Raw genomic sequence first — 62,802 nt, 5'->3', positions numbered from 1 at the left:
CTCTCTCTCTCTCTCTCTCTCTCTCTCTCTGTTTTTATCAGAATTGTAATCTGCATGTTATGTTATGCTCCGGCCTTACTTGTAGGCGAACGATACATGTATGTCCGTCTGTCTGTTCCCAGTCAGCACATCAACATTGCCCCAATATTGAGGCAACATTGCCGGTCACAGTGGCTCAATATTGAAAGTCAATATTGGATCAACATTGGAAGTGCAAATTTTTGCAATATTGAGGCAATGTTGGATTTCAATGTTGGATCAATGTTGGATTTCAATGTTGGATCAATGTTGGATTTCAATGTTGGATCAATGTTGGATTTCAATGTTGGAACAATGTTGGATTTCAATGTTGGAACAATGTTGGATTTCAATGTTGGATTTCAATGTTGGAACAATGTTGGATTTCAATGTTGGAACAATGTTGGATTTCAATGTTGGATCAATGTTGGATTTCAATGTTGGAACAATGTTGGATTTCAATGTTGGATCAATGTTGGATTTCAATGTTGGAACAATGTTGGATTTCAATGTTGGATCAATGTTGGATTTCAATGTTGGAACAATGTTGGATTTCAATGTTGAGACAATGTTGGGGCAATATGGTGATAGCGTTGACAGTATTTGTTTTCATTGACATGCTCACAATTAAGCCTGTGTAAAAAGTTCATTCTATTTTTTTCTTTCAAAAATTAACTTTTTTCACAGGCTTAATTGTGAGCATGTCAATGAAAACAAATACTATCAACACTATCACAACATTGCACCAATATTGCCCCTAGCATTTTATGTAACTTTTAAAACCTATTCACATACTCTTTAAGATTAAAACTATTTCAAATGTGTTGCATTTGCATCCGGCAATTTGAAAAGTTGAATGTGTGTGTCAAGAATTCATTCATACTATGGACAACACGTACGTGGTGAAAAATATAACAAATAATTGACAGGGAAGGCGTCAGTACTTTAGCGACGTTCACACACACACACACCAACACACAAACCCGTACATACTCACGAGGCCTCACACATGCACGCATATAACCACAAGCATGTAACATTTCAAATACACATACAATATTCCAGAAAACACACCTTCAAATATACTATCAAGCACACACGCAAGTCTCACTCAATTTTTAAGAACCGTATTCAGATCAATGAGCAGTATAATTTTAATAGCCTTCTTAAATTTATATAATTTCGTGTATGTAGAAAGAGTCGATTTTCAAGGTTCAATTTAATTCAGGAATGGGAAAGCTACAGACACCCCCGACCCCATCACACACACGCTGTGTGTTCAGAAAAACTGTAGGATCCAGGTCTACACGGCCTCCGTCCAGCGGCGTCGCGGCGCCCGTGCCGGTCGTTGACCTCTGCAATAACTCGTCGAGGGACGTTGCTGCCGTAGCCGCTGTCGTCGCCGGTGATGTCGCCGCTGCCTGCTCTCTTGACAGTGGCCCATCGTCGCCCTGAAGTTCACGTATCAGAGCCAAAGTAGCAACATGGTGGCCCGGCTTTAGTTTGAGTTCAGTCACACTGGCCCTAGTGGCATTTACCAGTGCGATGTGCGTGTCAAAACCGGCCTCCACCAAAATGTCTGCCACCGTAGAAGGGAGCTGTTTTACCCACTTGTCAAACTTGAATTTGGAACTGTCTCTGTCAGTCATTTTGCACTGCTGCGTATAAAATTTTTGAAGTAAAAAGAACTGAGTAAAAATGTCCAAGTCAGCTTTGCTGGCAAAAAACTTTGCTGCTGCTGCGCCGGTGTACAAAAGCTGACTGACTACACTGAATGCAAAAGCTAACAATCACATATCTAGGCGTAGGAATATTTTACTCAATAGGCCCTACACACACAACTGCCACACGATACAGGACCCCTCTCACGTGCAGCCCGACCCATCCGCCGAACACGCTACTCCAAGGTGTAACCCATATCCCGCAGAAGGGACCGACTGCACGAGAGATTGGCGATATCCTTGATTGGCGCATGCGTCGAAAGTCGTCTGACATCACAATCTTGCGCGAGCCCGCAATTCGCTGTGAGCCAACGTTTACTGTCTCGATCGAGCAACACTCGGTGACAGCTGCGCCCGCGGCGCAGCAAGAGATTGCCGATCGCGGTGTGGTGATGGTAGAAACACCGTTTGTAAGAGTGAGCTTGATATCCAACAATAAACCAATGTTGAGACAACATTGCCTCAATACTCCGTGCTGACTGGGTTATGTCCTTATGTTGTTAATATGTCTTGTATACTTGCCATTTACATATTTATTATAAATTAATGTTGAAGGATGAATGATGATACATTGTAGACGGATGCATGTTTTTTGATTAAAAGCCCCACAATGATGTGCTTGGCAAAAATAAAAAGTGAATAAATAGTTCCAATAATGTCAGTCCCGTAAGTCCCTAAAAATATATAATAACAACACTGAACATTTCTTAAATTCTTACAAACTTCATCTTTAAATATTACACATATAAACTTAATACAATTTCAATTAACACACAACATAACTTGCTCTAAATTATAACAATCTAAATTCAATCTAAACTCAATACATGTAATTGTAACACTAAACAATTAATTAATTAATCAACTGCTCCCTATCCTGTCTGTCGATCAAGTGAGGTATTCTAGTCTAGCTAACTCAAGGTAAATCTTGTATCAAAACAACAGTTCACATTTCACAATAACGAAAAAAAGCATGCAACACAAGATTCATGATTTACACAAAAATATTCACAGCTACATGTCTGCCTGGTTTGGTCAGCAAACCAGCTCAACAGGTAAATTCCTAAAAATACTTTATTGCCACAGGGCTTAAACTATCAAAACTACATACAAGAGTAATCAACTTGTTTCCCTGACTATTACAAAAACAGAGAGTGTGTGTGTGCGTGTGTTGAACAGTCAAACCATTATAATACAATAATAACATCAAGTTACATTTAACATACACAATAATTACAACAGACAAAATAATCACTGTCACACACACAAACACACACACACACACACCCACGTACGCCGTTCACACACCAAACTGTCAAGCTCTTGCGCTACATTAGTACAGTACCTAGTTACTGAGTAGAATGTTGCACTACATTATTTCAGTAGTATATGGCAAAGAGACAGAATCGTAGCAAGGGGAATCACTCTGCAGAACTAGTGCCAATCTACCAAAGAAGCAGAAAAAGCAAAAATTTTGCCGAGTTTCTGCGATCTGTCGCTGTCTTTGGAGGTAAGACCCGCATTTTCTTTGCATTCTTTACTTTCACCAATTCGTATTTACTGCACATTCACCGCGTCACAACTTTAGTAGGGCCATATAAGCAAGAAAACCTTTCATTCGGGGTCAAATGTATTGTCACATGCACTGATGCAGGCGACAGGCAGGACGCCAGCCTGGCGTCAACCTAAATAAACTCTACACTGAATGCTTCCCCACCAATTTCATTTGGTACAATTATCTAGAGGGAGAAGAGCATGCCAAGTTCTTGTTAATGAAGCAGATTTGTGATGGAATTTGATAGATTTTACCCAAAGTTTGATTACTTAGAAATCGTGTTGCGACCCATCTCGTCATCGGCGCTTTTCCGGAAATGACCTGCGCTTTGTTGGAATTCCAACCATGGCCGCCATTGTAGGAATTCCAATTTTGCGCTACGCGATTCTAGAAATGTACCGCGCGCATAGTGAGAATTCTGCTCTTTCTTAGAATGCGATATAAAATGATACAAGTCATGTCCCAGGGCCAATGTGGGCCCCAAGTGCCTTGAAGTGGGATCCCACATGGTGATGTTGTGGGAATGGGCGCCATGTGGGATTTGATTACGACTTCCAGTGGGAGCCCAGTGGGAAGTAAATGGAAAACGAGTGGGAAATGGGTGGGACACGACTGGGAAACGGGTGGGGCACGAGTGGGTTCAGAGTGGGAAACGAGTGGGATTCACGGGTGGAAAACGAGTGGGATTCAGGTAGGAAGCGAGTGGGATTCAGGTGGGAAGCAAGTGGGATTCAGGTGGGAAACAAGTGGGGTTTAAATCGGAAACGTGTGGGACTTCTTCTTAATTCTTCTTCTTCTGACTTCCGTAGAGGACTGGGTTCTCGCGAACGTCTCAAGAGTCCTGCGAATTTAAAAATCATCAATGTATAAAGAAAAAAAAAGCCAAGAACAACTGATACACACAGATACATATTCAAGCACACACACACACTAGTTTTTAATCACTCAAATCAACTTGACACTGGATTACGAGCGCGCGCGCAGCCACGTGGGAAAGCCGTGTTGATGCATTCATCAACCTTCGAGTTTGACAGTAATCCCACTGATCGTCTTCACTTTGTTGAATATGAAGCCGCCATTATATTACTCGGTGTTCTGCAGATGTAATCTTTGATCCATGCACATGCAATACTCGCGCGCACGGAACGTATTCACAGTATATTTGCCGGCAATTGTAGCAAATTTCAAACACTCAATCGGCAGGCCCAACGCGAAACTGAACAGGGCAGAATAATAGTCCCGCAGTGAAAACAAAAATCCTTGAAAATATTTAGTCATCACGTGAGTAAATAAACCATTCTAGAGACAACAGTTGTTATTTACAGAACTGCAACAATTACACACATATAAAATACTTCGGTGTATTTTGAATGATAGTATTCTTCAACGTTTGCTACGATTCAAACGAGTCTAGTGTAAACAGCGTGTGCTGACAACACCGATCTCGATGGGGCAACTTGCAGACTCGCGCAGTGTGACTCGCGCTCGCAGCGTCGGAACATTTTCCTCGCACGCTGTGTGGGAACGAAGAGGGAATTCCCACTTTTATCTCATTTCTGTCGAAGTGCAAGCTTGTTTCCCAGAGACTAAGGGACGGCCCAGGTCTATACCACTTTCTTCCCATAGCTTTGACTGTGGGAGTTCTGTGGGATGGGAGTGGGCCCACTCTCCCGTCCTCTTCCCACTTATTCACCACTGGGAACCCAGTGGGAATTCACTATGCGTGTTACTTGGGCATGATGGCCTATGATGATCCTTGGGTTTTAAAGTGATCAATGCTTAGTCTTGAAAAAGCAGATCTGCATTGTATAACGCACCAAACCAACCGAATTACAAAAAGCAAAAACACTTTTGATAACTTGGTAACAACTCAGTTCAACGACCCATCCCACTCGACCAAAACGCACCAATTTTACGTAATTTTTAACGTTTCAGATCTTACATTTTTACAACAACAAAAACACAATAGTGTTCCGATATAACTTTTCACTGGTAACTATCGATTGTAATAATTTTTTACTCAGTCTTAACTGGTTATATATATATATATAGATATTAAACTCACACAGTCTCTCTGGGCTGCAGAGACAGCATTACGTCCCTTTACTGAGTAGGCTCTTGTCACTGCATGGTAATCTGGGCTCTTGAAACGTAATGTGCAAGTCTGTGCGCTATATTGATGTGATTGATTGTTGCAAAATGTTGATTCAAATTAAAGACGATTTCAGCCAGTTGTAACAAACTAACACTCTACTCTGAGGAAAAAAATATCATTGTGTTCAAAATAGATCGAGACAGCAGCAACTGAGTGTCACTGAGAGAATTGTTACACAGTGTACCCCCACACCCCCAATTCAAGACTTCCCCTGTTTAAGACCAGGGACCTATATTTAGATCTATGATAAGACCTTCCTTTTTCATATACATTATTCATGACCTGTGAAAAGGGTATACTTTTTTGTGCCAGTCGAAGGGTTGCCATTTCTAGAACGAGGCAGCTCGTTTCCGGAAATGCGGCGCTTTGTTGGAAATCAAATGAGGTTTCGGGAAATCCCGATTCGCACTCGGCTACAGGCACTCGGAGTGTTTAACATGTGTATACTTTCCGGCGTTAACTTCCGGTCGTGAAGCTAATGTGCGCTTTGTGAAATGAACGCAGAGCAGTTGGTTATCACAGAGTGCAAAATCAAAAAGAATCTGATGCTCCACTGCCTTTACAGTAATTAAGGTTAACCACTTGACTGCCTTAGGACGGGTATACCCGTCATGCGCTTGTGCAGCTGCAGCGCCTTAAGACGGGTTTACCCGTCTTCACCGTTCAGGGATTTTCCAGAAGTGCGATGTCACTGCTGACACAAAAATAGCAGCCAATGGCTTGGTAGGATACCTCATTCTCATGAATAAACATAAATGGTGACTCGGTTTTGCGTCTGAAGGCTATTTTTGGCCTTGGCGACAGGATAGGGGAGAGAAATCTCGACTCGTCAAAATGGCTAATGGTGGAAGTCGACCGGGCCCTAGTAGGGAAAAACAAAGCCGGACTGACGCTACAGGGGGTGCAAATGATTATGGATACTGACAGGGGAAGGGGGAGATCTTCTTTCGGACGATTCGTTGGAAACAGGTAGATGATAGTGATTATAATCCTTTCTTGGAGCGAGCAAAACAGCCACCTGTGTTTGATCCACAGGCACCGGAAGATGCGCCGGACTGATTTTTCAAAAGTTCATATTTAAACATCATTATAAGCCAAACTAATTATTATTTCCATGATTAGACACTAAAAACAGATTCTTGGTTCAATTTTCCTTAAAAATAACATAGGTTTTACTTACCTACCTACTGCCAGTTTGGAACTAGATTTTTGTGTGAATTATTACACCCCGAATTCCAATATTCCCTGGCAGTCAGGAATGCACATACGCAAGTTTTGATTGGCAGCGAAAGGGTTAAACAAAAATGGCTGTCGCTGGAGGTCGGGCGAGTCGGATCCCGAGCCTGTGGGCTCAAGCATCGGCACTCACATGGCTGCTCAACCTGAAAATCGTGATTTAGTGTTTGTGTAGGAGTTTTTAATCGCTGTTCAATTCAAAGAACTGTGGAGAAAGATTAATAATGATCAGTTTTAGACGTAGAAAGACGTGTAAGAAAGCGGTCACGAATGAGCAACTGACCGTAGCCAGTTACCAGCTGAAAGAAAGAAGGGGCATAACCTCACCAAAACCGACCATTGTCTGTTTACCGTATAAAATGCACAACTTACACACGAACTGTTACCAAACCGATATGCTATTTGGGACCAACGCTATTTTTTTTTCCTTTCTCGTGTGATCTTGCCGCGAGGTGGAGCCAGTTACCAGCCGAAAGAAAGAGGGGGTATAATCTCACCAGAACCGCCCATTAAGGTTAAACAAAAATGGCCGTGGCTGGAGGTTGGGCGAGTCGGTTCCCGAGCCTGTGGGCTCAAGCATCGGCACTCGCATGGCTGCTCAACCTGAAAATCGTGGTTTAGTGTTTGTGTGGGAGTTTCTAATCGCTGTTCAATTCAAAGAACTGTCGAAGTATCTCGATGCAAAGCAGATTTATGATTTGCCATAAATTAAACATGTTTGTTGTTTTTGTGTGATTCCATGTTTATCATTTATGTACTGCATTGTGTTCAACTAATGCTGCTTCTAGCCTTGGGACCAGTGACTGTGACTCATGGTTGCTTGGTTTGTGGACTGGGATGAACTTCAGTGATCATCAAATTCGAATCAGTGATTAGTGAGCTGCTTTGTTGTTGCAATCTCAGTTCAATTCAAATCAAATCATATTAACTTTAATATTATTTCACATGGAGAAATTGCTGTGGTGGTATATATGTTACAGGCATTAATTGAAACCAGGCTTTACGTGTAATGCCTGAAATGTTTAGGCATTACGCGTAATGCCTGTGACCACTTTGCATTACACGTACTGCCTAAAAATACCAGGCATTACGTGTAATGCCTGAAAATCATTGTTAGGCATTACACACTGAAACCTGTTGCAGGCATTAAAGTGAAACCAGGCATTACTGTAATGCCTGAAATGTTACACGTAATGCCTAAACGTATATAATGCCTGAAACCTCTCTGCAATTGTCGTTGGTGAGGTTTCTGCTGATGTTTGTTGGTTATTTGTGGGTGGTTGGTCGTGAGTCGTGGTTGGTTGTTTGGTAGTGGGTGGTGGTTGGTTGGTGGGTGGTGGTTTGTTGTTGGTTGTTGATTTGTTGACCGATCTTGGCTTCCGTGCCAAACATTGCTTTAAATGGCGTGGTGACTCGTGTTCTTTCTAAAGTGGACAAATTTGATGCCAGCAGTCCAGTTCGTAGTCTTGTTCTCGCTCATCCATGCTACCAGCATATCCTTTATGTCTGAATTTGCTCTTTCAACAGGGCCTTGACTCTCGGTTTTCCATGCACTATTTTTAGATCGGGCCATAATTGTGCGACCTCGGTAATTATACTGGCCGTGAATTCATCTCGGTTGTCGCTCTGAGAAATTGATGGAGCACCGAACTCCAGAAAAATGTCTGGGATGTGTCTGTCATTTGCAAATGCAATCATTCCAGCCTTTCGCATCACTCTTCTTTTGTACAGCTCGTTCAAAGTCTTTTGTCTCTCACCCACAATCGAACACCAAAATGCCCTGGAATAAAGAAGAATAGAGCAAAATAAAAGAAAGCAAAGTTAAGAGGGGGGAGGGGGGAATAAGTTAAACACAATTTTGAAGAAATACAAAATAACAAGTCGCGTAAGGCGAAATTACTACATTTAGTCAAGCTGTGGAACTCACAGAATGAAACTGAACGTAGTCCGCCGCTAGTGCAAAAGGCAGTGAAAGTGACGAGCCTGTTTGGCGCGGTAGCGATTGCGCTGTGCTTCATAGCACGCTTTACTGTACCTCTCTTCGTTTTAACTTTCTGAGCGTGTTTTTAATCCAAACATATCATATCTATATGTTTTTGGAATCAGGAACCGACAAGGAATAAGATGAAATAGTTTTTAAAACGATTTCGGAAATTTAATTTTGATCATAATTTTTATTTTTTTAATTTTCAGAGCTTGGATAGGATTGGATGGATAAGATTTACAGTCCAGTGAGGTTTACCCTCATGGAAATTCGGGCTGCTTTCTCCCCGGGGAAAGCGAGCTGCCATACATACGGCGCTACCCATATTTTTTTCCTGCATGCGTGTATTCATGTTTCCTGAGACTTAATGCCGTGTGAGATGGAATTTTTTTTTAACTTTATTCCAAGTCCCACGGGTATTTGATGGACATTTTTATCTATGCCTATACAATTTTGCCAGGACCACGACCCTCGTCTCGATTCCCCCCTCTATGTTAAAACATTTAGTCAAAACTTGACTAAATGTAAAAAGACAATGGCAAGGCTTGAACCTGCGACCTCATGATCTCTAATACAATTCGCTACCGACTGAGCTTAGAATAGAAGACTTAACATGTCAGTTAGGGGGAAAATTGGAAGGTTAGTATTTTGTGAGATACATACTAATGCATACAAGTGCTTTTTGTTATGCGCTATAGAAATCTCCTTAATAAGTAAATAAAATGACTGGTGGTTCTTGAGCCTGGGGAACAAAAATATATGTTGGTTTAGGGTACCTAGACCAAAAAAGATAGGATCTGTATGTTGTGTTTTTTGTTTTTTTCTTATATTTTTGTCTTCAATTTTGTCGATTTTAAAGGAGGTTACTTCCCTTAGTCTCTGTATGGTTTGAGAAATGAAAAAAAAAGTTTTAGGGTCAGCGGAAAAAAATAGGGCCAGGGTCGGTCGGGTTACCCTAAACCAACATTTGTTGTTGTTGTGCCTATAATGTAGATTTCATTCTCAGAGTGTACATAAAAGACCAGAAAATCACATCAACGCTCATCATTCAACGCTATTTCGCAAAGGAAAGCAGTGCACTTTCGATTCATAGTATCAATGTACATGTACTCTTGAGACAAACACACACAAAAACTGATGCTGCACGGCAGTTATCTGAGTATTGAACACACTGAACACACTTTGAGTGTGTATCGACCCAGAAGTGGTTGTAACTATATATATATATACATGTAGTATGTGTTTGCCAACCTTCGACACTCCGAAAAAGAGAGTCAATGTCAGATCAAGTTTTTATTGGCTACTTCCTAACGACTTGTAAGGGGATATTTCATTGGCTAAGAAATGTGTAACAGAGCTTTTCATTATCAGAGTGTATACAGACCCATCGATCCTGTATACTGTACACTAGGAGTGTGTATAGCTTTTGCCAAAAGGAAACAAAAACCGGAGTGGCTCGGGAACCGGCAGTTGCGGACAGTACCTCACAAATTAGACGTTCTTAGTTTTCCCTATCCAGCAGATATTCATCTTAGCTCTGCAGTTGTTAGCGATTTGCGTTCAGGTTCATTAGCAATTTTTGCTCGGGTTTGTTAGCGATTTGCTCTCATGTGTGTGAAGTTGTTGGTTCGAGCCCATGCAGCGAACACTTCAAACAACAAACGTTTGATCATCTTATTAACTTCTCTCGTTTTCTTCTTAACCAGCCTAATTGCTCGATTCTACTTTACTCCAAAGCACTTTAGTGATCAAACTGAGATTGCAACAACAAAGCTAGTCATGCAGTCACAAGTCACTCCAGTGCGTCCGCGAACCAAGCAACGTGAAATACTGGTCTGGAGGTATATACACAAATGAACATGGAAGCAAACAAAAACAAACAAATGACAACAAAACATAAGTCTGCTTTGCATCGAATTGCTTGCTTTGACAGAATCTCTGACACCTGCGAACCACTACTCTTGTTACGTCAGTTGCTGGTCAGTGATCGTGCTGTTTCCAAAATACAATTAGGCCTTTCTGAAACTAAGCTCCATGAATCATTCTAAAAAAAATAGCAAAAATCACAGTTCTTTGCATTGAACTTAAGAAGAAAATCGTAAAATAAAATGAACAAATCGGATTAAAAAATATATATATATAGGTAGTTTGTGGAGAAAGTCGGTCCCCAAGCCTGAGGGCTCCGTAACCGGCTCACTACAGTGGCTCGGGAATCAATCAATCAATCAATATGAGGCTTATATCGCGCGTATTCCGTGGGTACAGTTCTAAGCACAGGGATTTTTTTAAAATTATTTTTTTATGCAATTTATATCGTGCACATATTCAAGGCGCTGGGATTTATTTATGCCGTGTGAGATGGAATTTTTTTTACACAATACATCAAGCATTCACATCGGCCAGCAAATCGCAGCCATTTCGGCGCATATCCTACTTTTCACGGCCTATTATTCCAAGTCACACGGGTATTTTGGTGGACATTGTTATCTATACAATTTTGCCAGGAAAGACCCTTTTGTCAATCTGGGAACTGGTGAGTCGATCGGTCAGTGACTCGGGGACTCGCCAGTTCCCGAGCCACTGTAGTGAGCCATGACTAAATGCATTAATTTTGCGCTTCACACGACTTGTTTCATTTTTCAGGGAGCATGTGTTGCAATTTTAAATGAAGAAATTCATCAAGTTAGCAAACATCATTTTCAATGTCACAAGGGAAGCACAGCTGAGATTGAGCATTGTCGTACTTCCCTACAGGTAATGCACCCGGGTGCACACCCTGCATACAAGAAAAACACCTTTGCACAGGAAGTGCACCAACAGGGAATGCACCCTTTTATTCCACGGGGTCAAATCACCCGGAAATCACATACAGTAGTTGTAAAGTCGAACCCCCCATATTACAAACCCCTCCCTTTTAAGGCCCTCCTTTCTCAGACTTTCTGTTCATCGCCTTTGTGAATTTACCCCCATTTTAAGACTCCCTCCTTTTTAAGACCTAGCTGATTTTCTCAGATCTATGGATGTCTTAAAAGGGGGGTTCCACTGTCCAAGGGTAGGGGATTTGGTGCTGTTTGTGAGACATAACTTTCAACTCTGCATGATTGTCTCCTTGTCACAGGATGGAGAGAGAGGACCCGGCAGTGAAGACGGAGGTGAAGATTGAGATTGATGTCGCTGAAGAGCCACCACAGTCTTGGTTTATGACCCAGCAACATACACATGGTGAGTATCTGTACCCTGTGTTTTACAGCAAGCAAGGTTGTGTGTGCATGTGTCTTGGGTGTGTGTCTGTGGGCATGCGTGCACAGGCGAGCATGTGTTGTGTGATATCAGGCTAGTCTTTTTACATTTAGTCAAGTTTTGACTTAATGTTTTAACATAGAGGGGGAATCGAGACGAGGGTCGTGGTGTGTGTGTGTGTGTGTGTGTGTGTGTGTGTGTGTGTGTGTGTGTGTGTGTCTGTGTGTGTCTGTGTCTGTGTGTGTGTGTGTGTGTGTGTATAGAGAGATTCAGAGTAACTTTTTACTCACTGGACCGATCTTTATGAAATCTGAAAATTGTAATTAAAATTAAATTTTTACGTTCATCTTATTCTTCATCATTTTCTGATTCCAAAAACATATAAATATGTTATATTCGTATTAAAAACAAGCTCTGAACATTAAAAATATAAAAATTATGATTAAAATTAAATTTCCGAAATCGATTTAAAAACAATTTCATCTTATTCCTTGTCGGTTCCTGATTCCAAAAACATATAGATATTAGATATGATATGTTTGGATTAAAAACACTCTCAGAAAGTTAAAACGAAGAGAGGTACAATAATTTTAGCGTGCTATGCAGCACAGCGCAACCACTACCGTGCTAAACAGGCTTGTCAATTTCACTGCCTTTTGCATGAGCGGCGGAGCCGCCGGCACGGTTGGCCTAGTGGTAAGGCATCCGCCCCGTGATCGGGAGGTCGTGGGTTCGAACCACGGCCCGGTCATATCTAAGACTTTAAAATTGGCAATGCCTGGCGTATGGCATTATGGGGTTTAAGTGCTAGGACTGGTTGGTCCAGTGTCAGAATAATGTGACTGGGTGAGACATGAAGCCTGTGCTGCGACTTCTGTCTTGTGCAGGGCCTGGCATTGTAAGCGGTTCGGCGTACTTTACGCCGAAATAACATCTCCAGTACGCGGAATTCGATTTGGTGTACGCCGAAATGCAAAAACCTGTTATTCCCAAACGGTAAACCCAAACAGTCCCAGCTTTTGTTTTGTGCGCCATTCGGTTCAATTCTCAATCGGTTTGACAGTTTGCTTGAGTACGCACTTCCTCTGGCATCGCGCGAGCATGCTTTGTGCCGGTGTTTTGTGGCTCTAGACTTGAAATAATGTCGCGAAGCGACATTGTTGAACGTGGTCAGCCATTCAGTGACAAAGAATCCAGGTATTCCTGGAAGTGGGAATGGCTGGATTTCGTTCCGAAGTAATGTGCCGACACGGACTATGGCTCCGAAAAGTTGCTATTTCTGTGAAGGCATAATTTAGATGCTCAATCTTCTTTGGGGTGGGGGGGGGGGGGGGGGGGGGCATTTTAGGTAAAATAAAATCTCTAAAAAGTCTTCAAATTCGGGGGGCTCTGCCCCTGGACCCCACTGGGGGCCTCCTGCGGCCCCAAGACCCCCGCCTTTGTAAGCTGAACTCACTTTTTCCAATGCTAGGCCCTGCTTGTGTGTGGCGCACGTTATATGTCAAAGCAGCACCGCCCTGATATCCCGGCCCTTCGTGATCGGCTGGGCGTTAAGCAAACAAACAAACAAACAAACAAAGCATGAGCGGCGGACTACGGTCATTGTGAAAAAAATGCAGTGCGTTCAGTTTCATTCTGTGAGTTTCACAGCTTGACTAAATGTAGTAATATCGCCTTACGCGACTTGTTTAGTACTGGTAAGGAATGGGGCATGTGTGCTGGACAATTTGTGTGTTTGCGGGCACAGGCGTGCATGTGATTGTGTGATATCAGGCCAGGAGGGACTAATGGGCAGAAACACTCGGTCGGTAGCTGGTCCCATCCTCGTCGATCTTTTGGGGCGGGGACGTAGCTCAGTTGGTAAGCGCGCTGGCTTTGTAGCCAGTTGGTCGCTATCAGTGTGGGTTCGATCCCCACGTTTGGCGAGAGATTTATTTCTCGGAGTCAACTTTGTGCAGACTCTCTTCGGTGTCCGAACACCCCCGTGTGCACACATTTGCACGAAAAAGATCCCAAGTTCACAGCGAAAGTCTCAGGGCTTTGAAAACACGAAGACACGCATGCATGATCTCTCGTCTCTGTTATCATGATCATATTTCGATACTTTGACGAGACAAACCCAATGCTGGTGTGTCGAAGAAGACAGCCACGGCGGGCTTGTTCGAATCAAAGTATCACACCATATCTTCAGCGTATTACCAACACCTGTCCCAATATAGACCATTTTGTCTAAAAGGACGTTAAACCCTAATAGTCAGTCAGTCGGTCGGTAACTGGTCTGGTGCGGAAACTGGTGATGTCTGTTGTCATGGGTTTGAATCCGGGGTTTGGGAAGGGATTTATTACTTAAAGTCAGCTCTCTGAACTGTGAGTTACTCTTGGTGTCTTCATAACATGCCGTGTGTTTACGCATGTGCATAATAAAGATCCTGGGTTGACAGTGACAGTTTAAGGGCATTAACTCATTCGCGTTGTATCGGACTTCCTAATCCGACAGCTGTGCTTTGCGTTGCCGGCACCTCTGATGTTACGATCCGACGTATGTAACGAATTTTTAACGGTGTGAATAGCCCCGCTGACCAAGGGAAACAACCCCCACAGTAAACGTCTGCCTGCATGGGTGAAACTAGCCTGTCAATTGACTGAAATCCGTCAATCTGAAAAAAAACCAAACAATTTTTACAAAAAAACAAACCCGAAACTACTTACGGAAAGCGTTTTCGAACTGCTATAGTGAACCGGTTGCAGTTTTCCCGGAAACGGAAGCGCTTTTGCCCGTGCTCGCGGTAAACCCCATAGGTGAGGTTTCTTTACTTTCGGATTCGCTCTGCATCACGATAAAAAAAAAAAGTTCTCTCGCGTTTTGGCAGGCATTACGAAGTGGTGACACGATTTCTGCGACAAAGATGCCAGTTTTGACGGAAAACGCACAGACAGATCTTATTAATGCTGGTCTAGCCAACAAATGGCGATGGGACTGGTTGGAGTTCATGAAACTAAAACTGTGTGTGATAAGTTTGGTGCTTGGAACTCAAGTGCTTTTCCTTGAGAACTTTGCACTACAGTGGAACCCCTCTCTAGCGACCTTGAAAATGTTGACAAAAATCGGTCATTATGGAGGGGGGTCCTTGCAGAGGGAGGGGGCGGGGTCAAGGGGCCACAAAGAAAGTCACCTCAGATTTTCTTAAAAAAAGAAAACAGAAGTTTGAGTTGCTGACGATCGTTTCCTCAAGCAAACTGCTTCGATTTCATGTTTGACATTGTCGATGGTGTCCACCAGTTCTGGTGCATGTACTACCCTCAGATCTCAGTACCTTGGCCAAGTTTCCTCTCAAGACATCAAAGAGACCGCGCCATAGGTTAAACTCAGTCACTGACCCGGGTGCAGGAAGTGCAATTCCTCTCTCAGATATGAAAGGGGAACCACCTCTCGTAGCTAAAACTGGGTCAATGACCCCTGGGAAGAAGGTCAGTGTCTATAAACAAGGCCACCCAGCTATCACAATGGACCTGCCTTTGATCTCGATGATTGGTTTGTGATGTTTACTCAGCCCACCCAACCATCACACCTCTCAGCGGTTTAGTGCCTTTGCTTACGCGAGAGGTTATAACTGGTTATAATCGGTTTGTCAGTGATGCTTTACGCTGACTGAGAGTCTTGGCTTTGTCTGACAAAGTCGTTGCACAAGCTGTTAGGTTGGTCCTTAGACGTTCGAGCGGGGTGGTCGCTACACTGGTGACAACTATATAAGGAAACACATCCGTTAAAGTTAAAAAAAAAAAAAAAGGTCGTGGCGGGGTAGTCCTTAGAGAGGGGGGTCTTAGAGAGGGGTTCCACTGTATGAGATACTACTGCTTAGTTTCTACTTTGTGCAGTGCTACATCATGCTGTTTGCATGTGTGACATTCTGTTTCATCATTTATTTCAATGCCTGTCTGGCAATGTTTGCTTCTTATACAGTCGAACTCGCTTAAGACGAATCACTGGGGATCGGGAAATAAGTTCGTCTTAACCGAAATTCGCATTAAGAGAATTGATTGATTTTTTTACTGTCACAATTTTAGAAGTAACATTTAAAAAGTCGTGTAAAAGCATGTACATGTACATTCTGATCAATCTCCGATTTCATGGTGTCCACCAGTTCTGGTGACTGGTGCATGTACTACCCTGGCCAAGTTTCCTCTCAAGACATCAAAGAGACCGCCCCATAGGTTAAACTCCCCATAGGTTAAACTCGGTCACTGACCCGGGTGCAGGAAGCGTTTCCTCTCTCATATGGAAGGGGAACCACCTCTCATAGCTAAAACTGGGTCAATGACCCCTGGGAAGAAGGTCAGTGTCTATAAAGAAGGCCACCCAGCCATCACAATGGACCTGCCTTTGATCTCGCCTCACACGCAGATCCTTGTAGCCTTGTGACTTTTAGAGACAAAGCGGCTCTGGGGCGATGAAAACGTGTTTGTTAAAAGAGGGGTTCGTTATGCAAATGATACGATATGTCGATCTCGGGACGAGTTTAAAGATTTCGTCATAAGCGTGAGTAAATTACAGACATTATGCATGCTTGGGAATCCAAAAAGTGCTCGTTATAAGCATAAATTCGTTACAAAGAATTCGTTTTAAGCATTTTTTTAAGCATGAAGAAAGAGGTATTCAGTTGGGAACTTAAAACTAATACGTTATAAGTCAAAATTCGCAACTAGCGTGTTCGTTTTAGGTGGGTTCGACTGTAATTAAATATTTCGAACTTTTATTTCAGTTGTTCAGTTGTTCACTTTCTATTTCATGTAGTATGGCTGTTGTCAATGTTAATTGTTATCAATTGTGTCGTTGTGTTGGAAGATGCAAGTGTGAAAGGATACACACACAAAATATTACTTCTGTGAATTGTTTTGATTTTGTTTACCCTTTTTACCATATCATTAGAATCTGAAGGTATTTTTTTGACCTGCATGATAGTGTATTTTTTTGCCAGGAAAGGCCACAAAATCACAATGAATAATGCAAAAATTCGTTTTTGGCCGGGGGAGCGTTAATTGCCCCCCTGGACTCCTTAACGGGGCCCTGCCCCGTAGCCCGCCAGGGACGCCTGCCTCAAAAAATTTCAGTATATTTGATTTCCCTAGGTTTCACCCATGTGGCTGTCTACAGTGGTACCATTCACTGTAAACAGTTCCTTCCCTTCAATTGTTGGGAATAATGTTTGATTTTTTTGACGGTGTGTGACCCACATGTTTTGACTTTTCCAAGATGGCGGATCGTTCTGCTACAAGACGTATTAACTTGAAAAGAGTGCTAGAACTTGTTATTCAGGATGGTTCTGATCTTGATCTAAGTGATGATGATAGTGGAGATGATATTTTAGATTTTGGTGACGAGTTTGTGCCAATAGACGATGATTTGGGCATAGACCTATATTAGATGGAAACTCCTTCACTCCGCCTGCAAGAATGGTGACGCCTACCGCAGGAAAAGGTAACTGCGTATGCCACGAACTGTCCGCGGTTGTAAATACCGTCCCTTGCAGAGCTCTTCTCTGCCGGAGATACAATTTAACCGATTCTGTTCGGATTCCTGTTTACATTTTAGCGCTTGTTGTGGGATAAAGGATGTCGACAAAAGAGGATTTTCTGAAGTGGGACGACTTGCCACTGGAGTACATTTTTTGAGAATTTACGGAGGATGATGTGGAGTCGAGTGAAAGCGGTTCCAAACCTGAAAGTGATGAAATCGCAAGCGAAACGGTTCTTCCGCCTCCTGCAAAGCGTCAACGTTCGTCTGCGAAGAATTTCAAGTGTCCCAGCCTTTTTCAGCGGTTTCAGAAGACATGTCACCAAGAAGCACAACAAGCCACATTTGAAAGGTTAGACTCCATATATATCTGCGCGTGTGCGTGTGTGGTTCAAAATTATTATCATAATATTTAAATAATATATATCTAACTGAAACACCTACCCTAATAAAATAAAAATGTAATTTATTATAGTATTACATGGAATACCAACATACCAATCACAGTAAAACCGTGTTATCAGTGGATCGACCTTGAAGCCCAACAGATTAATGCATCTCCTCAAAGCAGTGAAGTAGGAATTTGTGAATGGGGATTTCTGTTATAGTAGACATCTGTTTGGGAACCTGCATACTTACAGAACATGTTCATTTTAGTTTTTACATGATGAGCAGTAAACATGAATTGTGCTGTGTATCCTGATGTTGAAATTTACCTGACTGCATTCATTAAGTTGTATGTTATCATTCTCTGTTTCAGCCAGTGAGCATTGAATTGACAACGGTGACACCCAGTCTGATGCAGTTGCAGTTTTAGACGGACTGGTTGAGGGAGACTGCTGTGACGCTGAGAGGAACACCCACCTAAGCAATGCAACCTTCAGAGACCTGGTCATCAACGCTATTAAAAGGATTGAAGAGGATGCCTATATTAATATATCTTCAGAGAAATCATCTCTTACTGCCATAGCGGCAAGTATCGTCTCAAGAGATGGCAATGTGGATGAGATGATGAAACATCTAAGACTTTATAAGCTTCACTCATGCATCAATAATTAAGATGCAGGGTGCACAGATGTGGACAAGGTACCATGAACTTATGAATGATATTCCTTAGGTTCAGGACTGAAGGTATTCATGTTCACAGTCACTTTATGTAGCATGTGCATCTGGTAGACATAGCTTGACTCAGTATTCAGATGGCTAGCATGTTTTGGACATATTTGGCAGTCCATACTGATCTCTTTCCTCAGTACTTTCAGTGTATGGGTACAGGTGAACTGATGTGTGGAGTGCAAGCACTTAATGACTTATATTTGGGAACTGAACTGGTTATGTTGTCCTGTCAAACTCTGTTAAAAGTCCAGAAGCAGAATAATGGTTTTATTTTTCATTGTCATGTGCATTTTGCGATACATGTACTGCAAATATTCTGATGCTTGTGTGAATTTTAAACTGTGCTCATTTACATAGTGACATATACTTCATTCATTGCGACTGCATTCATCTGCCTACTCTGTTTTTTTGTGTGTGAATAAATTAGTTTCCTGTCATACAGACTGTCATCAAGTTTTGGTATGATGGTGATGGTGCGTGCTTTCTTTTCTATCACCTCTCCCTATTTTAGTGGTTTTTTTTGTTTTGTTGCATACACAATAAATAAGAACAAAGCAAAGAAACAAACGTTTTCTGAGTAATTTTTATTAAACACAGCACCTGTCATCAGTTAAACTAAGTTAATCTTTAAAATCTTCGGTTCCTGATGAATCGGGATCAACAGTTAGCTCCGCACACAGCAGTCCACCCCGGCGAAACGGTCAAGAACAATTCTAGAACCATTCAAGAAACGTTCATGAATATTCATGAATTTATATTCTAGAAGTTTCTTGAATTATTCATAAAGATTAAATGAGAATTCTTGAATTTTAACTAGAATATTTCGATGTTTTGGTAAGGAATATTCTTGAAAAAGGACTTGAATAATTCTAGAATATTCTTGCCTACTTGAAGAATATTCCTAACATTATTCTAGAATATTCCTGACAATATTCTAGAATATTCCTAACAATATTCTAGAATGATCCTAACATTATTCTAGAATATTCCTAACATTATTCTAGAATATTCTGAACACTATTCTAGAATAATTCAAAAAAGTTCAGGAATATTCATGAATTTATATTCTAGAAGTTTCTTGAATTATTCCTAAAGATTAAATGAGAATTCTTGAATCTTAACATTTTTCTGGAATATTCTTGAATCCTGTTAACTTAAAGTATATTCTTGAAGTATTCTAGAATATTCAAAACTAGGTTGAAGTTCTACTTCTAGTATACTGATAATACTCTCAACACAATTTTCAGAATGATCTTGGAATATTCTGTGCTGGCATTTAAGAATAAATCCATTAAGAATATATTCTTCATACAAATCAGAATGATAGTACAATTATCTAATGACTAATAACAACAAGAATATTTAAAGTGATTTTTTCCTCCATCAATACTTGATACAGCAGACAAAAGAAGATTTCATTCAATACTTTATCACATGTAATTTAACTACTCGAAGGATGATAAATCGGTGATGGTTATTCATTTGGCGAAGAACCTTTCCACTGGTCACACCGGGTGCAGTCTGAATACTGGAGCCGATGCTTTGCAGGTTGCGGATGCCCTGTAAAGTGTAATGAAAATACAATTTTAAAAGTCTAAATGTTTCTTTGTGGTGCTTTTTTTCATCATGGTTAATCAATAATATGGTCAGAAATCTGTCAAGGTGTCCAAATGCAAAATTCCTGTTCTGGATACTTTTATTACTATGTATTTTGTTCCGTTTTAAAATGACTACAATTCGTACAAAATAAACAATACAGTTATGAAGTATTCTTCATGCAGATTCTATCCACACCAAATGTATGTATCAGTCGCCTGGATGCTGAGAACATTAACTGTTCAAGAAATGATGGTTACAAAATCGAAAAATGTTTTGTGAATTTTGTCAAATCAAGTGTGCCATGTCAATGTTTTTATCAAATAAGTCACCATTCATAAAAGTATTGAAACAACTAAATGATAACTTTAGTTAGCTTCATTTCCAGAAATGCCATCCAGAGAGTTTTGGGGGACTGACATGCAACGGGCCAGGAATGAAAGAAATTACAGTATTTAACTAATTTGATTTTCAAAGAGACTTTTTGTTGCAATTCCAAGCCATTTTTTCTTCAGTTTAGGAATAATTCATTAATCATGTTTTGTGCTTTCATTTAATTATCCCAAATTTTGTTGTGACAAAGGTTTAAATCAATAAATGTTGATTGCCTTCACTTAATTACCTGAGTAAATCTCTTCTTGCATCACTATTCCCATGGCCTTGACTGGCTTGAGCACCTCTTCAAGCTCTTGAAACATTTGTAAACAGGAATCGCTTGACAAGTGGCCCCCTTCATCCCCCCCTTCCTCGTCCTGATATGGCTCTGCGTAGTCGGCTGGACGTTAAGCAACAAATAAACAAACAAACAAAAAGCTCTTGAAAAGACTTGCACTCTCTGACAAGATGTTGATGGGTTAATGGTTTGCAGCTTGTTGCCTTTTGATGCAGCATCTGTAAAAATGAGAAGTGATCAAATTAGAACAACCATTATAATACATATATAATTATAAATGCTCAAGTTTGAATATATATATATATATATATATTTATATTTACTAATAAGGGGTAAATACTGAACTATTTACAAATAATACTAATAGTAATCATCTTTGTTCATGCAGGAATTTCTATAAGTATAAATATATGTTCCTGACCAAACTCAGTCTCCTGTAAAGTCTTGTAATTGACTAGCTAATACTTAGAAGACAATTATTTGAAAAAAATAAAACAATTTAGTGCCGGCTTGCTGATTGACACTTGACTATTAGTATCACTGTCAGACACATATATATTACAATCAATGAATGATACATGTGCAAATTACACTTACAGTTACACAGAGACTGAAAAGAATAGGTTTGAAAGGGCTTGAGTAAAAAGTCATGCAATCCTACCAAAACAAATGACAGTTCAACAAATCCTACAGCTCTAACTCAACTGATTTCACTTAAAATCTTGCAAACAAGAGAGAAAGCATTTAATAAACCTGGATCAGTATGTCACCTAAAACAAACAACAATATCAAACATAAAAGAATTTTTATAAAACACCTACCTTTGTTTTTCCTGAGAAAATCAGGATACAGCTTGTTGCCACTCAAGTGAGATCGCTGCTCTTAGTTTCACCCATGGTGCTTTCAGTTTCACTCATCTGTCATTTTTGTGTCTGGCACCTCCAAGTTCAAACTCTTGTTTGGGATGAAGAATACAGCATTTCTTCATGCCTAACAAGTTGAAAAATCGGTGGCATGCCATTTTTTCAGATAAATGGAGATTACAAAATCTTTCTCAGTTCCAACAACGTGCTTCTAAAGAATTTGGCGCCTGGTTTCTGGGCTTCCGGTGCCAGAGTTTGTCCACCGGAGTTACTTCCCTTAAAAGCAAAATGGCGACGCTCTGTAAATACACCATGAGGAAAGGGGACTCTTTTGAACGAACTGCTGCAGCTAGAAACCTTTTCTCTGTTGTCTTTGTTGAAGCACTTTTGCATCAAAGCAAAACAACATTGATCCATGCATCATTTCCATGAACTCAGTAAGTATGTTTTGGTTTTGCTTGTTTTATTCAACACATGGTATAGATGTAAACATGTGTGTCACTGTGTGACTGTGAAATCGAAACCAGCCTTCAATTTTAAAAGTTTCTTCTTCGATCTGACACATGAGAAATGGCAGATGTATAAAACTTAACTGCATTTTAAGCAAAAGTACTGTTTAATCATGTGATGATTTGATTGTTGGGTTTAACGGCCGCCTTTCTGTGTCAGTGTGTCGTCTGTTTGCAAACAGAAAGTCTGCCGTGATTTGCGTTCTGCTGGCACTGTTGGACAGAATAAACGAAACCTGTTGGTTTCAAAGTATAAACTATAGACTGTAACTTCTGCTGAATTTGTTTGAGGTTTGGAACTCACAGATTTGGCATAAATTTGCCGCTAGCAAACTGGCTGGTTTGGTCAAAATTGAAAACAGGTTTCTGAAAATGAAATTGAAAAAAGTGCTTCAAATTGTAAACATGCCTGGGTATTTAAAACAATGACAATCATAACAAATATTCCGAAAGTGTATTGATAGAATTATGTACTTTTAAGGTAACATTAACCATTGCATCAAAATTGGTTTGATTGATTGATTGAATGACATTAATGACAAGCAATACGTTTGTAAGTTTTCGGTTCACATTCACTCTAGTTATGATGATGATCTTTGGAATGTCTGATGTTTGAGTTTATCCTTTGTTAAAACTTTTTTTTGTTTCTTATTTACTAGGTCCAGGAAAGAGGGGTGAAGAAGATATCTGGATGAATTCTCACTGGAAGTACCATGGATGAAGCACATCATAAATAAAATATCACTGGAGGAAAAGGTAAGAGTCTTGTCAACGAACTGTGGAAGTAATTAATCACCCAGTGAATGAATTAAATCAATTAATGGGCAAAACGTCTCAGAGAAAAATGGCTTATTTCAGATGAAAATGTGTTTTCATCAATAATATACCATAATTACATACCAAAAAGAACAAACTGCGGACATTTAACTCTTCATTTTTGTTCCTTTTTCCAAGTTTTTGAATGAATGATTTTTTGTAAACTGCATGTAGGCATTGTGTTTCAGGCTTTACAGGACACAATGTTGCAAAGCTTCAAGCTGATACTGAGCCTTCTTTTGAATCAAATCCACCATGCTCTGCCACAGACTGACAGTGAAGTTGGCCATGGGAATCATCCAACAAGGGATGCCGGTGACAGTGACCTTTCCTGGAGAAGCGGTACCGCATCTGCATCCATGCAGTTCCAGTACTTCAGAAAAGTGATGACAAATGTTGAAGACACATTCTGCTTGTGAACATTGTTAGCCCAAGATCGACTTGTCATCTATTTCACTTCTTTGTGACAATATAACATTTGAAGAATGAACCAAGTGTTTGTTTGGCTTTATTTTGTAGTATAATTCGAATGTGTAACAAACACAACCAAAACTATAAGTGGAGAACAAAAAACTAAATTAAAAGTGTTTTATAAATAAGGGATCACAGTTCTTGAACTTTGAAGAAGAATGTTCTTGAATAAGATCATTCTTGAAAAAAAATATTCTAGAACATTGTTGCTGTTCTTGAATTTTGTTCGATATTCTAGAATATTCTACAAGCCAAAAAATTCTAGAATAATGCCAGTAGAAAAATTCTAGAACATTCTAGAACATTCTAGAATATTCTTGAATAAAAAAAAGTTCTTGAACAACGTTTCGCCGGGGCAGGGCAGTCCTCAATCAAAAAATCACCCCACTCCCTAGGTTCTGCTGGAGCACCCTCGTCAAGCTTGAAAAATAAAAAGGAAATATATAGTAATTTAATCAACTTGATATTTCCAACAAGTACAGAAGTAGCCTTGGAAATGTGTTGATAGAAAGACTAGTAGGTCCTTTCGAGGCCTAGTGACAATTTCTTTATAAGTATAAAATTAACAGCTCACCACTAACAAAATTGAAAAACATGTATACGCTTTGACTTTGACTTGACTGTAAATCTGTAAATTATCATTATTATATGAAATTAAAGTCAGATAAACAGCAGTACAGATATGACACATGTACAGATGAATTGTGCAGGAAAAACCCTTTCTTTTCATATATGACATGACATATTTTATGATTTATTTGACTCTTTGATTGTCAGTAGAGTCATGCAGCAATGGCTCTTAGACTAGGACTGAAATTCTGTTATCATCTGCAAATATGTCCAAATATCCCAACTTTAATGCAATGATTTAATTAAAGTAAGAAAAAGAAAGGAACCATGGATGCTTCTTGCTTTCAAAAACATAATCATTAACACCATTACATTTTTTCTGACATTTTCAGAATTTTTCTGTTGAAGATATTGATTGCAAAACTTTTGAAAATTAGCAAAAAAAAGACGCATTTTCGAGGCTTCCCTGCTGAAAACATTTTAATTCTGAGACTTGAGGAGACTTTTTTGTATAAATCATGGACTTCATGTTTAATCTTTATTTGGTGTTTAACGTCGTTTTCAACCACGAAGGTTATATCGCGACGGACTTCATGTTTAAAAGGTTTGCTGTCATGCATTACTATCATAAACAAATTACAACACAATTAAAAGGTTTGCTGTCATGCATTACTATCATAAACAAATTACAACACAATTAAAAGGTTTGCTGTCATGCATAATACTATCATAAACAAATTACAACACAAACAGGGCAGCTTTAAAATCAAATGCTTCTTTTTATGTATTTTTCTTGTCGCAAAATTCAACTTTTGCACATCGGCCCTGTTGAATAATTTCACGGGACACCGTTTTCAGTTTTACTTTCAACAATAACAACTAGTGTAAATCAATTAAAACTTCAAATTATTTACAAAGTTAGTGAATGCTTGCACCTCTGCCGATTTAAAAAAAATCAAAAAAAATCCACAATGAATAATTTCATCATGAAAATGGAACCATCGCGTATTGGGGCATGAAAACGCCATTTTTTCTCAAAGCCGTGCCCGGTGGGGTAACCGACTGCACACTTCGATGCTAACTTACGTCAGTTTTCATGAGTTGAATGCATGGCGATGGTTGAATGACAAAAAGAAAACAAAAACTTGGACTCCTGATAAATATAAACTCCTGCAGTGGGGCACTGCGGTTATGAAATTAAAGGCCCCTCCTGTTTTTGGAACCGCAGGAGCTTTCTAGTTTGCTGTTAGGTAGATTTTTGGTTCCTCTTTCCTGTCATGCTCTTTTTCTTCATGAATTCTTTTCTTTTTTCTGCCTTCTTGCTCATTCACCTGTATTTTTTCCAAAAATCTCTTCTCTTGCCGCTTGTCTCGCGATTCATGTATAGTTTAATCTGTTAGTGTTCTGATGTAAGTCCAGCAGTAGATAGGTTAAGCCTATTTTAACATACTGGAAACTGGTAATCTTCCAGTAGGTATTAATTTAGTTTTACTAAAGCCTGCTGGGACACAAGTAATGGGTTAGTGCATTTGTAAACAGGAATCGCTTGACAAGTGGCCCCCTTCATCCCCCCCTTCCTCGTCCTGATATGGCTCTGCGTAGTCGGCTGGACGTTAAGCAACAAATAAACAAACAAACAAATGATAAATATAAACACTCACCTTGAACAAGAGTTGTCGAATTCCAAGTGAAAACGCAGTAAACAGAAATAAACTGGACGGTAAATTCCCATGCACAAAGCCACTGGAGTCAGCTGACGCTGAAGCCGAATGCTATTTGCGTCTCGCGCATCGCGGTAGGCACGCATTTCGCGTGAGGCGGCGGTCCAGTTTCCTATCCCTCTAAATATAGGTCCCTGATTTGGGTGATGATTCGAACAATGAAAGTGTTGATCATGACATTGTGTATGATGAACCCATGACATAGAAATTGTTTTTGTTTTTTTGCTTCAAAGAGGTAGTTTGACTGGATGTGAAGACAACAAAAGACAACATTCTTTCAAATATTTTCTGAAAGAGCAAGTTTCAAACTTTGCAAAAATGTAAGGTAGGTAAGGTTGTCTTGTGTTGTTGATTTTTAAATTATTTTTTAAATGGGTCAAAATCGTGCGCCGGGAGGCAAAACAGGGGACAATTTAGATGCGCCCCGATTGAGTTAAAAACATGAATACAAGCATGCAAGTAATCTTCGATGAAGGCCGGACTTTGGTATTGCACTAAATTTCCGCTTGGAGGCTTAAAAATTTATTAATTAGTTCGCTCATTAAAGTTATCATGAAATAAAAAATGTGCAAACAGATTCAAAATTGATTGCATCGTATTCTACATCAAGTTCTGAATATGAAAATATAATACATATGTTTCCCGCAGTGGGGCACTGCGGTTATGAAATTAAAGGCCCCTCCTGTTTTTGGAACCGCAGGAGCTTTCTAGTTTGCTGTTAGATAGATTTTTGGTTCCTCTTTCCTGTCATGCTCTCTTTTTCTTCATGAATTCTTTTCTTTTTTCTGCCTTCTTGCTCATTCACCTGTATTTTTTCCAAAAATCTCTTCTCTTGCCGCTTGTCTCGCGATTCATGTATAGTTTAATCTGTTAGTGTTCTGATGTAAGTCCAGCAGTAGATAGGTTAAGCCTATTTTAACATACTGGAAACTGGTAATCTTCCAGTAGGTATTAATTTAGTTTTACTAAAGCCTGCTGGGACACAAGTAATGGGTTAGTGCATTTGTAAACAGGAATCGCTTGACAAGTGGCCCCCTTCATCCCCCCCTTCCTCGTCCTGATATGGCTCTGCGTAGTCGGCTGGACGTTAAGCAACAAATAAACAAACAAACAAATACATATGTTGATATGTTTACTCTAAAAATGTGATCACAATTAACGATCAAAGGTTAATTACTATGATTATCTCATGTGTGTGACGAATTTAGGTCTTTTATGGCAAAACCATAGACTTACTACATACCAGTAAGAATAGCCAGGGCTAACACACACAAAAAGTGAAACACCTGAAAGGCAAGGGACCGCGGCAGCGCCCCCCGGAAGCTCAAAGGCTTTTTTTATTATCTTGTAGGGACAAAGAACAAAGTTTTACTTTAAGAAACCGGATTTTTCGGTTTTATACGTTTTCAAAAACCGGATTTTCAGCGAGAACTGGAAAGGTGTTAGCCCTGAATAGCTGAAAGAGATACTGCTCACTATATTGATCTGACTGTTTGGGGAGAGTTTTGGCCGATTTTGACGAATCTGGGGAATCCACTGTGCATCACTGCATGAAGATCATCTGCACGCATGCGGCATGATTTGCTTTAAAAGGCACCACAAGTATGGTAATCAATAAAATGAAAGCAAACAAAGGACCTTCGGGGCACTTCCTCTCTCAGATGTTGGCAAGAAAGTACATGTAGTTGAGATGCGCTGCCCATGACGGGCCCCTAGCTGTACAGTAATGTTCACCACATACACTAACAAGGCAAGACTAACGCCTAACACAAACTGAGCTTCTGAAAAAGTGCTTTCTTTGCCTAGTTTTTGACATGTAATTACCCCCCGCGGGTTAGGGGGAAGAATTTACCCGATGCTCCCCAGCATGTAGCCGACTAACGGATTCTGTTTTTCTTTTTACCCTTGTTACGTATTTCTTGTATAGAATATAGCCAATTTTTGTAAAGATTTTAGTCAAGCAGTATGTAAGAAATGTTAAGTCCTTTGTACTGGAAACTTGCATTCTCCCAGTAAGGTAATAGTCATTGTACTACGTTGCAAGCCCCTGGAGCAAATTTTTTATTAGTGCTTTTGTGAACAAGAAACAATTGACAACTGGCTCTATCCCATCTCCCCCCTTTCCCCGTCGCGATATAACCTTCGTGGTTGAAAACGACGTTAAACACCAAAGAAAGACATGTAATTAAGCTTTTATAACACTTTCTTTTAACCCAATGCCCCCTGAACCGCCCGGCATGGCCCGCTGGAAGTGCCCTATGAAATCCCTGAAACGCCCGGCATGGCCCGCTAAACACTAGGTCACCTACTTTCACTTTCGCTTTGAGCCTTACCCATAAGGCCTTGCGACCGGATGTGATTAATGCACTTCCTTCCGGCTGCTTCATTCTGGCGTTTGCAGAGTTTGAATCGATGCGATAGTGTGTTCGCTGTGAATTTTCAAAGTTTGCGATTTTTTTGGCTGACATAATGGCGTTGAACGAAGGTTTGGAAGTATGGTGTTCGATCATGGGGAACTCAGATGACGATTCTGACACGCCTTTTGAAGGTTTTCTACTTGAAGAGGTGAAAGGGGATGAGTCTTGACATCGATCTGGGTGTTGTTATTCGACAACAGGACTTTCGGGAGGATTTTTCTGGGAGTTTCAACATATATTGGTGTAAATGAGGACTGAAGGCTGACACGTTGGACGTTTTTGAAGAACACTTGCTGGATTGTTTTTTTAAACAACATTTATTACATCGGAAGTGGACAGAACATACTTGCATATGAAACTATAGTGTATTCTCGAGTTATTCTGCCATCTTCTATATAAATGTGAGTACTCTATGATTTTACATGAATTGTTTTGTTTTGTATGTGTGCATGTTGTGCGGAGTAGTTTCCCTTTGCTCAGGATAAGAAGGCTGCCTGCCATTTTTTTGTCAGGGGGCATTGGGTTAAAAAGTGAAGGCAGTCCTCCAACATGGTAGCATTATTTGCAACACAGAATATCTTTTGGTATATTTATAACTTTGGAAGCAATCTGAGGACCAGGTTTTTCCTTTGGTTATACTATTTGCTTTTAGAATGTGTCATCAAATTGTCTGTTACAGGACAAGCTGCAGCCAATGTTGACAGTGATACCTGGCTGAAGGAAGAGGCAGGAGAAGGACAAGCTACAGCCAGTGCTGACAGTGATACCTGGCTGAAGGAAGAGGCAGGAGAAGGACAAGCTACAGCCAGTGCTGACAGTGATACCTGGCTGAAGGAAGAGGCAGGAGAAGGACAAGCTGCAGCCAGTGCTGACAGTGATACCTGGCTGAAGGAAGAGGCAGGGGAAGAGCTGTCTGGTACTGAAAGTAACTTCAACACTGATTCACAGCTAAAAACAAACAGCACAGGAGCACACTTGTCTGCTGGTAAAACTCGACTGAAGGAGTACACGTTTAAACATCTACGTAAACAAGTGCATCGGTGCTCACATTGTAGTTCTGTCTTTGATTTTCCAAACAGGTTGGAGAGACATCTACTAACGCATACAGGTGAGCGACCACATAAGTGCAATCAATGCAGTGCTGCTTTTACCCAGTCTGGTTCCCTGAAGAACCACATGTTGACACACACAGGGGAACGACCACATAAGTGTGGTCAGTGCAATGCTGCATTTGCTCGATCTTATTCCCTGAAGGACCACATGTTGACACACACAGGTGAGCGACCACATAAGTGCGGTCAATGCAGTGCTGCTTTTACCCAGTCTGGTCACCTGAAGGTCCACATGTTGACACACACAGGTGAACGACCACATAAGTGCGGTCAATGCAGTGCTGCTTTTGCCCTGTCTGGTCACCTGAAGGCCCACATGTTGACACACACAGGTGAGCGACCACATAAGTGCGGTCAATGCAGTTCTGCTTTTTCTGAGTCTGGTGCCTTGAAAAAACATATGGTCACACACACAGGTGAGCGACCACATAAGTGCGGTCAATGCAGTTCTGCTTTTTCTGAGTCTGGTGCCTTGAAAAAACATATGGTCACACACACAGGTGAGCGACCACATAAGTGCCATCAATGCAGTGCTGCTTTTGCTACATCTGGTTCCTTGAAGAGACATATGTTCACACACACAGGTGAACGACCATTTAAGTGCGATCAATGCAGTGCTGCTTTTGCTAATTCTGATTCCTTGAAGAGACACATGTTGACACACACAGGTGAACGACCTCATCAGTGTTGTCAGTGCAATGCTGCTTTTGTTTATTCAGGTTCACTGAAGAACCACATGTTGACACACACAGGTGAGCGACCATTTAAGTGCGATCAATGCTGTGCTGCTTTTGCTAATTCTGGTTCCTTGAAGAGACACATGTTGACACACACAGGTGAACGACCTCATCAGTGTTGTCAGTGCAATGCTGCTTTTGTTTATTCAGGTTCACTGAAGAACCACATGTTGACACACACAGGTGAGCGACCACATAAGTGCAATCAATGCAGTGCTGCTTTTGCTCGATCTTTTTTCTTGAAGAAACATGTTCTCACACACACACACAAGGGAACAATCACATAAGTGTGGTCAATGCAGTGCTGCTTTTACCATGTCTGGTTCCCTGAAGGACCACATGTTGACACACACAGATGAGCGACCACATTAGTGCCATCAATGCAGTGCTGCTTTTGTTACATCTGGTTCCTTGAAGAAACATATGTTCAAACACACAGGTGAACGACCTCATCAGTGTTGTCAGTGCAATGCTGCTTTTGCTCATTCAGGTTCCCTGAAGAACCACATGATGACACACACAGGTGAGCGACCACATAAGTGTGGAAAATGCAAGGCTACTTTTGCTCGATCTGGTTCCTTGAAGGACCACATGTTGACACACACAGGGGAACGACCACATAAGTGCGGTCAATGCAGGGCAGCTTTTGCTCATTCTTGTTCCCTGAAGGCCCACATGTTCACACACACACACACACACACACACACACACACAGGTGAGCGACCATTTAAGTGCGATCAATGCAAGGCTGCTTTTGCTAATTCTGGTTCCATGAAGACATATGTTCACACACACACACACACACACACACACACACACACACACACACACACACACACACACAGGGGAACAACCACATGAGTGTGGTCAATCCAAGGCTGCATTTGCTCGATCTGGTTCCCGAAGGACCACATGTTGACACACACAGCTGAACGACCACCTAAGTGCGATCAATGCAGTGCTGCTTTTACTAATTCTGGTTCCTTGAAGAAACATGTTCACACACACACACACACACACACACACACACACAGGGGAAAGACCACATAAGTGCGGTCAATGCAGTTCTGCTTTTTCTGAGTCTGAGTCTGGTTCCTGCTCAGTTTGGTAACCTGGGCTCGTATTCTTGAAAAAACTGCAACATTGTGTTCTTTAAAGTCAAACTGTCGTTTAACTACCGCCCGGTATTTATTTTTACTGCCCAGTAATTATTTATTTTCCCCCGGTATTAATGTGTGTCTGGCGGAAGGTCGGCAGCTACCAGAATTGGTTATTTTTAGAATAGGAGATTCCTCATGCTTGCTCCTCTCTACAAACAATATTTGAACAAGATTTATTCTTGAAAAAGCTGCAACTCATATACTGGCCTGTAAAACTCAATAAGTCCGTCAACTGCTAAGTGTTATTTATGAAACACCGGTAAGTCCTTACCGGGTTGTCTCCGAGCTGTAAAGTTAGAGGACCCCTCCCCCTCCTGTAAAGTCGCTACCTGTCAGTAACTTCACCAACACTGTCCATTAAAACCGTCAAGTTCGAATAAATCTTGTTCAAATATTGTTCGTAGATTTATGTCCCTCATGGACACACATTGGTGTCAATTAAGCACCGATATATTGCGGTCAAATACGAGCTTCTGCTCGCGAAAGATTTCAACCGATGCTCGATCATAACGGCCTGTTGCGAAAGCGTGCTTGCGTCTTGTTTAATACATTACAGTGGCAAAAATTTGGTGTCTGATTCCGTAGCCGAACGGTTATCGAATTCGCCTGATGCGCGATTGTGTCGAGTTCGAATCGCCATCAGGCCTGACTTTTTTTTTGTTTTACTCTTTGTCATTAATTTTGTTTGTTTTTGTTTATTTTCTTCGTGTACGTTGTAATATCAAAATTGATTTAAAAAATTAATTTTAGGCGAGAATGAGTTTTTTTTAAATTGATGGTTAACATGATATTACCGTTAACTACCTTGTATACGCCCACCCACCCTATGTACCAGTTTGGCCCAAACGTGGGGGGTGGGCGTTTACTAGGTACTATACCCTTGGCAGGAGCGGGTCCTTAGCTAGAAAAACGATATTTTGGTCATTTGTCATAGAAGTGTTTAAAGGATGCGTTATTGCACAAAACTCCTCCCCCCCTCTCTCTTTCTCTCTCTCTCTCACTCTCTCTCTGTGTCTCTGTCTCTCTCTCTCTCTCTCTCTCTCTCTCTCTCTCTCTCTCACACACACACACACACACACACACACACACACACACACACAAAATCAACCTCTTCAGACATCACTTCCCGCCAAAGATGAAGCTTTGAAGATGAAGACCATTGTTGGAGCAGTCCGCGGTACAAGCCATCAACAAATGTACGACGAGTCAGGCTTTATTTCACTTTAAGAGAGGCGTAAACGTCAAAAATTGATATTATTTCACAAGATTGTACACCGTAAGGTGCCAAACTAGCTACTTACTCACGATATTGCCACCATTAATATCAACTAATAATCCATATCGCCAGCGCAGACCTTTAGATAGGAAAGTTCCATCGTTTAACACTGCATTATACAAAAACTCATTTCTCCCATCTACAACACACCTCTGGAATTCTTTACCAGACTACATAAAACTTAGTAAGTCCCTCAAGCACTTTTTGTCAAAAAACGATTTAAGTCCGCCGTGTTATTGGTATTCTGGAGATCGCATATCACAAACAATTCACTGTAAGCTCAGGCTATATATAAGTGATCTTAATAACGATCTAGTGAGACGACACGTTGCTACAGATGCATCTTGTGACTGCGGATTTCCGTCCGAAACCGTAAAACACTTCCTATTAGATTGTCCAAATTATCGCGAAGCACGTCAAGAAACCATACATACCCTCCCTAACCACAGTATTCACCTCCCCCACCTTCTAAATGGAGACAGACAGTATTCTCTAGATTTGAACAGGAACATTTTTTCCAGAGTACATTCGTTCATTGAACGTTCAGGCCGCTTTGGGCAAACCAGAATCAATGCTCCACAAGCCGGACAACAACTTTAATTTCTGCACAACTCCCTCTTCTTTCTATTCATTTTTATTCATCTTCCCCTCTTTCCTTCCTCTTACTGTCTTTCTTTATAATGATTATGCAACGTTTATTATGTTATGATAATTTTGGATGATTAATGAGATGAGGATGATTATAATGATGATGCTTTGGATTTCCAATTTGGTTTATTTAGACAAATTGTTCAGCCGTTACCGCCTTACGTTATAATATCCATGCAGGAACACCACTATAAGCTTCTAGCTTGTTGCTGTTACCTGTGTCTTTTGTACACATGTCATGATTGTAACATTTGTTGAAATAAACTTATGTTTAAACCAAAGATGAAGCTTTCGTTTCTTCTTTTTCCTCCCAGTCAAAAATGTATTGCGATTCTCTAGCCACTCCAGAAACCTTTTTCTGTCCAATCCCCGAAGCATGTCTAAGGAAAGGAAACAATTGAAAAACAACAATAACAGCAGACTGAATAATCTTTATTTATTTTCCTTGTCTACTAGTCCACTGGTCAAAACTGGGGGGGTGAGCGTTTACTAGGTACTACACTTGTCACAAAAAGTCAAGGAACAACTGACATATTCACATGGAAAAAGCAAACAGCAATATCTTCATAACCCGAAAAACGAAATCAACCAAACTTGGCTAATGCACTGACAACAACTCGCAAATTGTCTAGACAGCATCATTGGCCGCATGTGATGCACGGACGCGGTGCTAGGCAGGCGGAAAGTGCAGGCCCTCCACGTCAAAAATGCGCCTAAATTCACTGGCTCAGCAGAATGAACATTGGTACTGAACATCGGAACTGATCATGGCACGTGCTAGGCGGACGTCTGGGCTGTGAAACTCACCGCACTGAAAGCCTTTATAAGCCAGCGTTTCACAGCTATGGTCCATTCCAACACCATGGTCCAGAGATGATCGCTGCCAGATGTCGACAAAGGACGAGCCCTTGCCTGGCTTCAGCGCGGCGCCACCTACCGAGCTGTTGCCCACCGACTTGGGGTGTCTCCATTGGTTGTCTGGAGGCTACAAGAACGCTGGAGAGCGACTGGACGGGTCCAGGACAGGCCAAGATCTGGGAGACCAAAAACGACTGATGCAAGGGCTGATCGTTACATCGTCCGCCAGGCTCTGACGTCACGCACCATCACTGCAGAGCGCATCAGGGGGCAGCTAAGGGTGGCTACCAACATTCAAGTCAGCACGCAGACCATCAGGAACCATCTCCACAACGTGCGGCTCCGTTCCAGGGTACCAGCCAAGAAGCCCAAGCTGACTCCAGTCCACAAACGAGCCCGCCGAGACTGGTCTGCTCGTCATTCGAGATGGACACGTCATCAATGGGCCACTGTTCTCTTCAGCGACGAAAGCAGGTTTAATCTGATGCATCCGGACAAGCGGCTGTCCGTATGGCGACGAGAAGGCGAACGGTTTAACCAGGACTGTGTCCAGGAGGTCCTCGCGTATGGTGGAGGCTCCGTGATGGTATGGGGAGGCTTCTCTGCCAACCATAAGACCCCCCTGTACCACATCCAGGGGAATCTGACCGGGGCACGCTACAGGGACGAGATTCTGGGTCCGATTGTCATCCCTTTCCTGCAACAGCTGGGACCCCAGGCCACTTTGCAGGACGACAACGCCACACCGCATCGCGCCAGGGTGGTTGGGGCCTTCCTGCAGCAGCAGGGAGTTCACAGAATGGAATGGCCAGCCTGCAGCCCAGACTTAAACCCAATCGAAAATGTCTGGGATCATCTTGACAGGCAGCTGCGAGACAATCACCCTCCCCCAAACACCCTTCAGGACCTGCTGGCATACCTCCAACATGAATGGCAAAACCTGGACCAGCAGCTCCTCAGAAGACATGTGCAGTCCATGCGTCGACGCTGCAACGAATGCTTGGCCCGGCGGGGTGCCCATACCCATTACTGACATTGTTTTGTTGACATGAGACAGTTGTGACTTTTGAAATTCAACACGCTTGCAGTGAACTGAGTTTAACTCATCATTCCGTTATTGGATACCAATGAAATTTGCCACATTCAATGTGTGGCCCAGAAGGTGTACTTTGGTGTAAACGATTAATAAATTGGTGAAATCGTTTCGGAGATATGACTTTTTGAATTTTTGTTCCTTGACTTTTTGTGACTAGTGTATACCATGTACACCTGCATGCAACTGAGGTTTATAAAAAAAATAAAAATAAAATCTCCCCGTGTTTTTATTTCATTCAGTTTGTTTGGGTTGTTGCTATTGACTTTGAAACTGACACGCCGGCGAAAACGCCGGTAACGCGTGCGCAGAGAAGAGCAAGCATCGGGAATCTTCAATTCTAAAAATAACCAACTGATAGCTGCCGACCTTCCGCTAAACACACATGAATACCGGGGAAAAATAAATAATTACTGAGCAGTAAAAATAAATACTGGGCGGTAGTTAAACGACAGTTTGACTTTGAAGGACACAATGTTGCAGCTTTTTAGCCAGTGTGTCAGTTTCAAAGTCAATAGCAACTACCCAAACAAACTGAATGAAATAAAAACACGGGGAGACCCTTTTTATTTATTTTTTATTTTTTTGTTTTTAATCTCAGTTGCATGCAGGTGGCTGCTACCGCATTTTAGGTGGTTTTTTTCTCTCTCACCGTTGCTTTTTTAAGCGGGAAGCATCCTTCTTCATGGTTATTTATTTAATTTTTTTAATCAAATGTTTACATGTTTAAGTTAACAAACTTTATCAATAAACTAATATCATCTTAACCAAAGATTCAAAAAATCCAAAAACATTCCAGCCTAAAAAATTTTTTTTAAACAATTTTGCTATTATAACGTACTCTTTTGCACATGAAGAAAATAAACAAAAATAAACAAATGCCAAAGAGTAAAAAAAAAATTACGGGCAGATGGAGATTTGAACTCGACTCAATCACGCATCAGGCGAACGAGAGAACCGTTCGACCACGGAATCAGTTGAAAATAATCGGACACTGTAATGCATTAAGACGCTAGCACGCTTTCACAACAAGCCGGTATGATCGAGCATCGGTTGAAATCTTTCGCGAGCGGTATCTCGTATTTTTCCGCAATGACACCAATGTGTGTCCATGAGGGACATAAATCTACAAACAATATTTTAACAAGATTTATTCAAAATTGACGGTTTTAGAGGAGGGGGATGGGTCCTCTAACTTTACAGCTCGGAGACACCGAGTCTTTACCAGAGGTTCATGAATAACACTTAGCGGACTTATCGAGCGGAAGTGGTTTTACAGGCCGGTATATGAGTTGCAGCTGTTTCAAGAATACGAGCCCTGAAGATACACATGTTGACACACGCAGGTGAACGACCTCATCAGCGTTGTCAGTGCAATGCTGCTTTTGCTCATTCAGGTTCCCTGAAGAACCACATGTTGACACACACGGGTGAGTGACCACATCAGTGTAATGCTTAGTGGTAAGGCGTCCGCCCCGTGATCGGGAGGTCGTGGGTTCGAACCCCGGCCGGGTCATACCTAAGACTTTAAAATTGGCAATCTAGTGGCTGCTCCGCCTGGCGTCTGGCATTATGGGGTTAGTGCTAGGACTGGTTGGTCCGGTGTCAGAATAATGTGACTGGGTGATACATGAAGCCTGTGCTGCGACAAAAAAAAGTGTAATGCTGCTTTTGCTAATTCTGGTTCCCTAAAATACACATGTTCACACACACACACACACACACACACACACACACACACACACACACACACACACACACACACACACAGGTGAACGACCACATCAATGTAACCAGTGCAGTGCTTCTTTTGCCCTGTTAGGTTCCCTGAAGAAACATATGTTGACACACGCAGTTTTGTTTTTTTGTTGATTGACATGATTCGCTCGGCTTTCTAGTGAGCGGGCGAAAATTGATTCCATCAAGCTAAGTTTTTTGTGATTAATTGTTTGTCTGTGTACTTAAAAGACTGTTGGGTTACTATATTTGTGATTGTAACGCATGTTTGTCAATAACAACGTTCCAACATTTACCTTTCTTGTTTTTTTTATTCTGAATTTTGGAACGTCGGCAGTCTCTTTGCTTTTGGATTCTTTAATGTCCAGTTTAGTCTTTGTTGCCGATTGGTTTGTGTTTTGTACCAATTCAAAAATCTGTTAACAAAATGTGCTGGAATGCCTCTGTGTCCAACATTAAACAGCTGCAGGACATTTACAGTCTCTTTTTGGCTGAAGCAAGTTTCTTAATCCCTGTGTACCTTACGGTCTTACTAGAAAAAGGCTCCTCCCATTTCAAGGGACCACGCTGACCCAGAGAGTGCTTGTAATCAGATTTGGCATGGTGCTTGATCTTGGTGCCATCCACGGCAAGATAAAAAAATATCTCATATACTTAGGCCACAGCATACTGAGAACTGTGGCATGCTGTTCACTTGGTTACCAAAAAGTATTTAAGGTAGTGCGCACGATGGAGCTTCCCCAAAGTGTCCCAATCCCAATAAAAGTGTTCGAGCTGCGCGTCGCTCGATCCTTGTTAGTCCCTGAACCCCAGCCTAATTTTTCTAGCATTTTTGCAATTAGGATTAGGTTTTGTTTTTGGCAAGTGTGTTAAACCATCAGGGTACCCATGGGTCATGCCCATTTTTCTGACTTTAGAATATATTTTGGTTAGGTTCTGCAAGTCGTTTCCAGGCCTGGGAGTGCTGCGCAATTTTTGTCAGTGGTCTAAATACTTGAGGGATCATTTTGTATGTACCCCCTGCCGGTTAGGGGGAAGAATTTACCCGATGCTCCCCAGCATGTCGTAAGAGGCGACTATCGGATTCTGTTTCTCCTTTTACCCTTGTTAAGTGTTTCTTGTATAGAATATAGTCAATGTTTGTAAAGATTTTAGTCAAGCAGTATGTAAGAAATGTTAAGTCCTTTGTACTGGAAACTTGCATTCTCCCAGTGAGGTAATATATTGTACTACGTTGCAAGCCCCTGGAGCAAATTTTTGATTAGTGCTTTTGTGAACAAGAAACAATTGACAAGTGGCTTTATCCTATCTCCCCCCCTTTCCCCGTCGTAATATAACCTTCGTGCTTGAAAACGACGTTAAACACCAAATAAAGAAAAATAAATTTTCTATGTGAAGGACAAAGGACTGACGTGTCCGAGCTCACTTGAACTTTGTACAGATATATTTTCTATGAAAGATCCCAGGTATGTTTTCATGATTGTATTCTTGGATTGAATACAGATTTAGAATTTTGCTTGACTCTTGATGAGTTGATAATTTTCGTCGCGATATAACCTTCGTGGTTGAAAACGACGTTAAACACCAAATAAAGAAAGACAGAAAGTTGATAATTTTGTTTTTGTTTTTCTTGTGTATTTGTTTGATTGCCTAAATGGCGTGGTAAAAAACGGTCATACACGTAAAATTCCACTCGTGCAAAAAACACGAGTGTACGGGGGAGTTTCAGCCCACGAACGAAGAAGAAGAAGAAGTTTGATTGCCTGCTTCAAATCTTCTATGGATGATGTAGGCGATTGTTTACTCATGAAAGCTGGATCGTTGGAAATAATGGTTTTTTTAGGGTCTTCGAGGAAGCTCCCATCCGTCCGCTGGTTCTTAGACACGTTGTCTTCGTGGGTTAGAGGCGGCGACGATGCAGGCCTTTTGGCGTCTCTCCCAGTGGAGGTAGACATGGACAGGAACAAAGAGTCGAGGTATCAGCCACGAACACGAGAATGCAGGTCAACACTGCGTGTTAGTAAACAGAAGCGTTCAAGTAGGTCACACGTGAAAAGTGAGCCGTTTAGAAAGACTTAGACACAGTCACGTTTCAATATGTAGAGGTTCGGTAACTGGTTGATACATGTACTTTGTTTCTCTCTCCTCTTGTGTTACGGACTCTTTCTGGACTTTCACTCACAGACACAACATATGACATTGTGACAACAGCGGAGTACTGGGCATGGCAAACTTTATTCCTGTCGTAAACATCTTCTCTCCTCCCCTGCGCCTACCGACCGAAGCCGGTGGCTACAAGCCACAATTTCAATACAAAGTTGACTACATCTTGTCAGTCAGTGGAGCCGAGACACGAACTGAATAAGAACTCAATAGGAACTGATGATACTCTATGCTATGCTAATTTTCTATTTCTGTCCCCAGAATAAGGATCTATTTGGGACATGAGGTGGTTGTACGCTAAGAAAAAATTGGGTGTGTGGGGGTGGGGCCGGGAGGATGACGGGAGAGGGACTTTAAAAGTTAAAAGTTGCGTTGATAAAAATTATAAGAGTTTCATTCTGGCCACGTATTAATTTCGCCCGTGATCACTATTATTGCTGTGTCTATATTGTGTCAGGATTGAGGGGGGTATAAAATAATTCAAATTTTATTCAAGAAATTTTTAAAAAGTGATAAAATCAGGACCACCGGTTTAAAGAACGTTCAGTATGCAAAGCATCTGTTCTGCCGTAGCAGTTTAAAAGTTGAAAATGTATACTGCACATAATGTACATAATATACATAATATACATAAGACTGGCTTGTTTTTAAATTTATAGGTTGAGGTTTATAAAAAAAATATATAAAAAAAAAAATTGTAAATTTTATTCACTAAATTTTTTAAAAAGTGATAAAATCAGGACCTCCGGTTTTAAGAACAGTCAGTATGCAAAGCATCTGTTCTGCTGTAGCAGTTTAAAAGTTGAAAATTTATACTGTACATAATGTACATAATATACATAAAGGCCAACATCCAAAAGAATTTTTCTCCTGGAGCGACCTAAACTTGAACCCGTCGCTCTTCTTGCATGTCTGTTTACTTCGTGTTGCACGCAAAAATTGCGCGACTTCCTTGCCGCGTGGATTGACGAAGCTGTTTTATTCTCGTGACTGAAAACACTGCAGTGCGTGCAGTTGTATTCTCAGTGTGGGTTCGACAGATCGGTCCAGTAGTTTGGTCTCAATTGCTCTACACACACGCACACACACACATACACATACACACACTGGCACACACACACACACACACTCACACACACACAGGCACACACTAGCACACACACACACACACACACGCACACACACACACCACACACCCGCTCGGCTTTTTGTCCCCTCTGCCTCACTGATTTGGTTTTGTGTTTATTTCGTAATTATTTTGTTAGTAAATAGTGAACATTGCTTCAATGCCGAAGCAAAAAACATCATTATTGGTTGTAATTTGCTACCAATTTTAAAACCCGAATATCGTATTACATAGTAATTTTGACAGCAGTTCAAATGTGTACATTTACCAGTTCCATTCAGCAGACCGTTTCAGGTCTTTGTGACTGATTTCTGGCCAGGAATTCATCACGCTTTCTGTTGTTCATTCGTTTCCTGTGACATTGATCAGCAAACCAGCAAAGTGTGTGTGTGTGTGTGTGTGTGTGTGTGTGTGTGTGTGTGCCTTTGGTTATATCGGTTTTTGTTGTTGTTGATGAGTACGTAACAAAATGTAGTCAGTATAATTATATACGTTTGCACCATACCTCATCTCCCGTGAAATATCAACAGAGTTCGAAGTTTCAGTTTGTCAATCTGTATAGTATGATTTGTTTTCAAATACGTTTTGTCTTTCTTTCCTTGTCCTGGTTTGTTTACAGATCATCGTCATTTTTTAATCTCGGAAGAAATAACTAGTGTTCTGAGCATCGCCTAAGTAGACATCAACAAGCATGTACATACTTGAATGATCTTGCCGTTGTCTATCTTTTGCGATATCATGTCCATTTGTGAAAAAACCATGAAAAAGTATCCAAATAATTATTTGACAAACGGAATGCCATACATTTCCACATCGCAACATTATTGAATATTTGTACCAGTTTCAATTTGTCTGATAGATGTTGAATGACACAGAAATAAAACGATTTCTTCGTGAACTTCAATTTAATATATCATGTGTACGATACATCTACACAGTTGTGTGTGTGTGTGTGTGTGTGTGTGTGTGTGTGTGTGTGTGTGTGTGTGTGTGTGTGTGTGTATGTGTGTGTGTGTGAGTGTGTGTGTGTGTGTGTGTGTTCTTGAACATAACTACACCCATGTGTTTATGAGTTACATAATTATATATATGCGTTCAATCAGTCTGCATGTTTCCTTTCACAAAATAAGACACAACATCAAAAAATGAATACAGATTTGATCTGCAAGGAGGAAATATCAAACCAACCCACACCCCAAACCTAAAGCAGCTCATGACAAACTTTTGGTACACACTTTGCAAAATAATACTCTAATTTCTAACCAGCTGCATTACACGCTGCCAACAGAGAGAGAACAAGTCGCGTAAGGCGAAATTACAACATTTAGTTAATCTGTCGAACCCACAGAATACAAGAAACTAAGTCCATCTCACGATGAACACGAGCCGAAATCATATGCACTCGACTTGTGAAATAGAAAGAAATCAAATACGACGAAGAGAAGAAAAAGTTTGAAAGTACCATTGAACTTCCATGTCGGCGTGTGGCTGAGCTTAAAATAGGAATGTTGTTGCAATCTGTTAGGCACTTTCCCTTTTGACAGGTAGTTTTGCATGTACAGCAAAACACGGCCTTTTTTTACAAATCCTAAAGACTGTCGGAAACTTCGCATGCTCTCTTGTGAACGCCATGTGAAACATTGATTCTGAAACAAAAATCTATGGCATGAATGACAATGGAAAGACGGTCTCTCTCTGATTCCAAGTTCATAATGACAGTTATAAAGTGCTGAATTTAAAAAATCTGTAGATGAAGTAAAATCATTTGAATGTTGGCTTGTTGAAACTTCATAACAAACAGCCACCTCGTCTATATCATTATCTGAAAGAATGCCAACTTCCTTTGAAACACCAACATTTGTATGGAAAACTTCTGTTTCTGTCATCTTTGATTTCATTTGACAACTTGGACTGATGGCATCTTCCAGAGATATATCCATTACTTTCAACTTGCGCCTCTTTGTATTCCTGTAAGCCTGCCACTTATTTATAAAAAGAAACGTTTGATACTTTTACCAAACAGTTAGTATAATGCACGATTTACCTGTATTCGTCTTTAAATTCTGCAAGACTGAAGCGAAAGAGGTCTGTCTCAGTTTTGTCGTCAGTTTGTTGTGTACATTTACACACGCACAACGAACAACACATGCACAGGCCCGGGGGAAGCTCTCCTTTCTTATGTCCGACCATAGACGTATACATGTAGTTTACATGTTTATTAGTCATCTATTTGATAGATTACGTGTATGATATGACGGAGAGTCGCATCGGTTTGATGCCGTGAACCCAACCGTGGCTGTGGCTGTCGTTTGAAGTAGCCTACTTCTTTATAAAGATTCATTTACATTCTACTTCTGACCAAGGCATGTTTGGTACCTACTGAATCCTTGTTGCGTGTAGTTTTACGTGGCACGTTGCCCAAAGTTGTATTCTTGAGGAGCATAAAATAAAACGTGTTACAAAGTTATCTCAAAAGTCTGCAGTAACTGCTCGCGCAGCAGGTCAGCTAATTATAGCACGCAGCCTCCACAGACAGCTTTCGAGCCGAGACCATATGAGTCGCCGCTCCTGCGGCTCGTCAAAAACTGCACGCACTGCCGTGTTTTCAGTCACGAGAATAAAATAGCTTCGTCAATCCACGCGGCAAGGAAGTCGCTCGATTTTTGCGTGCAGCACGAAGTAAACAGACATGCAAGAATAGCGACGGGTTCAAGTTTAGGTCGCTCCAGGAGAAAAATTCTTTTGGATGTTGGCCTTTAAGACTGGCTTGTTTTTAAATATAGGTAGAGGTTTATTAAAAAAAAAATTAAAAAAATAAAAATAAAAAAAAATTAAATTTTATTCAGTAAATTTTTTAAAAAGTGATAAAATCAGGACCTCCGGTTTTAAGAACGTTCAGTATGCAAAGCATCTGTTCTGCTGTAGCAGTTCAGGACCTCCGGTTTTAAGAACGTTCAGTATGCAAAGCATCTGTTCTGCTGTAGCAGTTTAAAAGTTGAAAATTTATACTGTACATAATGTACATAATATACATAATATACATAAGACTGGCTTGTTTTTAAATATAGGTAGAGGTTTATTAAAAAAAAAATTAAAAAAATAAAAATAAAAAACAAATTAAATTTTATTCAGTAAATTTTTTAAAAAGTAATAAAATCAGGACCTCCGGTTTTAAGAACGTTCAGTATGCAAAGCATCTGTTCTGCTGTAGCAGTTCAGGACCTCCGGTTTTAAGAACGTTCAGTATGCAAAGCATCTGTTCTGCTGTAGCAGTTTAAAAGTTGAACATTTATACTGTACATAATGTACATGTACATAATATACATAAGACTGGTTTGTTTTTAAATATAGGTAGAGGTTAAAAAAATTTTTAAAAAATTAAAAAAATCCCGGCTTACTTAAATATAAGTAGGGGTATATGGAAGTAAGAAGGCTGGCCTGTTTAAATATAAGTAGAGATATATGAAGGTAAGGAGAGGTACATTAATACAATAAAAAAAAAATTAAAAAAAAATACGAAACGGTCCCCGTCCATCTGGGGTAGGGGCGGAGTGGGGGGTAAGGGGGGAGGAGGGTTGCATATACCAACCTGTACATGCGGGTGTGGGGGTGAAGGACCGTTGAGGACCTTTTTGGACGCGGCACTGTATTTAAAGCCCGTCCGTTCTGTTAGGCTTGGGATGGTGGACGGGGGCAGGAGACGTCGTAGGTGTCGCGATTTGGTTGGGTCTTTATATGCGGTGCTCAGCGACCCTAAAGACTGTTCATTTTAGTTTGATTGGGGATACATGTTATAACAGTCAGGTCTATGGTTTAAAAGCAGTACGCCGTATCTGAGTGATATATGATAGTGCATATCTTCCTGACGCGACTCCACCCTAATTTTGCGTGTGGGTGCAAGCATTGTGAGGGTGTAAGATTGTGTTGTTTTATGTACCGGTGGAGTGTTGGAAATATTGTTTTAATTTCTTCACAATCACTGAAAATGTGTTCGAATGATATATTTGTCCCACACTCGCAGGGAAGCGGAAAGAATTTATATCTGCAGCTATGTGTTTTGATCCTTCGTACAATCTGCAAGAGGTTATGGGGGAGGGGGGGGAACGATCCTGGCCCCGTGTTATGTTCTGGGTCGGCGGCTAGCTGGGTGTTAAGCTTAGAGTATGCCTCGGAGGTGGACAGTTTTATATCAATGATGTTTTGTTTAGGTAGTAGTGCTGCTTCTTTCGCAGCACTGTTGGCAATTTCATTCCCATAGATTCCGTTATGCGACGGGACATACAGCAGTCTGAGGTCTGTACCAGAGATAATAATTTGGTGTGATATTAATAGGGCTTCATTTTGGAGTACAGTTCTATTTGTTGTATTGCGGGATAGAGCCTGTAAGGATGATTTGGAGTCTGTGCATAGCACAACTGCGTTGGGTTTTAATGGTAGGTCATTTATATAAGACAGTGCCATAATAATGGCATATAGTTTGGCAGAAAAAATTGATACTCCAGGGTTCAGTTTATATCTTTTGGTTACTTTTAGGTCCGGGATAGTGAACGCACAGCCGACTGATCCGTCTTGAAGTTTGGATCCGTCGGTGTATACTTTTAGAAAGTGTAAATACGTGGTGCCTAGGGCTTCTTTTGTGAGGGAGCTAATCAGTAGTGCATCGTTAGTTTTGGTGAGGTTATGTTGGATTTCTTCTACTATGTTAGGGTGTTCCAGGAGCCAGGGGGGGAAGCTTTTTGTAAAAGTTGAGGCGGCACTGTCACACCCTCATTTTTCAATCAAATTGATTGAAATTTTGGCCAAGCAATCTTGGACGAAGGCCGGACTTCGGTATTGCATTTCAGCTTGGTGGCTTAAAAATTAATTAATGACTTTGGTCATTAAAAATCTGAAAATTGTAATTAAATTTTATTTTTTTTATAAAACAATCCAAATTTACGTTTATCGTATTCTTCATCATTTTCTGATTCCAAAAACATATAAATATGTTATATTTGGATTAAAAACAAGCTCTCAAAATTAAAAATATAAAAATTATGATCAAAATCAAATTTCCGAAATCGATTTAAAAACAATTTCATCTTATTCCTTGTCGGTTCCTGATTCCAAAAACATATAGATATGATATGTTTGGATTAAAAACACGCTCAGAAAGTTAAAACGAAGAGAGGTACAGTAAAGCGTGCTAATTGCAGCACAGCGCAACCGCTACCGCGCCAAACAGGCTCGTCACTTTCACTGCCTTTTGCACTAGCGGTGGACTACGTTCAATTTAATTCTGTGAGTTCGACAGCTTGACTAAATGTAGTAATTTTGCCTTACACGACTTGTTTCTTTTATTCTGTGCACATGATAATTTGTTTTATTACTGATTTCATTCTTAACAATCCTGTTTGATCTTTCTTCAAATATTCAACAATAACTCATACTTTTTAGAGTAGCGTGCTATTTTTTTGAAGCAGAGACATACTTTTTATGTCTCTGGTTCCAGAATTTGCTGAACATTACGCCAAGCTGAAAATAAGTACGCTCTAACAAAAAATCACAAGGATGCAACAGTAATTCCTCTTTGTTGTCAGTCAACCTGGAACTCATTTCTGCCTTCAACTCCGTTTTGGCAGTCAGAATGATATGGGTAAAGAGAAATATTTTTCCACACTGACAAGTACCAGCTAGTGCAGACAATCCCTCAGCATAACTCTCTCTCTCTCTCTCTCTCTCTCTCTCTCTCTCTCTCTCTCTCTCTCTCTCTCTCTCTCTCTCTCTCTCTCTCTCTCTCTCTCTCTCTCTCTCTCTCTCTTTATAATCATATTATTACATGTGTAACTGTAAATGGCCATCATACTAGATGGTTGGAGATACACAGAGGCGTTGGACAAGGGGATTCTCTTTCACCTTATTTGTATTTAATTTGTGCAGAAATTTTGTCTTTAATGATTAGACAAAATAATAAAATTAAAGGGATTAGATTAAAAGAACGAGATGTTTTATTGTTGCAGTTTGCAGATGACACCACCCTTTACTTAGATGGAAGTTAAGGAGTCATTTGTAGAAGCTATATGTACGCTTATCCCGCAGTGGGGCACTGCGGTTATGAAATTAAAGGCCCCTCCTGTTTTTGGAACCGCAGGAGCTTTCTAGTGTGCTGTTAGGTAGATTTTTGGTTCCTCTTTCCTGTCATGCTCTCTTTTTCTTCATGAATTCTTTTCTTTTTTCTGCCTTCTTGCTCATTCACCTGTATTTTTTCCAAAAATCTCTTCTCTTGCCACTTGTCTCGCGATTCATGTATAGTTTAATCTGTTAGTGTTCTGATGTAAGTCCAGCAGTAGATAGGTTAAGCCTATTTTAACATACTGGAAACTGGTAATCTTCCAGTAGGTATTAATTTAGTTTTACTAAAGCCTGCTGGGTCACAAGTAATGGGTTAGTGCATTTGTAAACAGGAATCGCTTGACAAGTGGCCCCCTTCATCCCCCCCTTCCTCGTCCTGATATGGCTCTGCGTAGTCGGCTGGACGTTAAGCAACAAATAAACAAACAAACAAACATGTACGCTTAAACTGTTCGCAAATATGTCTGACCGCCCCGATATGGCCCTTCGTTGTCGGCTGGGCATTAAGCAAACAAACAAACAAAATATATCTGGGTTGAATATGAATTACGATAAAACAAATGTTATTTGGATAGGTAGTAAAAAGAATTCGCATGTTAGATTTTTACAAGATCAACATTTTTGCTGGAACCCTGGTATTTTTAAGGTTTTGTGTATACATTTTTGGGTTACAATGTATTGTTCACATTAATTATCAGGTTCTTCTTCTTCTTCTTGGCGTTCGCAGAGGTTACACAATCAGTCCAGCACTGGTGATAAATGTTGTCGTTTTCTCCAACTCCTGTCGACTGCCGTATAGTTTGGTCTGCAAGGGAGTTGGTGACGGCCACACTTCTTTTCGTTCCTCATCTAGGATAAATTAAAAGATATTAAAAAGATTTTATATGTATGGGGAAAGAGACATCTTACCCCACTTGGTAAAATAATAGTTATTAAAACCCTTGTATTGTCAAAGATTACACATTTGTTTATGTGTCTGCCTGATCCAGATAATAACTTATTGAAAGAATTGGAGAAGTTGTTATTTGATTTTTTATGGAGTGGTAAAAGAGCCAAAATTAAAAAGACAGTATAGTGTGTAAACCCCTTGAAGAAGGGGGGTTAAATATGGTGAATATTTATGTATTTTTGTCAACAAGATTGATTGGATGCGAAAGTTGTTTGTGGTGATTCATGTTTGAAGAGATTTGTTATGGATATGTATCCAGAATTAAATATTGTGAATTTGGTTGGTAGCAATAGTCTCCTGTCCGCCCAGCCGACCTTCCCCTTGACCCTGCTTGTGACCTTGATGGTTGATGCCCCCGCAAGGGGCACGGTACTCTCTAAGCACCCAAAACCTCAAAGAGAGATAACTGGCGGAAACCTTCCTATTGTAGTCTCCTGTCCGCCCAGCCGACCTTCCCCTTGAACCTGCTTGTGACCTTAATGTTTGATGCCCCCGCAAGGGGCACGGTACTCTGTAAGCACCCAAAACCTCAAAGAGATAACTGACGGAAACCTTCCTATTATGTGAAAGTGTTGAGAAATACGGTGAAAAACAAGTTTTGGCAAGATGTGTTAAAGCATTATGAAAAGTTATATGCAAAATGTTTGCCTGTTAATGTAGTCAAGTGGCGTACACAGTCTTTTTGTGTAATTATCCCCAGCCCGACCCAGTTGCCTCCCCTGTCTATTATCTTCCCCTGACCCAAGTTGTGTTTCCAGCGAGGATTATTGTGTGTCTACTATCGTAGGGTAGACTCTTGACCGGATGCATTTCTAACCTCTTATCCCAGATTTAGGTGGTCGTTATGTAATGTGCCGCCGGACTGTCTGGGTATCGTTGGACGGCGTTTTGTCAAGTGGGTGTCATTTCTTTTGACAGGGTACATTATAGAAGATGCCAGGTCATGGCTTGGAGGTTTTAGTCTCTTACCCCTCTCCCCTTTCTTTGTAACTGGTTGTAATCTAATGAGCCTTATCCGGTGTGCACGGCAGACTTAGTGTAACTACTCGTAATATTTCCGGTGCTTGACACCCGACCGACACGGCTTCATGCCTCGGTAACGATCCCTTCCATTGGGCAGGCATTTTAAGACGACGCCCCCCGTTGTCTGACACCGGGTATCTTTCCTATTGGCTATTGGGAATCGGAGTTGACCAGCCTTTAAAAGGGAGAGCATTAGGCTATATCAGAGACGCGTTTAGTGAGACCGATCATCGAGTTAGCTGTGTGCTGCTCATATGTTGTTGTCGTGAAAGTGTCGAACCTCTGCCCAAATTTATCGCGACTTGTGAATTCGTGCCCTTGTGTTTCGCGACTAGCGTCAGCAGCAGTTTTGTGTTTAGGTTTCAAGTGTGCTCACTGGGGAGAATCTACACTGCTTTCTGGTGTTAACTTTCTGGTGTTAACTTTCTGGTGTTAACTTTCTGGTGTTAACTTTCTGGTGTTAACTTTCTGGTGTTAACTTTCTGGTGTTAACTTTCTGGTGTTAACTTTCTGGTGTTAACTTTCTGGTGTCTACTTTCTGGTGTTAACTTTCTGGTGTTAACTTTCTGGTGTTAACTTTCTGGTGTTAGCTTTCTGGTGTAAACTTTCTGGTGTAAACTTTCTGGTGTAAACTTTCTGGTGTTAACTTTCTGGTGTTAACTTTCTGGTGTTAACTTTCTGGTGTTAACTTTCTGGTGTTTGCTTCTGGTGTACGTTAAGTAAAAGTCACGTTATTGCAACCTCTGTCTCGGCAGGTCACATTTTGGGATTCCATGCTCAATCTTGCCCCTTTACCCCAAGTCCCTGCTACCCCAACGTTCCCGGACCGAGGCACTGTCTGCATCGCACGCCCTGTCTTCCCCCCACCCGTCCAGCCTCATCCGGTGCAGCCAGCGGCCCCTGCACCTGTTCTACAGGCCCAGGTGCTTCCAGTGCCAGTACTGCGAGTCCAAGACCAGCCGCTGGCTAGAGACCCAGAACCTCTGGTCCATCCTCCTGCTGCTGTGCCTGTGCGCCGCTCACAGCGTATACGGCAGAGATTGTCGTCGTTCTGAGCAGTCATGGGATTAACTTGATTTTATTTATTTTGAACAGACGGACTTGTGTGTAATATAATAAGTGTGCCGCTGTCATAACCCCGCCATCCGTCTATTGTGAACAGTCAGGAAAACAATGTGCTGCTGTCATGTGGGCAATGTGTCATTTGTGAGACTGTTCGTGTTCTGCTAAGAGACTGTGTGTACACTATGAGTATTGATTGCCTGTTGTATTGTGTCTTGTATGAATGGGTTGGGTGACTGTGCGTGTCATCCGTTACCGTTTCTGATTTTATTTGTTGTTTCACTTGAGTGAACTTGTGTTTGATTTATAGATGTCATTTTCAGCTATTCCCGAGGCGCTGTACCTGCGAGGACGCAGTTGGTATAGAGCTGGGGGGGATGTAGTCAAGTGGCGTACACAGTCTTTTTGTGTAATTATCCCCAGCCCGACCCAGTTGCCTCCCCTGTCTATTATCTTCCCCTGACCCAAGTTGTGTTTCCAGCGAGGATTATTGTGTGTCTACTATCGTAGGGTAGACTCTTGACCGGATGCATTTCTAACCTCTTATCCCAGATTTAGGTGGTCGTTATGTAATGTGCCGCCGGACTGTCTGGGTATCGTTGGACGGCGTTTTGTCAAGTGGGTGTCATTTCTTTTGACAGGGTACATTATAGAAGATGCCAGGTCATGGCTTGGAGGTTTTAGTCTCTTACCCCTCTCCCCCTTCTTTGTAACTGGTTGTAATCTAATGAGCCTTATCCGGTGTGCACGGCAGACTTAGTGTAACTACTTGTAATATTTCCGGTGCTTGACACCCGACCGACACGGCTTCATGCCTCGGTAACGATCCCTTCCATTGGGCAGGCATTTTAAGACGACGCCCCCCGTTGTCTGACACCGGGTATCTTTCCTATTGGCTATTGGGAATCGGAGTTGACCAGCCTTTAAAAGGGAGAGCATTAGGCTATATCAGAGACGCGTTTAGTGAGACCGATCATCGAGTTAGCTGTGTGCTGCTCATATGTTGTTGTCGTGAAAGTGTCGAACCTCTGCCCAAATTTATCGCGACTTGTGAATTCGTGCCCTTGTGTTTCGCGACTAGCGTCAGCAGCAGTTTTGTGTTTAGGTTTCAAGTGTGCTCACTGGGGAGAATCTACACTGCTTTCTGGTGTTAACTTTCTGGTGTTAACTTTCTGGTGTTAACTTTCTGGTGTTAACTTTCTGGTGTTAACTTTCTGGTGTTAACTTTCTGGTGTTAACTTTCTGGTGTTAACTTTCTGGTGTTAACTTTCTGGTGTTAACTTTCTGGTGTTAACTTTCTGGTGTTAACTTTCTGGTGTTAACTTTCTGGTGTTAACTTTCTGGTGTTAGCTTTCTGGTGTAAACTTTCTGGTGTAAACTTTCTGGTGTAAACTTTCTGGTGTCTACTTTCTGGTGTTAACTTTCTGGTGTTAACTTTCTGGTGTTAACTTTCTGTTTGCTTCTGGTGTACGTTAAGTAAAAGTCACGTTATCGCAACCTCTGTCTTGGCGTCTCATTTATGCTTCCTGGCCTACTATTTCCCCTTCCACTCCACCCTATCACATTAATATTGATGAATTTTTGTACGAATGTCTTTTTTATAATAACATAGTGAGAGGTAAAAGAAGTATTTATACAGAGCAACAAAAGAAACGCAAATTTTCTCCAGAAAAACGTTTAATCACAATTTTAAAATGTCATTTCTCATAAACGTAACATCGAAACAAATCAAAATCACGGTGGTATGGTCCTCGCACACTGTTCTTGGCTATGGCATAGTCTTTTGTTGCCACGGGCAAAGGGAGCCTCTGCAGATGGTCAGTACGGTGTATGACCCCCATGGACGTTGATGACGGCCTGGCAGCGGCGCCTCATGAAGTGAATAAGTCGGTTGATGGCGTCTCTCGGGATGATGTTGCACCAGGCATTGATTAGGGCCTGACGCAGTTCGACGGTTCCTTTCATTTCTTTCTATGACTTTGATCCTGTCTTCTAGCGTCAACAGTTTTCGTTTTTTCAAGTGTTTGAGTCGCCATGTCAACATACAACCTCTCAAAATGTAAAATGAAGTTGAACTAAAACAGAGCGCTATGACACAAAACAACTCACAAACTCAAGTCAAGGGGAGTGTTTCCATTGTTTATTCAGGATTATTCATCTACACAGGTGGTGAGCACAAAATCATAGAATACGTACGCAAACAAACTTAACTAGCCAAAAAGAACGCCATGGGGTAGGCGGGCAGTATTGACGCCTTCAGAGTTGTTGTTCAAACTGCGCCCACCAACGCCTTCCACTCCCTTTCTCTCCCCTCCCCTCCCCTCCACCCCCCTTCCCCTACTTCAAGGGCAGTCATTCAATTGTGACAGCCGAAAAGGTGAGAAGAGGACAGCCCTACAGCGGTAGGCCACTCAGTCGACCTGCACGCACCGCTGACCACAGACAACCACTCCTGACTCTTGATGCGTGACTAATCGCGTGCGTGTGCTGGGCAATTACGAACTTTGACACTCGCTGATAAAAAGGTCACGGTCGTTATTGACCCTTTGATATTAGGTCGGTCGTCTGAAACCGGAGGTCGTTCTTGGGAGGTTAGTTATATAGTAAAAGGCATCCGTGCCGAGAAATTCGGTCGGCAAAAGGAGGGGGTCGTTTTTGGGAGAGGTCGTTACGGGAGGTTCCACTGTATTTGTATTATTATCTAAGAGTGTATACATTATTATGTATCAGTGTATGTATGGGGCGATTTATATAGCGCTTGGCGTTCTCTAAGCGCTTTACATATTAATTTCTGCCGTGTGAGATGGAATTTTTTACTCAATATATCACGCATTCACATCGGCCAGTAACTCTCAAGCCAATTAAGGCGAATATTTACTTTTCACGGCCCATTATTCCAAGTCACACAGGTATTTGTTGGACATTTGTATCTATGCCTATACAATTTTGCCAGGAAAGACCCTTTTGTCAATTCCCGCAGTGGGGCACTGCGGTTATGAAATTAAAAGCCCCTCCTGTTTTTGGAACCGCAGGAGCTTTCTAGTTTGCTGTTAGGTAGATTTTTGGTTCCTCTTTCCTGTCATGCTCTCTTTTTCTTCATGAATTCTTTTCTTTTTTCTGCCTTCTTGCTCATTCACCTGTATTTTTTCCAAAAATCTCTTCTCTTGCCGCTTGTCTCGCGATTCATGTATAGTTTAATCTGTTAGTGTTCTGATGTAAGTCCAGCAGTAGATGGGTTGGGCCTATTTTAACATACTGGAGGCTGGTAATCTTCCAGTAGGTGTTGGTTTAGTTTTACTAAAGCCTGCTGGGACACAAGTAGGGTTGGTGCATTTGTAAACAGGAATCGCTTGACAAGTGGCCCCCTTCATCCCCCCTTCCTCGTCCTGATATGGCTCTGCGTAGTCGGCTGGACGTTAAGCAACAAATAAACAAACAAACAAACCCTTTTGTCAATCGTGGGATCTTTAACGTGCACACCCCAATGTAGTGTACACGAAGGGACCTCGGGTTTTCGTCTCATCCGAAAGACTAGCACTTGAACCCACCACCTAGGTTAGGAAAGGGGGGAGAAAATTGCTAACGCCCTGACCCAGGGTCGAACTCGCAACCTCTCGCGGCTCAGTTCTGGGGCAAGTGCGTTTACCACTCGTACTCGGCCACCCAGTCCATTAATGATACCACTACCATCATTACCACTCTCTATCTCTCTCTCTCTCTCTCTCTCTCTCTCTCTCTCTCTCTCTCTCTCTCTCTCTCTCTCTCTCTCTCTCTCTTTTATCAGTATTGTAATCTGCATGTTATGTTATGCTCCGGCCTTACTTGTAGGCGAACGATGTATGTCCGTCTGTCTGTTATGTCCTTGTGTTGTTAATATATGTCTTGTATACTTGCCATTTACATATTTATTATTAATGTTGAAGGATGAATGATGATACATTGTAGACGGATGCATGGTTTTTGTTATTAAAAGCCCCACAATGATGTGCTTGGGAACAAACAAACAAAAAAGTGAATAAATAGTTCCAATAATGTCAGTCCCGTAAGTCCCTAAAAAGATATAATAACAACACTGAACATTTCTTAAATTCTTACAAACTTCATCTTTAAATATTACACATATAAACTTAATACAATTTCAATTAACACACAACATAACTTGCTCTAAATTATAACATCTAAATTCAACAGGTTCTAACTCAATACATGTAATTGTAACAAACATACCTTAGTGTGAAGAAGACCAATATGTCAAGTTAATCCACCAACTGCTCCCCTGTCTGTCGATCAAGTGAGGTATTCTAGTCTAGCTAACTCAAGGTAGTAATTACAATCTTGTATCAAAACAACAGTTCACATTTTAAAATAACTAAAAAAGCATGCAACACAAGATTCATGATTTACACACAAATATTCACAGCTATAGCTTGCTGTGTGTGTGTGTGTGTGTGTGTGTGTGTGTGTGTGTGCGTGTGTGTGTGTGTGTGTGTTGAACAATCAAACCATTAAGCTACAATAATAACATTACATTTAACATACACAATAATTACAACAGACAAAATAATCACTCTGTCACACAAACACACACACACTGTGACGTACGCCGTTCACACACCAAACTGTCAAGCTCTTGCGCAACATTAGTTCGGTAGTTACTGAGTAGAATGTAGCACTACATTATTTCAATAGAATGTTGCAAAGAGACTGAATCGTAGCAAGGGGAATCACTCTGCAGAACTAGTGCCGATCTACTAAAGAAGCAATTACTGGATTCTTTCTTACTTTCTAATTTTTCTTTTCTTTGTGTAAAATGTTCTTTCTTTCTCATTTTCTTTGTCAAGTTGTTTGTGTAACCGAGTGCTAGAAGCACAACAATCACCTTTGGAGGCAAAGCCATTCAAACAAGATTGAAATTTTAGAGCTAATTTCTTAGCCCTTTAAAACTGTCATGGTTACACACAGGCAACCAAGAACATTCAGGTGTCAGCGTTGAAAGAGACGTCGAGCTATAAATAGCTTGTGCTTCTCAACGGCAGACAACGCTGCAGAGCCTGCTGTGAAGGGCGACGATAGTCTCCCTGTCACATTTGCTTTACTGATGTTTTGTTTTATTGCTGAATTCATTCTTACAATCCTTTTTGATCTTTCTTAAAATATGCAATATTAACTCATACGTTTCTGCGTAGCATGCTATCTTGTTGAAGCAGTTTTGTTGAACATTATGCCAAACTGAACATAAGTACGCTCAAACAACTGAAATCAAGTTAAATCACAAGCATGCAACAGTAATTCTTCTTTGTTGTGAGTTGACCTGCATGCAACTCATTTCTGCCTCCCACTCTGTGTTGGCAACCAGAATGATATGGGTAAAGAGAATGTTTCTCCACCACAGGCAGTGAAGTACCAGTGCAGAAAATCCTTGAGCATATTATATATTATATGTCACATATAATTTATGTGGCAAAGAGACAGATTCGTAGCAAGGGGAACCACTCTGCAGAGCTAGTGCTGATCGACTGAAGCAGCAGAAAAAGCAAAAGTTTTGCAGACGGTTTCTGCGAGCTGTCGCTGTCTTTGAAGGTAAAACCCGCAACTTCTTTGCATTCTTTACTTTCGCCAATTCGTAATTACTGCACATTCATCGTGTCACGTCTTGAGTAGGACCAAAAGCAGAAGAAGCTTTCATTCGGGGTCTAATGACATATCGTCACATGCATTGTCTCAATACGAAAGTGATAAGAGTTGTCCGTCCCTGCCATAGCCCGCGGGGGTCCGACTAAACTACGCGCCAGCACGCGCTAGCACGCGCCAGCACGCGCTACCTTGAACCATAGCATTTATATACTTTATTTTTTATATTTCTAGTTAGTTCATCGTCCATTCTCACATAATACAAAATCTCAAACTTCAATGATGAAAAACACGGAAGTTATGACGAGTTTAAGGAGAGCGAATGCACTACTCTCAAATCCGACGATTTTCTCCATTGACTAAACAGCGCCCTACCACTTTGAAGTAGACGCTACCCGGTGATCCATAACACTTACATAATTTATTTTTATAGTCTATATAGTTCATTGTCCATTCTTACATAATACAAAATTTCAAGTTTGAGTGTTGAACATTTCAGTAGTTATGCCGGGTTTTAGGCGAGCTAATGCGCTACTCTCAAATCCGACAAAATCCGGCAGTGACTCAAACTGCTCGCTACCAATTTTAAGTGGACGCTACTGAGATTCATAGCTGTTATATGATTTTATCTGTATGTTTCTAGTCATTCCATCGTCAGTTCTTACATTATACAAAATTTCAAACTTCAGTGATAAAAAACAATGTCGGACTGATACGGAGTCATTCGTTCCAACACAGTCAGTCGGATGCGGAGCCAGTCATTCCTCTGTGTGTGTGTGTGTGATCCATAGCACTTACATACTTTATTTTTATATTTCTTGTTAGATCATCGTCCATTCTCACATAATACAAATGTCAATCTTTAATGATGAAAATTACGGAAGTTATGACAAAACTTCGACATTGACTGAATAGCATACAGTTAATGCATACCGTCAACTGCACAACCGTTGACCACTGACTTTGACTGAGCAGGCACTGCCTTGACCTGTATCATTTATGTTACTTTATTCTTTCACCATCTCTCACAAATAACACCTACCACACCCCCCCACACACACACACACACAAACACATCTCCTCTCTCTCTTCTGGTCTAGTCACTGTGCCGACTGTGTGTATGTCTTCGGTGTTATCTTCGTGGGTTTCGTTGTACGTCTCGTTCTTAACCCTTCATCGAACGATGCACTGTATGTAAGTGCCGTCCTCACAAAGAGGATTTTTAACCTGTAACTCATCGAAATCGTATCCTAGTCACTCTTCTTTACATCTACACCACTCCCCTTTCAATTACCGTACGTCACTCTCCATCCATTTCATCTTTTAAGTCCAATTTGAAAACTCACTTGTTCCAACAACACTACGGATAGTTCCTTAGTATAGAGTCTGGGGATGTGAGATGTGCATGATGTGTTGTTTGAATCTGACAGTGATTGTATGATTTTTGAGTCACTTGAGAAAAAGTGACTCTATGTAATCGGTCAGTGTTAGTCTGTCCGGCCGGCCGTCCGGCCGGCCGTCCGTAGACACCACCTTAACGTTGGACTTTTCTCGGAAACTATCAAAGCGATCGGGCTCATATTTTGTTTAGTCGTGACCTCCAATGACCTCTACACTTTAACGATGGTTTCGTTGACCTTTGACCTTTTCAAGGTCACAGGTCAGCGTCAAAGGAAAAATTAGTTTTATATCTTTGACAAAGTATCTCGGAAACTATCAAAGCGATCGGGCTCATATTTTGTTTAGTCGTGACCTCCAATGACCTCTACACTTTAACGATGGTTTCGTTGACCTTTGACCTTTTTCAAGGTCACAGGTCAGCGTCAAAGGAAAAATTAGACATTTTATATCTTTGACAAAGTTCATCGGATGTGATTGAAACTTTGTAGGATTATTCTTTACATCAAAGTATTTACATCTGTAGCCTTTTACGAACGTTATCAGAAAAACAAGGGAGATAACTAGCCTTTTCTGTTCGGCAACACACAACTTAACGTTGGGCTTTTCTCGGAAACTATAAAAGTGACCGGGCTCAAATTTTATGTGAACGTGACTCATTGTGTTGTGAATAGCAATTTCTTCCTGTCCATCTGATGCCTCATATAATATTCAGAACTGCGAAAGTGACTCGATCGAGCGTTTGCTCTTCTTGTTGTATACATGTATTGTTGTCACGCGCTTTGAACTTCTGATAAGGCGCTTTATAAATGCCCGTTATTATTATTATTATTTATTATAAGTAAAGCTAGCTAACAAACAAACAACAGTGTTCCTGCACTTTTTGATTGTTTGTCATGCTATACAACTTATTTTAATTTATTTTTTAATCATTTTTTTAATTAATTTTACTAGAACGGTAGCATATCAACAACACTGATTCGGCTTAAAAAGGCTCAAGTTGTTCATCCTGTCACGTGAGGACGCAAGACTTCAAGTTTGTCCAAATAAATACATGCTGAAAAGTATGTTGTTTCTTTGCCCTGTGAAGTAATGAACATGTCCATTGTTCTGTGCTGCAAAGTGCAGAATGTCAAATAATTTTAACTTTGATATAACTCGGAACATGGCGATATGCTCAGTCATTTGCACCTCGCAGTGTCCATGGGTGACATGGGTGTATCGTCGGGGCTTCCATCCCCAACCGAGCGGGTAGGGGAACGGTCCCAGGGGGGTTAGCTGCGAATGAGAATAAGCAGCCAAACGGGTAGCGTTCACACACACACACACACACAGAGGAATGACTGGCTCCGCATCCGACTGACTGTGTTGGAACGAATGACTCCGTATCCGACATTGTCGGACATGGAGCCACGGCCTTAGGATAGCTCTCCTATAACGCGTCTTAGCTATCGTAAATTTTATCACTGAAGTTTGAAATTTTAAATAATGTAAGAACTGACGATGGAATGACTAGAAACATACAGATAAATTATATAACAGCTATGAATCTCAGTAGCCGCCCACTTAAAATTGGTAGTGCGCAGTTTTAGTCACTATAATTAGTCATAACTTCCGTATTTTTCATCATTGAAGTTTGAAATTTTTGTATTATGTGAGAATGGACGATGAACTAACTAGAAATATAAAAATAAAGTATATAAGTGCTATGGTTCAAGGTAGCGCGTGCTGGCGCGTGCTAGCGCGTGCTGGCGCGTAGTTTAGTCGGGCCGGCCCGCGGTGCTGTCGGCGGGTAGTTCCGGTTGTTTCGTTTACGTCCAAAATGGCTGAACGAGAGAAGAAGATTAGTGGTGGAGGGAAACGTTACTGTGTCTGCTGTTCAAACTATGCAGGTAAAGAAGTTGAAGGGCGGATTGTGAAACTACACAAACTACCAAGTGACAAGATACTAAAACGAGTATGGGAACGACGCTTGCGGTTGGTTCGAAAAGATTTCACAGTCAACCTCAAAGTCAACGATCCTCGAGTGTGCTCCGAGCACTTTGTACGCAAGCTTGGACCAAAGCCTGGTGACAGTGTGCCTTCTGTGTTCAAAAGTCGGATTTTTCAGACATTCACGGTAAATATTTTATGATATTATATCAATATGTGCAGGCGATAGTAATTTGCATGCTTTTTGCAAGAACTGGAACCCAGATAAACACAAATGTGATCAAAATCTGAATCTTAAAGAATCTACACCAAAGATTACCTCATAGACAAGAGGCGAAGCCTTCAAGGCTCACGTAAGAAATCGACAAACAGTAACACAAACTCAATCACTCCGTCACACATACACAAACACAGTAAGCATAGCTACACGGTGCAAGAGTGTGAGACAGACATTAGATCTTGTGTCTGTCTGTAACCTACTTACGAGGACACGACTGCCAGATCGACACTGCGCTTTCGACAGCGCTTCCTCGCGCAGACACTGGAAACACGCTGTGCAGATTAACCTGTTGGAAATCTCCTTTATCTATTTTTCTGGAGTTACAAAACCGAACAATGTGAAATCGTCTTCTCCGAATCGGCGAACTGCAGCTTGGTGATAACTGATCTATACCACAATCCTCCACGCGATCTGACCTAACCTTGACCCCTGACCTGGTCTACATACCACACACGACACAAACCAGTCAGCTGTTTTTACCCCCCCCCCCCCCCCCCCCCCCACCCGTTTTCTTTGGATACACACTTTAACTACATACGTGCCGACGAAATGTTGATCATTGCTTCAATACTTTGAAGCTGTTGCTTGAATAATAACCAGGTAAAATTAGTATTTCGGTGTTCAGTCAAATGTTAAAGTTTTTTCCACAGACATACATGTATACAAACGCACGCACGCACAGACAGACAAAAGTTAGCATCGCACAGGCTACACTTACGTGAGCCAAAAACTGCCTGATCTGCTCTTTTTGCTATGCTGTTGTTGGTCATGATTGTTATCAACGGAAGATGCAAACCCCTTGAAACAGGATGGCTTTTCTTTCATTGTCTTGCTTTGTTGGTGTGTTTTTTTCAGCTGAAAACTAGGAAAAAATGTTTTGCATGTGTAGCCAAGTTATTAATTGCTATCAGTGAGAAACATTTCTCTGTGTTTTGAGCTATTTGTGTGCATGAATATTTATCTTTTTTTCAACAAAACTAGTGTAAGTGTTATTCACAGTGATTTTATTGTATTTGTTCCTCTGTTTGCAGGTGTCTCACTCTCAGACTGACATGGATGAAGCACAGGAATTTCATGCTGAGCCTGCACAACATTCAGACTCTGAGACAATGGAGAATGAGCAGCCTTCAGTTGCGGCACAACACTCTGACCTGGGACAAACAGCCTTTTCCGTCATCCTGCATGACTACTTGGGCCCTGTGGCCACTTCATCGATTTGCAAAGCAACACATGTTACTGTCGCTTGTCCGACTAAAACAAACATGACCCATACAGCAGTGCAGACAGATACCATGGTTTTCACTGGCATGCCTCTCACTGGGAGTGGGAAGTCGCAGGCATCACAAACTGATGAAAACGAAAACCCATTTACAACACTAAGGTACGAACACATTTTTGTTAATGACGAAACGGTGCGACTCTACACTGGTGTGCAAGATGTCACCACACTGCAGATTCTCTTTGATGAGATCCCGAATATTGATGACAGTAATGGTAAGAACTGTGGTCGCAAATCTTCTCAAAGGTTGATGGACCAATTTGTTAATTTTGACACTGATGCGTATCAAACTCGGTTTGGTATTAGAAGATCTGTTTTTTCGGTTTTCTGTGTCAAAAGCCACATGTTCCAGAATTATCAACAAATGGATTGACCACCTTTTTTGCCACTTGAGCTTTCTGACGTTTTTTGTTGTTGTTTGTTTTTGTTTGCTTAACGCCCAGCCGACCACGAAGGGCCACATCAGGGCGGTGCTGCTTTGACATATAACGTGCGCCACACACAAGACAGAAGTCGCAGCACAGGCTTCGTGTCTCACCCAGTCACATTATTCTGACACCGGACCAACCAGTCCTAGCACTAACCCCATAATGCCAGACGCCAGGCGGAGCAGCCACTAGATTGCCAATTTTAAAGTCTTAGGTATGACCCGGCCGGGGTTCGAACCCACGACCTCCCGATCACGGGGCGGACGCCTTACCACTAGGCCAGCCGTGCCGGTCTTTCTGACGTACTGGCAAACCAGAGAACAAGTCAACTGTACATGTACCATGCAATCTGATTCTTAAAGATATATGTTTCCAAGGACACGTGTTGTGATTGACTGCACAGAACTCCTAACTGAGACACCACGTTCACTGGCTGATCAGTCCCTCATGTTTAGTCATTACAAGACACACATGACATGGAAGGCCTTGATTGGCTTTAAGGACCAAGGCAAGAATGATAACTCTAATCTTTGTCCCCCAAAATTGCCAAAACATGGGGTATGGGCGTGGTCAATTTAATGGGGTTGGGAAAATGCGGATACAAATTTTATGTGAGCCTGGGTGAGGATACTGTTCATCACGAATGAAAGTGGGAAGGTAGAACTCAAAGGTGCACACGTTTTCGCCTTCCACAGTGCTAAATTTGTGGTGAAAACAACGAATTGAATTGTTTGAGAAAACAATTAACAAGTGGCTCTATCGCTGGTACGGTCAGTCGCTCATCAGTGATCGTACTGTTGTTGAAATACAAGTCTTTCTGAATCTCCATTAATCTTTCCTTTAAAAAAAATAAGCAAAAATGACAGTTCTTTGATATGAACTTTAGAAGAAAATCCCGGGAGTGGCCCAGGAACTGACAAGGCAGTGCATGAGCCCCCAGGCTTGGGAACCGGTATCTCACAAAATTGACCTTCTTTGTTTTCCATATCCTGGCAGATACGCTCCATAGCTCAGTTGGTAGTGATTTTCTCTCAGGTTCTTGAGGTCGTTGGTTCGACCCCTGCCATATATATACTTGGTTTTTGAGTCACTTGAGAAAAAGTGACTCTATGTAATCGGTCAGTGTTAGTCTGTCCGGCCGGCCGTCCGGCCAGCCGGCCGTAGACACCACCTTAACGTTGGACTTTTCTCGGAAACTATCAAAGCGATCGGGCTCATATTTTGTTTAGTCGTGACCTCCAATGACCTCTACACTTTAACGATGGTTTCGTTGACCTTTGACCTTTTTCAAGGTCACAGGTCAGCGTCAAAGGAAAAATTAGACATTTTATATCTTTGACAAAGTTCATTGGATGTGATTGAAACTTTGTAGGATTATTCTTTACATCAAAGTATTTACATCTGTAGCCTTTTACGAACGTTATCAGAAAAACAAGGGAGATAACTAGCCTTTTCTGTTCGGCAACACACAACTTAACGTTGGGCTTTTCTCGGAAACTATAAAAGTGACCGGGCTCAAATTTTATGTGAACGTGACTCATTGTGTTGTGAATAGCAATTTCTTCCTGTCCATCTGATGCCTCATATAATATTCAGAACTGCGAAAGTGACTCGATCGAGCGTTTGCTCTTCTTGTTATTATTAATTTTTTTTCAATCTGTTTAACTTCTTTCTTTTTACAACGTATAGGGGGAATCGAGATGAGGGTCGTGGTGTATGTCTGTCTGTCTGTCTGTGTGTGTGTGCGTGTGTATAGAGCGATTCCGAGAAAACTACTGGACCGATCTTCATGAAACCTGACATTAGAGTTCCCGAGTATAATATCCCCAGACGTTTTTTTTTCAGTTTTTTTTATAAAATTGTCTGATGACGTCTTATCCGGCTTTTTGTGAAAGTTGAGGCGGCACTGTCACGCTTTCATTTTTAAAATAAATTGATTTACATTTTGGTCAATAAATCTTCAACGAATCATGGACTTTGATATTGCATTTCGCTTGGAGGCTTAAAAATTAAAGTTGTCATTAAAATCGATTTTTTGCAAATCGATCGCAAATTGATTGTATCTTATTCTTCATCAAATTCTGAATCTAAAAATATATATATGTCATGTTTACTCTTAAAATGTGATCACAATTAACGAAAATAAGTTAATGAGTACATTTACTACGATAATAATTTAAGAAATTGATCCAAAAAAGATTTCATCTTATTCTTTATTATTTCCTGATTCCAAAAACATATACATATAATATATCATATTCAAAACAAGCTCAGAAAGTTAAAAAGAATACAGAAAAGCACGCTTTCTTGCTTTGTGCAATACACCACCGCGCTATTCTGGCTTGTCAATTTCATTTTGTTTTGCACATAAAAGGTGAGCGATTTCCTTCTCGTGGGGATTGACGAAGCTGTATTGTCTTGGTGAAAAAATGCAGTGCGTTCAGTTTCAGTCCGTGAGTTCGACAGCTTGACTAAATGTAGTAACTTGTTATTCTTAACTCTCCTTTCCTTTTATATTCTCTATTCTACTTTATTCCAAAGCATTTGGGTAATCGAATTGAGATTAGTGCAACAACAAAGCTATATTCAGTTATGAGTCATTGCAGCAATTCGTCCACAAAGAGCA

The 62,802-nt window shown here is 41.1% G+C and overlaps 2 protein-coding genes and 1 long non-coding RNA gene across 5 annotated transcripts in view; all 3 read left to right on the top strand.

Annotated features, from left to right (window-relative positions):
- The first annotated feature begins 3,172 nt into the window (after positions 1 to 3,172).
- Positions 3,173 to 30,660, top strand: LOC138970738 (zinc finger protein ZFP2-like). Its single transcript, XM_070343239.1, has 3 exons — positions 3,173 to 3,249; positions 11,788 to 11,891; positions 28,853 to 30,660. Exons 2-3 carry the CDS (start codon positions 11,789 to 11,791, stop codon positions 30,307 to 30,309), a joined length of 1,560 nt encoding a protein of 519 aa, XP_070199340.1. The 5' UTR covers positions 3,173 to 3,249; position 11,788; the 3' UTR covers positions 30,310 to 30,660.
- Positions 21,947 to 23,488, top strand: LOC138970745 (uncharacterized). The gene is made up of 3 exons (XR_011457058.1): positions 21,947 to 22,106; positions 22,838 to 22,934; positions 23,183 to 23,488. It is a non-coding gene; the product is annotated as an uncharacterized lncRNA (long non-coding RNA).
- A 27,411-nt stretch (positions 30,661 to 58,071) lies between the features above and the next one.
- LOC138970731 (zinc finger protein 99-like) overlaps positions 58,072 to 62,802 on the top strand; it is a 16,783-nt gene continuing 12,052 nt past the window's right edge. Inside the window, exons 1-2 of one of the 3 annotated variants that reach the window (XM_070343229.1) lie at positions 58,072 to 58,376; positions 59,501 to 59,850. In XM_070343229.1, coding sequence (XP_070199330.1) covers positions 58,080 to 58,376; positions 59,501 to 59,850 — 647 coding nt within the window. In that variant the 5' untranslated portion in view covers positions 58,072 to 58,079. Of the gene's footprint in view, positions 58,377 to 59,500; positions 59,964 to 62,802 lie in introns of those variants that run through there. The other 2 variants (XM_070343231.1, XM_070343230.1) reach the window with 2 other exon arrangements.

The sequence above is a fragment of the Littorina saxatilis genome, linkage group LG7 (genome assembly GCF_037325665.1).
Source record: "Littorina saxatilis isolate snail1 linkage group LG7, US_GU_Lsax_2.0, whole genome shotgun sequence".
Lineage (NCBI taxonomy): Eukaryota > Metazoa > Mollusca > Gastropoda > Littorinimorpha > Littorinidae > Littorina > Littorina saxatilis.
Note: the sequence above shows the minus strand (reverse complement) of the source record. Positions and strands in the feature narration are given on the sequence as shown.

Excerpts from the sequence above, each read along its gene's own strand:
- LOC138970738 (XM_070343239.1), top strand. The coding sequence starts at position 11,789 with ATGGAGAGAGAGGACCCGGCAGTGAAGACGGAGGTGAAGATTGAGATT. Across the intron at positions 11,892-28,852 it reads GACCCAGCAACATACACATG|GACAAGCTGCAGCCAATGTT; the intron begins GTGAGTATCTGT and ends TGTCTGTTACAG.